The sequence below is a fragment of the Coffea arabica genome, chromosome 2c (assembly GCF_036785885.1).
Source record: "Coffea arabica cultivar ET-39 chromosome 2c, Coffea Arabica ET-39 HiFi, whole genome shotgun sequence".
NCBI classification, from domain to species: Eukaryota; Viridiplantae; Streptophyta; class Magnoliopsida; order Gentianales; family Rubiaceae; genus Coffea; species Coffea arabica.
The window spans coordinates 28146812-28218900 of NC_092312.1; the positions used below are offsets into that span (position 1 = coordinate 28146812).

The 72089-nt window shown below is 33.7% G+C and overlaps 5 protein-coding genes across 6 annotated transcripts; 1 reads left to right on the top strand and 4 right to left on the bottom strand.

The window, feature by feature from the left end:
- Positions 1-1682: 1682 nt before the first annotated feature.
- LOC113724206 (uncharacterized) lies at positions 1683-2630 on the bottom strand. Its single transcript, XM_027247132.2, has 2 exons — positions 2454-2630; positions 1683-2261 (listed from the first exon to the last, which is right to left on the bottom strand). Exons 1-2 carry the CDS (start codon positions 2628-2630, stop codon positions 1683-1685), a joined length of 756 nt encoding a protein of 251 aa, XP_027102933.2.
- Positions 2631-6938: 4308 nt separating this feature from the next.
- On the top strand, positions 6939-15260 carry LOC113727114 (notchless protein homolog). 2 transcript variants are annotated; one of them, XR_011839294.1, is made up of 13 exons: positions 6939-7248; positions 7789-7870; positions 7976-8065; positions 9139-9264; positions 9679-9806; positions 10843-11042; positions 11198-11261; positions 12304-12414; positions 12958-13095; positions 13945-14087; positions 14163-14217; positions 14519-14608; positions 14694-14799. XR_011839294.1 is itself a non-coding variant. In XM_027251118.2 (13 exons), exons 1-13 carry the CDS (start codon positions 7087-7089, stop codon positions 14775-14777), a joined length of 1440 nt encoding a protein of 479 aa, XP_027106919.1. In that variant the 5' UTR covers positions 6939-7086; the 3' UTR covers positions 14778-15260. The 2 variants fall into 2 exon arrangements, 1 of the variants encoding a protein (XP_027106919.1); XM_027251118.2 differs by having other exon boundaries at positions 14552-14608; positions 14694-15260.
- A 404-nt stretch (positions 15261-15664) lies between these two features.
- Positions 15665-20622, bottom strand: LOC113727116 (phenylacetaldehyde reductase). The gene is made up of 6 exons (XM_027251119.2): positions 20269-20622; positions 19633-19802; positions 18430-18618; positions 17244-17406; positions 16666-16852; positions 15665-15998 (listed from the first exon to the last, which is right to left on the bottom strand). Exons 1-6 carry the CDS (start codon positions 20384-20386, stop codon positions 15851-15853), a joined length of 975 nt encoding a protein of 324 aa, XP_027106920.1. The 5' UTR covers positions 20387-20622; the 3' UTR covers positions 15665-15850.
- Positions 20623-36817: 16195 nt separating this feature from the next.
- LOC113727117 (phenylacetaldehyde reductase-like) lies at positions 36818-41402 on the bottom strand. The gene is made up of 6 exons (XM_027251120.2): positions 41207-41402; positions 40577-40746; positions 39233-39421; positions 38385-38547; positions 37807-37993; positions 36818-37163 (listed from the first exon to the last, which is right to left on the bottom strand). Exons 1-6 carry the CDS (start codon positions 41322-41324, stop codon positions 37016-37018), a joined length of 975 nt encoding a protein of 324 aa, XP_027106921.2. The 5' UTR covers positions 41325-41402; the 3' UTR covers positions 36818-37015.
- A 20342-nt stretch (positions 41403-61744) lies between these two features.
- LOC113732297 (phenylacetaldehyde reductase-like) lies at positions 61745-66935 on the bottom strand. Its single transcript, XM_027257991.2, has 6 exons — positions 66806-66935; positions 66182-66351; positions 64252-64440; positions 63269-63431; positions 62689-62875; positions 61745-62029 (listed from the first exon to the last, which is right to left on the bottom strand). Exons 1-6 carry the CDS (start codon positions 66921-66923, stop codon positions 61882-61884), a joined length of 975 nt encoding a protein of 324 aa, XP_027113792.1. The 5' UTR covers positions 66924-66935; the 3' UTR covers positions 61745-61881.
- Between the last annotated feature and the right edge of the window lie 5154 nt (positions 66936-72089).

Consider the following 72089-nt stretch of genomic DNA (forward strand, 5'->3'; position numbering starts at 1 on the left):
CATTTTCAGCTGGAATATGTGATTTGGTGACTCTTCTGGAGTCACTAAATGCATCCGGCAATTGATTTGCAATATTTTGCAAATGTATGATCCTTTGAACTTCTAGTTCACATTCTTTTGTATGAGGATCCAGGAAATCTAATGAGATTTTCCAAATGATTTCCTTTTTCGGGATTTCCTTTTTCGGCAGGATATCCTTTTTCAGTTGATCTGTTCCTCCCCCTAATGTCGGGAAATGTGATTCATCAAAATGACAATCTGCAAATCTTGCAGTAAATAAATCACCTGTCAATGGCTCAATATATGTAACAATAGAAGGTGATTCATACCCGACATATATTCCCAATCGCCTTTGGGGGCCCAATTTACGACGTTGGGGCGGTGCAATAGGAACATAAACCGCACACCCAAATATTCGTAAATGAGAAATATTGGACTCATTACCAAATACTAATTGAATGGGGGAATAATTATGATAACTAGTCGGCCTAATTCTCACAAGTGTTGCTGCATGTAATATAGCATGTCCCCAAGCAGATAGGGGAAGCTTAGACCTCATCAACAATGGTCTAGCAATTAATTGTAACCTTTTAATAAATGATTTGGCTAGACCATTTTGTGTGTGAACATAGGCTACAGGATGTTCAACAGTTATCTCAATGGACATGCAATAATCATCAAAAGCATGTGACGAATATTCACCAGCATTATCTAAACGAATTCTTTTAATAGGATAATCAGGGAACTGTACTCGCAATTTAATTATCTGAGCAAGCAATCTCGCAAATGCTATGTTGCGAGTAGATAGTAAACAGACATGTGACCATCTAGTCGATGCATCAATTAGCACCATGAAATATCGAAATGGTCCACATGGTGGATCTACAGGCCCACATATATCACCATGAATTCATTCTAGAAATGTTGGAGATTCAGTCCCAACTTTAGCTGGTGATGGTCTAACAATTAATTTTCCTTGAAAACATGCAACACAGGAGAATTCATTTGATTTCAATACCTTTTGATTTTTCAATGAATGGCCATGTGAATTCTCAATGATTCGTCTCATCATAACAGACCCAGGATGTCCGAGACGATCATGCCAAATCATAAAATCATTGGGATGAGCAGACTTCTGGTCTGCTAGGTGATGAATTTCAATAGCACTTATTTGTGCATAATATAAGCCAGAAGAAAGAGAAGGCAATTTTTCTAATACACATTTTCCTCAGGAAATGGTATTTGTAATTAATAAAAATTTACCATTTGTCTCATTCATTGTCTCGATGTGATATCCATTATCGCGGATATCTTTAAAACTCAACAAGTTTCTCCGAGACTTGGGAGAGAGTAGTGCATTATTTACGACAATTCTAGTTCCTTCAGGGAGAAATAGAGTGGCTCTTCCGGAACCCTCAATTAATTTTGCACTACCACAGATGGTATTAATATTTCTCTTTCCCATTGTTAAACAAGAAAAATATTGTTTATTTTTCAATATGGTGTGCGTAGAAGCACTATCAACGAGACAAATATTATCATCACCATTATTTGATCCCAAATATTTGGTATCCATTTCTTCTTCAGGAAGAAAAATTCAAATAAAGATAAACATTAATAAAGATGCGAAAATAAACATTTAAATGAAAAGAAAATTACATGAAATAGATAAAGCAAAATATCTAAACAATCATGGGATATTTATTGACATCTTCAGGATGTTCAAAGAAATCAGCTACATCAAGGTGTGTCATATCAGCATCATCAGCATCATCATAATCATTTTTTTGATCAATGAAATTTGTCTCGACATTTTTGTCTTTCTTTTTCAATGATGCTTGATAGAGGTCAACAAGATGCTCAGCCGTTCGACAGGTACGGGACCAGTGACCTTCCATACCACACCGGTAGCATTTTTCTTCATAAACTTTCTTTTCTCCATTTTTCGGATCGTAGTTATTTTCCCTTTTTTGGGAAATATTTTGTTGCTTGCCACGGCTATAATTTTCACGAGGCACAAATCTACTACGATCACGTCCACGGCTACGGCCATGTCCACGGCCTCTTCCACGGCCACCTCTACGGCCACGTCCACGACCTCGACCAGAATTTTGGAATTGAGTCCCATTCGCTTCAGGGAATGGACTTGCACCAGTTGGTCGGGACTCATGATTTTTCAGCAATAATTCATTATTTTGTTCAGCCAACAGAAGACATGCAATAAGTTCAGAATACTTCTTAAATCCTTTCTCTCTATATTGCTACTGCAGGAGCATATTAGAGACATGAAAAGTAGAGAATATTTTCTCTAACATATTTTCATCAGTGACTTTTTCGCCACACAATGATAATTGAGAAGTAATTCTAAACATGGCTGAATTATATTCGTTGACAGATTTGAAATCTTGTAGTCGTAAGTGGAGCCAATCATATCGGGCCTTTGGAAGAACGACCAACTTCAGATGGTCGAATCTTTCTTTCAAATCTCGCCAAAGGACAAGAGGATCTTTGACAGTAAGATACTCTACTTTTAGTCCTTCATCTAAATGACGACGAAGGAAAATCATGGCCTTAGCACGGTCTTGGTTTGAGGCATCATTCTCATCAACAATAGTATTACCAAGACCCATTGCCTCAAGATGAATTTCAACATCCAATACCCACGATAAATAATTTTTTCCAGAAATATCAAGAGGTACGAACTCTTGTTTTGTGAGATTAGCCATAAGAATATGCAATAGATTCGTAGGAAAGAATTTTACCTTGATAAGTAGTCAAAAGTTGTTTGGGCAGAATCTTGACACGTCTTGTGCTTCACTTTTGCTTCGCGCCTTTCCTTGATAAGTAGAGACTCGTGCTGATAACGTGTTGTGAAACTAATACAAAAACTCCCAAAAGTAGGGATTGGAATAGTAGAGAGAGAGATAGAATTATTATATTTACTGATCAAAGTACTTCCAAGTCTCAAGGTTACAAGGTTACAAATGAAGTAGGATACACCCCTATATATAGGTGATCCAAGATCAAAAGTACATGAACCCTATTAAAAACAAATACATGAATTTAGTACATCAAGTACATCCATAAATGAGTTCATCCAATGTACCAATGAATCTAGGAAAAATACATGTGTCTATCATCTTGAGAATACAAACGGACATTTTCATCTTGTAATCCTTCTTGAGAATACCAATGGACATCCATATCTTATCATTATTCCATAACAACTATACCATTATAACACAATTATGCCCATATCCAATCAATAATTAATGTGTAAACTATAAGGTTAGATTTAGATCTCACTTCGATCATGAAATTGTAGTCAACAGGTAATCTTTGCTCACATTTTGACTCCTTATACCCACAAACATCAAATTTTGGAAATATAGTTAGAAAATGTAGGAAGGTTCCTATTAATATTCATAGGTATGCAACATGTATTTCATAATGAAATTTCCATATTCATATGATAACTATTGAGAAAATATTGCAGTAGAAAACTCACATTTTCTATTGTACCAGCTAAACCTCCAAAATTGCAGAAAGAGAGAAAACAAATGAGCATACATGTCCAAACACCCACAACAAAATAGGGAGCACAAACACTTGGAGCAACATCCTTATACTATATAAGAACGAGTTTAGAACTAAATTTCAACCGCAGGGGTGCGGTTATTTTGGAAATGTTTGAAGAGTGATTGGAATATTGAGTACAAGTCATTATAACTTTAATTTCATTATAATTACTTATATAACCTTTCAGACATTTAAGATTAGGGGCATGTTTGGTATGTTACAATTTTTGGTGCCAAGTTGAGTATCAAGAACAACTGAATAAATCTTGTATTTTGATAAAATTACATAAAAGTCCTTTTAATCATTTATTATACTAACATCCAAGCCTTCCAATTTCCTGAAACTTTTCTCATCCGTTAAGGAATTAATTGGATGTTTACATAATTGGATTTTAATTACAATTAATTAACTTAATTATTATCTGAACAATCATTATCATATTTATGTCCCCATGTTTAGCTGATATCTTTTTTTCTTTTTCGGTTTCACCTCTTTGATTTTATTATGGCTATTAAATATTTGGTGGAATGCATAGCTTTTCCTTTAAATTGAGGTGAGTTCTTTAGCTTTGTTCTCTTCGATTGTAGTTTTTTTTCCTGATGATTAGTTTATTCAACAACTCCATATAATTTACTTTTTAATATTTCTAATTCCAAAAACTAACTAATTGTATTGTTTTTCTTAGTAGATCCCAGAGATTCTGTCTTTGGTTAAAGTATAATTTGAGATAATATTGTCACTTTCTAAAATAATCAGAAAAGCAATTTTATCATCTTTTTCTCCTCAACCAAGGTATTATCTCTTTATTTAAGTCAAATAATCTTATTTCTCATGAACTTTCTCCTATTATTCTTGATTCCAGGGATCTGTTGACTACATTCCAGCAGTTATGGTTCAAGTAGTTATTTTTTCATGTAATATGATTTGGAATTCAGGTTGTGTTTATTTTAATTGGGAATTTTATGATTGTAAAATTTATTAACTTGGAATTTTGTACTTCATTGAAACTGAAAAAGAAAATTAATCATGCTACATAGTACTAAGATGTCATTTGCACTCTATTTGTTTTCCATGTTATGATTTCGTTCTTGTATTATACTGTTTATATAGTTTCAAATACAAAAAATTTGTTTTTTTATGCTATGTAAAAGAATTTGCAGTGAAACTTGATGAGTTTAAATGCTTTAACTACAGCACCATTTTGATTGCATTGTATTAATTCATTTACTCATAATTGTATGTTGTACAATGATAAATAATGTTTCTTGATTTGATTGAATCAACTATTATCCATAGTTCAAACGAGTCAATTAAGTAGAAATGTTATATTGGATACTTATATAAGTAAACATTGGAAAATATCATTAAGCGGTTTCTACCTATAGTTTGCAATTCGAATTCATATGAGGAATTTCTTCTGATTTTACTTACCATTTTGTACAATTTCAAATTTAGAAAATATTATTTGCACCAATTTTCTATAATCAAGATAGTTTCAATTCAGATCTTTAACAATTATGCAGATTTGAACTTATTTATGAGATTATAAAGAAATGCCCCTAGCCAAAAACACCAAATCTAAATAGTTTCTACAAAACTTTGAAAAAAATCACTTAAGTTTCTTATTTATCTATCATTTTTGAGCATTATTATCTATGTAAGAAACATGTGATTAAGTCGTATTATACCCACCAAATTATATAAATAGTTAGTAAAAAATAAAATTATTTTAGATTAGATTGGACGCAAAGTGATTGACGGATCAACTTGACTTGATAATTCAGGTTGAGTTTAAGTCGAGCGAGAAATCAGAAGCATTGCTTGAGAGATCTTTCACGAACATATATAGATTTGAGAGATGAAGGATCCAATTGATACTTTAAAATGTTTTATCATCTTGAATAAGTTTTAGAAGAGACTTTTGGATACTTTTCAATTGCACTTCAAACATTTTTACATTTTCAAACTACTCTTATCTTTGCAGTTGAAATTCAAACATAACCTTTGATCGCAACGGATTCTTATATAGTATAAAGATAAGGATGTCTTATTGCATATTATTTTTATTGACTCACTATATAACTTATGATTTTTCTATTAAAATCACATGATAAAATCATCAAACTTCAGTTTTTATCCTACAAAATATTAAACAATAATTATTAATTATCTTGAATCACAAGCACCAAATTCCCGCGCATCGCGCGGGCTGTCCCTCCCTAGTTTTTCAATAGAAAAAGCCTCTATTATTGTCATGAAGTTGAAGAGCACTGTAATTATACTTATAACAGATTGAAAATATGAACCAAAACTAATCATCTTCATTATTAAGAGCTTCCTAAACCAATCACCTTCAACATTAACACCCTCTCTTATTATACCTATAAAAATTGCCCAGCAATTATAGAAGAACATGTAGAGCACTATAAATACTTATAAGTGGTTTAAACAGCATTTGAAAGCTTGATAATCATGTGAAATACAAACCAATTGCATATGGGAGGACACAATAGTCAAACCATACTCAATTACACACAACAATATTGTACATTTGGCTTAATCATATATATTTGATTTTTTTCTGCCTAAATTATCCTCAAAGATGGCGGATGAAAATTTTCCAACATTACCTACAAACTCCTTTTTATATGTGTATAGGAAAATCTCTACGTTTACCTGCAAGTAATGATTGGTAGGTGGCGACCAATAGGTATTAACCACTACATTAGTTTTAATAGTTGTAAAATGGTATTTTGATTCTCAATATATCAATGTATTCCAACATAACTGTAAATTTCATTTTTAGTTCAAATTTTTTTTCTAAAAAGGTCATGTTTGTATCACTCACTCACAAATTAGTTGTTAGAATGAGAATATACAACTCATAAAAAGGTTATATGTACAATCCATTTCATTTTTGTTTGAATTTGGTAAAATTAAAATGTGATGTTTACATGATGTTTTTTCCTTCTAATTTCACAAGTATTTGCGCATAGATTGGCAAATTTTTATCAAATAACTCTTCTTGGATGCTAAGTTTTTTGAAATTAATTATTAAATTAAAGTTTAAGCCTATTTTTCAATCAACTTTTTTGTCACATCTATTTATTCAAAAAAAAAAAGTGCTATCAAATAAGCAAAAAAATGTATAAAATTTTTTTAAAAAGTTTTTAGTAACACGTCATCGAACATGTGGCCTGCATCCATTTGGGCCCAAGTAATCACAGGCTGATAGGCTCTTATGGCTTCCATCCAAGAAGGCCCGTATAGTAGCCCATCATTCGTCAATTGTCACAATCATGGACCAACCCAGTTTAACTTATGAGCCCAAACTTCATCCCATAAACCCCTCAAAACCCCTAATTGTCGAAGCCCTTCACCAGAGAAGAAGACGGCATCGTTCCACCTCCAATATATCATAGATAATCGAAACCCTAATTCCCAATCTCTCGGAATTGATTTCAATTTCGAAAATTCTGAGAAATTGGTTTAATTTTCGAGACAAGAATGGAAATCGATGGCGCAATTGAGCAACAGAGAGAACTAAACAACAGTGTTATGTGTCAATTGTCGGATCCGGAAGGCACGCCTTTAGGTCCACCTTTGTATCTTCCCCAAAGCGCTGGACCAAAAGAGCTAGTTCAAATGGTCAATAAGCTTCTCAATAATGTAAGAAAAGCCTCTAGTTTACACCAAGTTAGGTTTCAAGTATAGAAATTTGATTATAATCATTTTTTTTTTCAAAGTATGAAAAATTTTCTCTGTTTCTTTTTTTCTGTTTATTGTTTCTGATTTATTTTGGTTTAAATTTGGCTGAATTTGATTAATATCTAGGAAACGTGCTTGAGTTTTGAAGCTTAAATTTAGCTGTAAAAAAAAGGGAACTGGAATTCATTTTGTTCTTGAAATGATGTTCTGTTTCTGGAGTATGAAGTTGAATTTTTGGTTCTATGTAATGTAACTTTTTATGTGATGAGAAGTGATTGACAAAATAGCAGGAAAAAAGTGGATAAGAAAGGCTACTTTAATTTTGCATCAAAAGTAATTTTTGATACTATTATAGAAACTCTGATTCTGTAGATTGTTTTCATCATCTATAATCTCGTAGAATTCTTTAAATTCTGTAAGTTTGCAGGACTCTGAGACAATAGTCTTCTCATTTTTCAACGTTTTAAGGATGACAATGACCTTTTCTCTTTTTCTGTTCAGGAGGAGAAGTATCCTTATGCCTTTTATATATCAGACCAAGAGCTTCTGGTGGAGCTTGGATCCTATTTGACAAAAAACAAGGGTAAAGAGTTTGGATCAGCATATTGGGCTGATACATGAGATAATTTGGTAAGATATCTGATTGTTTAGTGTGAAAACTTATCGGTCTGGGTGAATGTATTTGTAGTATCGGTGGAAAAGGTCCTGACCATAGTGTATCAACCTCAAGCAGTTTTCCGCATTCGTCCTGTTACTCGTTGTTCTGCAACAATTGCTGGTACACTTCTGTATCTTTGTTATTACAGCTTTTTGAGTTTGTGGCTTGTAATTTTCGAACTGGGCTATTGTAGTATATATTTTGTTTGCAAGCATCTCTTCTCTTGTTCTCTGGTATTGCTAAGTGATGCAGTCAACTTGGAGGTAAACAAATGTAAACCTAAAGATTTTCATGATTTCTCACCAGCTTCAGTTAGGCTGGCGATATTGGTGACTTGTGACATTTAGAAAGTTGTCTTATAATCTGCGTAACTCTTTCTTAGGAACAGTCTCTTGGTGAAGTGATAGACACATATATGCCAACACTAAGTTTTTTTTTTCTTTTTTTTGGGGGGGGGGGGGGGGGAGACCTTTTCAACTTGGTAGCTTTTCCCAATAGATGCAATTTTTAACATGGCTGTACGACCAATCTTGTTTATACTATCAGGTGCTTTCTCCTTTCATCTTTGACATCTGTCCATAAATAAGCCTCAGTTCATTTCTATTCTTAAAATGGTAATGAATGGTTTGATAATTGGTTGTCCAAAAGATAATAATAGTTCTTCTGGCAATCCTGGTGAGTCCCAACTTGCAGTAAAGCAGAATTGGTCTCCACAAGGAGTAGGTGATAAAGGAAGAGATGCAATATTCCTTTCCCCTAGAGCAGTAGTAATTAATTTTCCGAATAATCTTTGGGTGTTGAATTTGAATGTTGGATAAGCTACTAGGGGTACCTGACATGTGATCAAGTCACACAAATCATTAACCCAGCTGGTTGATTCAGTTGAAAAAAGCCCTTTTATAGTGATAGAGTTACCTATCTATGTCAAGGAAGTAGCTGCTGTTCAGGAGCATGAGAGTGAATGCATTTAGGGTTTTCTCCATAGAGATTGTGATGCCGTTCTGTTGCTCAACATTTTTTAGTTGCTTTCATGGGTCACAACTTTGGTTTTGACTTTCAAAATCTTAAAGACTGTGTTTTTTGTCTGACTAGTTGTTTTACCCCTCAGATCTTCAATATGGATGAATAAGTAATTGTCCACTATAGTTTGTAATATCTTTCTATGTTTGACTTTTGTGGTCTTATCTTTTCAGGTCATACAGAAGCTGTACTTTCAGTTGCATTTAGTCCTGATGGACAGCAGCTTGCAAGTGGTTCAGGTGATACAACCGTCCGTTTATGGGATCTAAATACCCAGACACCCTTGTTCACATGTAAAGGTTAGACATTCTTGGTCTCTTAGCACCTAAATTGAAGTCTTTAATGTGTCTCTTGTATTGGTTCTATTTCCAGCATCTATAAAATGTTTAGCAAAAGAATTAATAAGTCTCTGGCTGTAAATGAAGAATATGAAGTTGCTCATTTGATGCTATTGTATGGAAATTCTGTGGCCAGTTTAAATATTTTTATCCTTCAAAATATCAATTTTGAAATGTCTTTGATCATTTAAAAGTTTAGGTAGTTTACTAAGCACTACTCAGAAGCCATGAGTATCATGCAAGAAGATGGTCCCTAGCATGTTGTTGCTGCCAAATAATTAAAGTGGCTTGTATTGATCATCTTGATGGTTTCTCTTCCCTTCCCCCCTCTGATACCCCCCTCTTAGAATAAGTTTCTTTTTGTTTGATATCCAGGGCACAAGAATTGGGTTCTCAGCATTGCATGGTCACCTGATGGTGAGCATCTTGTCAGTGGAAGTAAGGCTGGAGAACTGCAGTGCTGGGATCCCAAGAATGGGAAGCCATCAGGAAATCCACTTATTGTAAGTCTCAGTTCTAACTCTCCTCTTTGATAAATTAACAGAAGCTCCTTTTTTTTTTTTACTTGCAAATGTTATTGGTATTTTTTGTGAAAACTGAAAACTTTCTCTGTCACTTCAGACATTTTCAGTTCGTTTTAAGTGGTTTTGGTACATAACCATTCATACTCTCCTCAACCTTAAGGCTGCCTATTTGTGGCATTGGCTACTATTAATAGCTGTGGCAATGCTATAAGAGACATTTTATCGTGGAACCCATATTCCCTTGGGAACTGCAAAAGATTGGTCTTGCATAGCTATTGTCAGTATGTTTCTGTACCTAAATATAAGACGAAAGGTTCCTTGTGAAGGAGCAAAGAAAAACCTTTTGTTCTTCTACTTAGAGGCTTAGAATTCTTGATTAGCCCTAACTTGTTATCTGTCTTCCGTGGAAACTATTATGCTTATGTAGGTAAGATTACTAGTTGATGGGCTTCTGTGTTACTTCCACTATTGCTGATGTCTTTGACATAGTTGTCAAAATTGGTTCTTACATCTTAATTTTTTTTTGTGGGATGTCTTATACACAATTTATTGACTCTAGTTTATCAGAGTTTATCATCTTCTGATTTTTATATTACTTTGCTTTTCATGTTTGAAAGCACAAGGGAATCATATATTACAATCTCTCAGGGAGAACTCTCTTTAAATTGATTACGTGGTTCATTGTCTGTGGATTACAAAGATGTCTTTGATGAGCCAAGCCATTTGTTCTGGCAATACAATTAAGTTCATCAATTATGGATTCTTGTTTAGAAGTAATAGAAAATGAGGGTCAAATTTTACATCTTAAAAGTTTGTTACAGATTTTATTGCCTCTTTCTGATTCAATTGCTGCTTCAATTAATACATTCTGGAAATATTCATAATAGTCTTTATGCTCCCATGGATGTTCTGGTTTTTAACCCTTTATTTGATGCTGGGAAGAATAAAGAATATGTAGGTTTTAGCTGCATTTGAAATATCTTTTGCCTGATAAATATGAAACTTTCCTTTTCAGGGTCATAAGAAATGGATAACTGGTATATCTTGGGAGCCAGTGCACCTCAGTGCCCCATGTCGCCGCTTTGTCAGTGCTAGTAAAGATGGTGATGCACGAATATGGGACGTTACATTGAGGAAATGTGTTATTTGTCTTACTGGTCATACACTGGCAATAACCTGTGTGAAATGGGGTGGGGATGGTGTGATATACACTGGGTATGTCATCTTGCTTTTCCTATTTAGAGCATAAGTGTCTTGTTAATTTCTTTTACCAGCTTTAGTTAATTCTGCACATCATGCTGGAATAGAAAATTGGTTTACTTGAACAAAGTATTAAGTTCTAAAGTGATTAACGTTCTTCAAATTTACAGATCTCAAGATTGTACAATTAAGGTGTGGGAGACATCACAGGGAAAGCTAATCCGTGAATTGAAGGTACACGATACATACTTTGGTAAATTTATTTTATTTGCCCATATCTTTTTGCAAATTTGCTTGATACTCGCTGTGAGATACTATGTGATGTCTGAGCATTTTCAAATTTAGTGCCTTGGCCAGTTACTCAAGATTCTGATGATGTGGATGCCTAGCACCTTTCATAGGCAACAAGGACCTCTGCACAATCTATGGCCTGCTTCAAGGGTCTTTTGTTGTCATGGTTAAAAAGAAAAATTGAAACTTTAGAAGGTTATTAATTTGAGAAAATGAGACTATGGACATTAAAGCTATTGTGGCATCTTGAGGTAAACTACCTCTTTGTGGCCCTACCTTCCTTCCTAAGGGTTAAAAGCGAAGAATTTAATGCAATCTTTGCTTTTGCTTTAAGAAACCAATTGTTGTTTTCCAATCCTATCATACTAGACCTGTTGGTTTTCGTGGATGTTGCTGCATGGCATTAACAGTTAGCTGTTATCTGGGGTAAATCTTCATTACACAGTTTTACGGGTTTCTCTTCTACTCTCTCTCTCTCTCTTTAGAGGGCAGGTTCCGGCGCTCTCTATGTGACACTTCTGGAAACGGTTTTGGTTGATTTACCTTGCCTTAATGCTTACCGGACTGATGACATTCTGACCTGCCTACCTTTTTCTTACCTCTTAACATAAAAAATCTGCTTTGTTAATGATTCATTCTGATCTGCCTTCTTTTTTCTACTTCTCAACATCAAAAATCTGCTCTATTAATAATTCATTCATGTCGATGCTTACATTCTTATAATGCAGTTCACGTTATCTTAACAGCCACCCTGCCTGCATACCAAAACATACACACTGCTTTAAATTTCAAGCTACATCTTAAAGGCTAATATGCAAATCTCAAACATCAATGGAATCCACATTGGTTCTGCTATCTAACTGGTTGCTTCCACATCCATTTTTTTCTTCCTTGACTTCTTTTATTCTTCTTGTCATTGATAAAAGAAAGTCCAGTTTTGTACTTTTCATTTTTCTCATTTTATTGGCCTTGGATTTTAATGTAGGGCCATGGGCATTGGGTAAATTCTTTGGCATTGAGCACAGAATATGTTCTACGAACTGGAGCTTTTGATCACACTGGTAAAAAGTTCTCGTCTCCTGAGGAAATGAAGAAGGTACTGGTTGGCCTTTATCTTGCTGATGTTCTTCTTACCCATTCCTATCATAGCTTGTCCTGTTTTGTTTAATCAGTTTATTTTCCATGTCACAATGTGATATATTTGCTGATGCACGGGGAAAGGCTCGTGTTTATTTGAGAACTTTGCACAGGTTTCTCTAACCTCAAAATTTTGATATGATTTAAATCTAATAGATAGATACTACGGTTGATCTATGCAAAGTACCAGGAGAGTTGGATGAATGAACATTGTAAAAAATGCTCTATTATTTTAAGAGACCTTTGATAATGATGTCTAAAGTTTGTCTACATCAGAAGATTCAACTGATAAATTACTTTTTAAGAAAAAGGATTGACATTGATAGATTGGATTCGGTGACTGGTACTTTGAAGTTTTTGTTTGCCAATATATTTGCGTGACAAAACAGAGTAAGAAGACATGATAACTTTTGCACTAAACTATGTCTTCTTCCTTTGTTTAAACTTGGTTTTATCAGTAATGCATAAAGTTTTGATTTTAAGTTCTCTTCTGGTGCACCAGGTAGCTTTAGAAAGGTACAATAAAATGAAGGGCAATGCTCCAGAACGGTTAGTTTCAGGTTCGGATGATTTCACTATGTTCTTGTGGGAGCCTGCCGTGAGTAAACATCCCAAAACTCGCATGACGGGACATCAACAGGTATGCGTATATAGTGGCATGCAGCTCTCTCTCTGGTTTTCTAGTTGTGACAAAAATGCTAAGCATAACCTTGGTCTAGATTATTGGGTCGTGCTGGTTGAAGTACAAATTGCTTAATATATCTAAGTGCCATATGGCAGCACGTCGTAAATGAGTTTACTTGCACGTGACTGAACTGGCATATCAACATAATAATTGATTGGCTTGTCTAGTTGAGGATAAAGGAATTGTGACAGCTTAATGTACATATCACTTCTTAATCTGTCTTTCCCAGTGTATAGTTGGACATTTCCCTGCTGGTGTAGATTGCTAGTGAAGCTACATAGTTTGATTCAAGACATGAGTAGTAGAACTCTAGTTTTCATATCTGCATGGCTATTCTTTTTTATACTAGTAATTCTAGTGATTGTTAACCAAAAGGCAATTGTTGGTTTTTTCATTCTTTTTTTGGATTCTGATTATTTTCAAAACCATATATGAGCAATCATTAATGGAATGCACAATTTTTTGGGTGAAAAAACTATTTTGATTCAGTTATTGTGAAAAAATTGTTTTGCTAGTGTCAACTTCAAATGTTAAAGTAAGGGACGAATTATGCTGTCACAATAAAAACATAAATGACTAAAGTAAGACAAATAGTGTGGTCTTTGTGTGTGTGTGTGTGTCAATTTGGAGAGCCCTAGGTTCAAAAGAACAAAACGTTTGCAAGTTAATTTTGCTGGAACCTTAAAATGGGGAATGTGCTTTCTTTTTGGTTGATATGTGAACAGTACAGAAAGTTTAGATTACCAAGTTAACTTGATTGGTTTTTCATGTCAAGCATAAAATGTCAAATTTGTTTTCATGCAGCTTGTAAATCATGTTTACTTTTCTCCTGATGGACAATGGATTGCAAGTGCCTCATTTGACAAGTCAGTCAAGTTGTGGAATGGTACAACAGGAAACTTTGTTACAGCTTTCAGGGGTCATGTGGGGCCTGTCTATCAAATAAGGTTGGAGTTATTTGATGATGTACTCTATCTAGTTTGAGGGCTTTCAAGAATTTACTAATTGGTTTACTATTGCAGCTGGTCTGCTGACAGTCGGCTGCTTTTGAGTGGGAGTAAAGACTCAACTTTGAAGGTAGTTTATATGGTTTCTTCTGGTTATGTTCACGAAAATTCTGTAATTTATGATATTCTACAGTTCAAGACATAGATGTTTCCAATTTGGTAAGAAATTACAAATCACTAGGTAATTTAGGGTTATGAACTGTTGGTGTGTTAAGTGTTTTTTGTTTTATTGACTATTGAACTACTATGTCTGACCTCCATTGAGCCCTTTGCGCATATTTGTCCATTATGCAGAGCCATTCTCTGTTCCATACTGGGTCTCCAACAATGTTTTGTTTTTTTCTTTTTTATTTTACTTTGAACACATACAGAAGCATATGATTGACCTAGTTTTTTAAACTTAGGTCTGGGATATCCGGACAAAAAAGCTAAAACAAGACCTTCCAGGACATTCAGATGAGGTTAGTTCTGTCCAAAAGGCCACTTTATAGGTCTTTATATCAAGAGGGTCTTCATTAATCTTTTGGTCTTTGGCAAATGTAAAAGGTTTTTGCAGTTGATTGGAGTCCAGATGGTGAAAAAGTAGCATCTGGTGGTAGAGACAGAGTTCTGAAGTTGTGGATGGGCTAGAGCATACACTGCAGACAGGAACGTACAATTCTTGCTAGATGAAATGCTGCTTCCAATTCTGTGGCATGCACTAAAAGCTAGTGGAGAAAATAGGAAGGCTACTCTTGGATGGTAAAAGGATGAAGTTTCTTTCAAGCTCAAGGGCCGGTTGTTACAAAAGCAGCGATGACCCTTGCATTTGTGGCCTGCCAGAACCATGCCAGGATGAGCATAGGAGAGAGATTTCATTTCAACAGGACAATGGTTTGATGATCGTTGCATTTGAAGAAGATACAGGATTGTACCCATCAGGCTCAGAGCACAACTAGTAGATGGGTGGCCTGCAACATGACTTCTACACTTATGCTGTTATGTTTGATTAACAAAAGCTAGAACGATGGTAGATTACAAGGGCGGGAATCTCTAGCTGCATTTCTTCTGCAATGACAATGAATTTCTGTATTAATTTGCCTTTATAAAGTTGTGTGCAAAATTATGAGTTGAGATCTGTTTGGATCAGATTTATCATTTGAAGTGCAATGTTAGCTGCTTCTTCAGATGTTACAATGATTATTATCTGCATTTATCAGTCATCGATAACCACAGAATTTGGAGCTCGCCTAAATTGCCCAGCAAAAATTTGCAATAAAAGATTTAAAATGTCAAGAAGGAAACGCGTACAAACAATTGGTGGAGTCTGCCTATGGTTTTGAACAAAGGTTGTTTATTCTTTTTTGGTACTTTTATGAGAACAAGAAGAGTTGAATTCTCAAAAAGGAAACTAGGATACATTTGTTGTAAGAAGTGTTCATAAAAACGCATGTTGCAGAGCAGCTCCCTAATCTCTGTTAGGACCTTCAGTTCAATTATTATTTGGTACCAAAAATAATGAAACTCAGAGAAAATACTAGATGGGCAAAGCACTGTATTAATCAACTGATTTTACCACTTATTACAATCTAGATTGGCAATATGCTTTTGCAATCCTGGCACCAGCAAGAGGAGAAATAAGAACAAAAAAGGTCTGAGAATGTGAAAACTGTTTTCCTCGATTATTCAAACAGCAATTCAACTAGAAAAATTGATGCCATGGCCTAAATACTGACTAAATTCTTCTTCTTGAAGCCTTCAATAGTATCCTTTAGGCTCTCCTCCAATGGAATGAACTGAACTCCCAAAGCTTTTGCCTTCTCATTGGAGACTGAGTAGTCTGGATTAATGAGGATGCTGTCATGTGAAAGCCTGCAGCAGGTCAACCACTAAAAGATTAAGTAATACTAAAAAGTAATATAGAATGTGGTAATATCAAATTAAACTATTTAAAGCTTTAAGGTAAAAGACTATAAGAAAATCAAGGTTCATTGTTTTCTCCTACATAAAATTTTTCAGGTTTTTTATGCTCAATTCCTTTCATTTATAACCAATTAGCCTAGTAAAGTCTCTTCAATGAAAGTTTGGGTTCAATTATATGAATGCTTTCTAGATAAATAATTTTGCTTAGACCTTATCAGTGCATTGGTATGAGAGTTGATGAAATAGCCAATGCCAAAAAAAAAAAAAAGGTTCCTTTGAATGGTATCTTCTACATGAACCGGCTCATGCCTTTTCATATCTTAATATGTCTACTACACATTTTCTATTCTATCAATCCAGTTTTATAATGGCAAAAATCAAACAGTGAAATGATAACAGTCACCGAATTAGTGAACCTAATTTTACAAGTAATCGAATTATAGAAAGAAACTCTGAAAAAGGGGCTGTTTTAGGAGGACATGACTCCAAAGATACATAATTCTGAAATTTTGGTTGAATTAATGAAGATTAGAAGAGATGAAAAGATGTGATATATCCCTGAATTGTGCAGGTGGAAACTGAATATGACATAACTGAGATGGAAAAAGAGACTCACTTGTCTGGAAATTGATGAGTAGGATAAAGTTCTTGCAAAATCTTGATCACCTGAGAGATGTGTGCAGCTCTCTCAACAAGACAATATCTTCCACTTGCAGAAGGGTTTTCATAGGCAAGAATATGTGCATGGGCAACATCTCTAACATCAACCCATCTAAAATTTGCGTAAGGAAATGATTCATCCCCTGCATTCAGTAGTTTGGGACATAACTTTTCACCATAAACACGACAGCTTAGCTTTGAAACAAGCATAAAAATGTAGATGGAGTAAAATCTATGCTCTGAAACTACCATTTTGGTTCATCATCATGCGTGAAAATATACAGTTTACTTCATTAAACATGCATGAAGATGTAGCAGGTGATATCAAAAAAATGGGAGATATGAAAAGAGTTCAACCTAAGCCATTTTGGATCCTTAGTTTCATTGTTAAATGGAAAAGCAAGAGATCAAAAAGCTCATTGATTTCTTCTAATCAGAAAGTTTAGAGCATGATGAGGCCATAACCATAAGTAACAGAGATCAATAGTCTAGTAGAAATTGTTCATAAAGAAACAGATATATTTCCAAGAGTACCATTTAGTAGGTTCAGGATCAATTGCACACTTGTATTGATAGAAGGCTGCAAGTGAGGACCAATGATCCATGATGGATGAATTGTAATCATATCAATGCCATGCTCCTTTGAGAACTTCCATGCAGCAGTCTCTGCCAACGTTTTTGAAAGTACATACCAGAGCTACAGGATAGCAATGTGTCATCAGATGCTACCAGAGAAGCATGAAATTGATTTGATCATGATCAAAGAACCATGCAATTCATAAGTAGAAAATGTCAACACCCTCCTCAGTCTAGGCCTAGTGATCGGTAAGATTAAGAATGAAAGCATAAACAATTTGAATTTCTGCTCATGAGCCATGCTAATGACTTGTGAGCAGAAGTTCCCTGTAATTTGCCTAGCATCATAGCTACATATTGTGCATATATCACTGATTTCAAGTTTGATAATAAGTTGTTCTTTGCACTCTAAGATTCTTGAAATTAACCATTCTATCTTGTTGTCTAGAAAATCAGACCTTGTTGCAGCATATAGGTCAGGGAGACTTATGCTGCAAATATAGTCTGTTTTACTACAAAATCTGTAGTACTTACCTGATTTTTACTAACAACTCTGTGACATAGATAATGTTGCATTCAACCTATGTAACACAGACACTATTGCTGGACATTCATCCTATGCACACCATACTTCTTCATTAGTATTCTGATATTGTTGGAGCTGTGGAATAATCACGAGGGAGGACTAAAATTAAATATTTTGACTGTTTAATTTGTAAATTGATCATTTTTCTAAAACATTTTCCAGTGCTTTTGAAAGTTTAATGCAGAAACTATTGTATTTTCTGTGATTTTTCTTTTTTCCAACTAGTTCCTTTTTGATGACTGAGCATGTGGTTGCTTAATTTTGTCTTTATTTTCTCCACCAGCTACATGTAAGGTTCATCAGGCAATTCCAACTAAGAGAAGAATGTGGGATTTGACACTGGCTGTATGCAATAGATGTATGGTTGATTAGGGAAATATTGCACTTTTTTTTTTTCTCCTTCACCGAAGTTGTTATAAGTTATTAACTAAAACAAGAACAAGAAGGTGATTGACACTTGGTCTGCTTTTGAACACTAGACCAACATCATTTCTTCCTACAAGAAGACCAATCTAGCATTTCAGTTTTTACTGGGAAGGAGATGGTTCACTTACTCACCTTGCGTTCTTCACAGTATGATGGCTCTGAAAACCAACTTTCATCAACTACAACACCATCCTTCGCTTCTCGGTTGTATGCAACCGAGGCTATAGAAGATGTCACTACCACTCTTTTGACAGATGAAACTCTTGCACATGATTGTAGCACATTCAGAGTTCCCTTTACCGCAGGGTCCAACAATTCTGCCTAAGAAATGAAGATAGAAATACTAGTCATTGAAGGCAATTAACTTCAAGGCAACAGTAGGTTCTTGCTCCACAAGAATCATCATATAAGCATTCATGCTCTTTCACATTCAGTGGAGATCTAAAATTTTTTCCACTCAATTTGAGCTCTTCACGCAGTAGCAGAAATTTAAATCATATTTGAAGATGCCCATTAAAGTGATTACTTAAACAAGTTTGAAATTCGGTCATCGATATTCTGTCGTCCATACAAACATCTCCAGAAAGATAAGTACATTGAATAGAAAAAAGAGAGAAAATAAAAGACGAAACAAAGAAAAAGGAGAGATGCTTTTATGACTCCGTGAAAAGATATCAGTTTAAAATAGGAGTGCTGAAAATTGCGGCAAATCATTGAATTGGTTTGGAAAAATTATCTCAAAGCGAGTCCACTGTGCTTGGCAAGTTATTTTAAGTAGCAGAAAAAGATAGCAACTTAAATAAAATAAAAGGCATATTCACTGAAAGATGTTAGTAAACTAAGAAATGAAATGGATTAGCAGGTGCTCAATATATATTATCCATCCTCCCGTTGCTGAATATAAGCATGGTTCAAGCACCTAAAAATTATCATCTTTTCTAGTCTTGTACATAGAATGACTGCACTTAAGTAAGTTGACAAACCAGGATGACACTTCTACATGAAGAAGAAACTACTCCGTCTTTCTGACTGTAACAACTAGTCAGTGCTTGGAAGATGTTGAACTTCACATCGAATCAACAAACTATAAATTGCTAAATGTTGAACGTCCTCCTGATTCGCACTCAAGGCTGACGTTACAAGATTATTGAAGTTCAATTTACAGGAAATAGTATTATCATTTAAAGAGCAGAGTAATAATGCACTAATAAACTTGCATTGTAGGAAATAACATTAACAACAGGGATCATAGCTAAAATAATTCAGTTTGCATGTCAACAATTGTATATATAGGACTACTAGATTTTGTTGACAATAGAGAATGTTCAATTTTACCTCTGGATCACTAACTACAGGTTTGAATGGAGATGCAGTATGAAAAACACCTTCACATCCATCAACCACTTCATCAAATGATCCATCTTTCATCAAGTCAGCAACAAACAAGTGAAGCCTTTCCTTGGCTCCATCAAGTGAAATCAAATGTTCTGTGTTGTCTGGATCATCTGAGGCATCAAGTAAACAAGCAATGTTTAGCAATTGCCAATAAAAATTATTCTAGGAGATAAAAAAAAAAAAAAATCCCATGTTAACTAATCTATGAATGACCCTACATTTTCAAAATTCAAGGCTCTAACTGGATGCTTGTTATCTTTTAACATGTTCTTTATTCACTTTTTTATCTCATATCCGCTCTCTTCAATACACTAGTTACAGTAAAAATTTCCTAAGAACACCCAGAAACAACCATCCAAACAAACTTCTGAGTAAATCTTTTCCATGAGCTTATCCAAAGGTTACACCTGCAATCGTTTTGGGCTTTTCTTAGTCCAAGTATCCAAATCTTACTAACGGAGCCAACCCTGGTTAACTATAAAAAAATCTGTTACTTATAACTAACGAGAAGAACAGCAACCAAAATTTGATGTGATCAGAGACATCATAGATTAGAGATGAACAAATTTAACTTACTGAGGTCACGAACGGAAGCTTTAACAGTGTAACCCCGCTCAAGCAGCAGCTTCACCAGCCATGAAGCTACGTACCCTGAAGCTCCCGTCACACCTACCACCTTCCCTGCTCCGCTCATTCTCTCTGTGATTGATTGTAAATGTGTGAGTTTCTTGTGTTTAACTTTGTAATTTTGTAGTTGTATAATCTATTGTGCTGTATATATAGGTGTAGAGTGGCAGTTGAAGTCTTGGAATGACAGAGAAATCATCAAGCTCGTTCTTTGCTAATGGAATTGATCATCATGCATGAGGTATGATTTTGATTAACAGACAAAACTAGCACCAAGTTGAACTATGATGTGATTGAAAATTAGTTTTTTCTTTAATAAATAAAGATCAATTGAAAAAGTTGAATTGACAACTAGTTTAGTAGCAACCAAAATTTAACTTATAATAACCTTTTAGCCAGCTGTTTTGACATCTTGCCCGTGTGGAGGCCATGATTATTGGTAGCACAATTTTAACAAATGGTCGTACCAGGTACCATGTGGTCAATATTGGATTAGGAGGATTTAGCCAATAGTTTTGGCATGTTGCCCGTGTGGGGGCTATGGTTATTGGTATCACAATTTTAACAAATGGTCGTACGATGTGGTCAATATTGGATTAGGAGCTTGTTAAACAAAAAAAAAAAAAAGGATTAGAAGCACTGATTCGTGTAATTGTGCACAGTTGTTATATTTTTTTATTAAATTTGGTACATATTTATATGAATTTTTATACTTTTTTTTTAAAAAAAATTAAGAGTATATATGACTAAAATTCTTACATAATATAAAATAATAGCATGATATAAGATGAATAATAATTGAATAGTTCTCCAGTTGCTTCGTTTACCGGTGATGCTACCTCTCGCCTGCTGTTCAAGAAATGCCACCATAGCCTTTTTTTTTTTAAGCGCCACTATAACTGATACTCATAAATTAAAAAAAACAGAATACTTTGAGTCTTCATTCATAAAAAAATTACCTTATTAAATAAAGGATTTGTTCTTGTTGTATGCCCTACCAAAGGTCTTCCAATCATGCGACATAATTTCAAAAAGGAATGATTTGATGTATGTGAAGTAGAAATGTGATGTCCCTTTGGATTGTTGTTTTCTGAAATTTTTGTAAAAATATATACTGTAATGATTTAATATATGTGAGGTAAAAAGATGACTGAAAAATATGTTCATGAAAAATGTAAAAAATTTTTTGGTGAAAAACTGCAATTTAAACACCACCTTAATTCTTTGCTTTGGTGTTAAGATCTTGGGCAGCCTCTAACATTTCTAGAAATTGTCATTGTTAATGTAAATAAAATATTTTATTGCTTCAATTACTATCTAATATTAATCTAGGTTCAATTAGTGTCTAATAGCATAGTTGGAATCTTAACTTATATAATATTAGTCCAGATTCATTCTGTATAACCTATGAATATAGGCATTGTATTGTTGTACTAATCATCAATTCAATAAACATTTTCCTCTCAAATAATTCTTTCGACAGGGTATCAAGAGCCTCTTGCTCGATTCCTCACTAATTTCGTATCTCAACATTTCTTCTCTTTTTCAAAAGTTTTTTTAAGACTCTTCATTGCTGCTTCTTTCCTATTGATCATTTCGTCAGTTTACTTGTTCATTACTAGTAGTCCATACGGGTGAAAACAAGCCTTAACAAGTCGAACAGAGTTATGTTTAGAATTGGTTTGAAAATTAAAAGAAACGTTTGAACTTTACTTGTGTTTGATAATTTTTTGAAAGAAGTTTATCAAGTTTGATTTGAAATTTCGGATGTATGTTCATGGAAAATTTGGGTTGGTTTGACAAAGTATTGAATTCAAGCACATACAACCAAAGCTTGGCTTGACTTGAAATTTTGTGTTGTATTATGTAGAGATTTTCATTCTAATTTGGTGGTTTTTTCACCTAATGCTTTATGATATTTAAGAAATCTATTACTATAAATTAGGGATATAATTAAAGTCGATTATGCCTATACAAGAAATCTATTACTCCCTCCATCCCATTGTTAATGTCATATTTCATCTTTTTCATTATCCCAAAATTAGAGTCATGCTAAAATTTTTCCCTTCCCCGATTCTATTCTTGCCTGCATAGTGCATGTGTAAAAAAGTCTCAAGAAATTTAGTAGGATCCACTATTTATTTCCATTTAGAGAAACTAGAAAAGTGTGCAAGACAACTCCCACTTTATAAGGCTAATATTGGTGCACGTCTTTAATGTATGAAGAGATGCGTTTGAAGAGATGGGACCCATAGAATTATGACTCTTTGAAAAACACAAATTTCAGCTGACTAATGCTTCTAGCGGGGTAAATTTGGAAGTAAAGCATCGATTAGCAATCTACTGTACATAAAAAGTTGCAGTCCCAAGAAACGTCTCTAAATTTGGGATAGAGGGAGTACAATGAAATAGGGATGTGATTAAAATCAATTATGCCTATTTAAGAGATAAGAGTATTATATACTTACTATTGTATAAAATAAGCAATATATGGGAAGGAAAGAAATGGAGTTAAAGAAAGAAACTATAATGTATTTTTATGAAATTTACTTGCCTTATATATTCCTGAACATATCAAACCGAACAATGTGGAGACCGTGATTAGTTCGCTAATATTTTTGAGCTTGAAATCATGTTCAAGTTTGGATTGATACTTAAACAAACAAGTTTGAAGGAACCTGGTTCGAGTCAAGTTCAAGTTAAGTACCAGATTGTTTGGTTCGATTTATAACCCTAGCAGTCCATCACTCTCCATCCTTCTATGATCATTTTCCTAATTCTTGGGTTGCAAGAATCCAGCTCCCGTGCCTTCATGTGCCAGCAAGATTGTTGCCAGTTTTTCTGCCTCATTTCAACCTTTGGGTCTGAGATCCAGATTTACTTCGGCCCAAATCTATTGCATTTCAGCCCATATTTGCATTTCACTCCCAGCTCCATATCTTATTCAGTGTTAACCCATGACCTGCACACTTTGCTCCAGATCCGAGCTCTTTTTGAAACGCACACTACTCTGGATTCGATTTTGCCCCAACCCGCATTTACTTCTGATCAGACCAGCTTCGGTTTTTCTTTCGGTTCACCCAAGTTCCTTCCTTCTTTGCCAGTTCAACAACTCTTCGCTTAGTTTTCTTACCACTCAAATTGGTTCCCAAGCTTTTTGGACCTTTTGAATCCTATTTTGGCATCCATTTTGTCTAATTTGCCTCTTTAGTTTAATGCAATTTACTTGTTCTTAATTCTCATATATTTTGGCTATTACTATAGTTCAAGCTGATGTGTCTCAACCTATTCATATTATTCTTAATAGTGCTAATTACTTTCATTAGGTTCAAAGTTTTCAAAATTTTCTTCATTGTCGTAAACTTTGGAAATATGTCACTGGTGGTGTCATTTTCCTTATTGTTGCTGATGAAGAATCTTCTGAAAAATTGAAGGGAAAATCACGAAAACTCCCCATAAGGTTTATAGCAATTTTCACTTTACTCCCTAATGTTAACTTTTTGGCACTTTATCCCCTTTGACAATCTAGCTCAACAAAATACCTGTTGAAATACTTCAGTTTGATGAAAATGACCCAAGGTTAAACGTTAAAATTTTATGACAAAAATTCCCCCGTCCGTTGTATATAAAGAGAAGTCTCACTTGAAGACCAAAATTTTTTGTTCTCATTGCATCAGTTTTCAAACCTCCCAATCCTATATTTTCAGCCCAAAATAGAGGAAAAAATGTCCCAAACTTTTTCAAATTCATTTCGTTACTCTTCGTATAGATGTTGTTCATCATAAAATGTACAAGAATCAAGCCAACAAATATGTGAATGCAGTAAACTAGCACCGTTAAGAAGGTCATGGACACCAAAAAATCTTGGAAGGAGATTTCTTGAATGTTCAAATTATAAGGTATGCATTATATGATAAATAATGTTTTTGTTAACTTTTAGAGAAAATAATTTGATTGTTTTGTTCTAGAATTGGCAAGCATGTGATTATTTTAAGTGGGTCCAAGCTTTGCAATACTGGAACAGAAATTTGTGCTATATTACAATCAAGAGTTGTGGAAAAAATAGAGAAGCTAAAGTATTTACAAAAGGAGCATGAAGAATTGGAAGTGAAACATGCCAGATTGAAGCAAAAATATGAAGTTGTACACATTAAAAATGTTGTTTTGCAAGTTGAGAAACGAGATTTGCAACAAAAGCTAACCAATATGCAAGGTAGGCACTGTTCTCGAAAGTCAACATGGAGAAGAGTACTAATTCTTATGCTTGTGGTAGCTTTCACTAGCTACATTTGCTCTAGTTGGTCAAAAAAGAGGATGAAGAAGAATACAGTATATCTACCATAGAATATTGTAGGGAAATGAAAACTAATGTAATTCGAAATGTTCTTGCCTATTCTTGCATTAATGAATTATAGAACAAAGTTAACATATCATTGTTGTCATCCATACAAAAAGCTGACAAAATCCCCAAAAGCCAGTCCACAGAACAAAAGGCTGGCAAAATATATCCCAAAAATTTCATTAAGAGCAAACCATTTACCAAGTTTCACAAAATGCTAGTGGATAACACATTCTTATGTACGCGAAACTTGCGAGAGACCAGTTTTAGATCTTTGAGTAGAGAAAACAGTATCTCCAAATCTATGCTTCATCACCTGAACCTATGTTGTGTTTAAATATCATTAAATAGAAATTGTATTCAATCATATAATGCCTATTACAAAAATCTACTAGTTGACTAACCACTCGGGTATTAGACAAAGTTGGATTGCTTTTCCTAGTTGTAGAAGCAGTAGCACTTGAGGTTGTAGTGTGTCTTTTAGATCTAGGAGTAGTAGGAGTATTCTCAGCAACTCTATCACCAATAGTACTTTTCATATTTGTGCACTATATATTATTGAAAACAATAGATTAGCAACTGATGATTAATATTAATGCTAAAACAATATTTCTTACCACTTCAGCTACTGGTGATGTACTGGGAGATGTAGTATGTGTAACATGATATGCTTCATTGGGAATGAATGTCTTTGCATTTGAGCAACCCAATCCATTCCAAAGGCCTATCCCAGAAAGAAGTCCATTGTTAGCAGCGCTCTTCCTACCTCGGCCTTTTCCTCTACCCCTACCATTCATGTTGCTTCTCCCTCTGCCCCTAACATCCCTTCCAATTCCAGCAACACCCCTTTCATGCCCCCCTGCACTAGTAGTTGGTGCAGCAGTTCTTTCTTCTCTCTAATGAGGACCAGTAGTCCCCTTGCAAAATGGAAAGAGCTGTTGTTAGATCAAAATTAAAGCCAAATAATGGTCAAAAAAGAAGTTGAAGTTAAAGTTCATACCTGACCAGTAGTTGATTTCCTCTGCTTTATGAGTACATAACCATAATTTTTGCATCTTCTTACGTTGTGATTTGTATGATCACAATTACTGCAATGAATTGGTATACCCCTTTTTGACAACTTTCCTGAAGTAAGTTCCTTATCTAGCCCTCTTCTCCTAACCTTTTTAGGTGTACTAGGGGCAATTTTTATGCGAGATGGTTCTATAAGGTCAGAAGTGCTGTTCACCTAAATATTCTTGTCTGGTATAGGCATAATAACTCCCTGATATGCTCTTTTGTAACTCTTTGCTGAATAATAGTGATCAAGAAATTGGTATGGGTCCTTATTATTTTGAATGAGACCAGTACATACATGTACACAAGGTATTCCAGTCATTTCCCATTCACAGCAGGTGCATGTCCTATCATTTGCATTAACAACAAATGTTCCACTAATATTGCTCATCTCATACACTAGCCTATTAGCAATATTGCATCAAACTCAACCACCTCTCTTCAAGTTTTTGAGCAATACGTGGACAAATATGAGATTTCACCTTAGATATCCACTTTATCTTTTCTTGAAATTTGCACATTATTTGTCTCCTAATGGTTTCAAACATGGTTAGTACAGCTTCATGCCTAGCATCCTTAATGTATTGGTTATAACTCTCACATATATTGTTGTTCAATAAATTACACTTAGACCTCAAGGAAAATGTGTGTTTGGCCCATAGGTTTGTTGGAATGGCTGTCATCTATGCATGTGCCTTGGTGACACTAGCTGTAGCTCTCTCTTTTTTGCTTCAAACTGGTTGGGCACATAGGCTCTTGTAACTACCCAAATGATGTCCCTCAGCTGCTTATCTTTGAATTTTAGTTTGAAATAGGCATATAAATGCCTAACACAAAGCCTGTATTCAACTTTAGCGTACTTAATGCAATCAACTAGTCCCTGACAAAGAACATGTAAACCAATGAATGAGTACATTGCTAATTAGTAAATAAATACAGAATGCAAAAAATAAGTTAAAGTAATACTGACCTTTTGCCTGTCCAAGAGGAATACCCAACTTTTTTCAAATGGAGTGCCAATAGCATCAGTTAAAATATCCAAAAATCAACTCCAGTCATCTTTGCATTCGGACTTTGCAAGAGCCATTGCAATTGGAAACATTTGGTTGTTACTATCTCTACCAATAGCAGCCATTAGATGGCCTCCCATAGCTTCTTTCAAATGACAAGCATTCAACCTAATTATAGGCCTACAACCATGGATGAAGCCTTCTTTTTGTGCAGCAAATATGATGAACATCCTCTTAAGTATTGGGTTGAGGTACATAGCAGACCTCTCAGTCACCAAAAGAGCCATCGAACTTGGGTTTCTTTGCAAAATGGTTGCACAATAATCTCTTAAATGAGCATATTGGTCTGAGTGTGACACTTTGATTGCCTCAATAGCTAAGTTCTTAGCTCTATACACTTGAAATGTTGAGCATTAACTTTAAACTTTTTCTTAACAAATTTCTTGAAACCTACCACATCAATCTTTGGATGGTTAGCTATATCACCTAGTAAAAGTCTTTGACAACCACCTTGAATTTGCATTTCCATTTTGATAGGACCAAGGGAATTCATGTGGCTCACCTTTAACTAACTTAATCTGAAGTGTAGTACTGCTGGCACTTAGGAGATCAGTGTTGCATACACCTTCCATCCACACACCTTATTGCATATCACTATAGCCTTGTTTTTGTCATTTTTTTTTTAAAAAAATTTAACCTCAAAACCAAGTTTTATGGAGAACATCCTAATTGCAACTCTAAAGTCATATATATTGGCGAATACCTGTCCAACCTCTAACTTAGGATTCTCCATATCTTTTTCCATATTAAATTTCAGAGATTCCTTTTCCATTTGCTCACCCTCGGATGAGTCATAGGCAGCTTTCTCCATATTATTATCACTGACATTATCAGCCTCAATCATTTTTCCTTTCCCTTTTAACTGAACATACTGATCATATTCTTCACCAATCAGCTGTCTATACTTAACATAATATGATTCCTGAAAATGACGTGCCCCTATATTTACTTTTTTTTCATCTATTGGGTCACATGCATCACTCAATACATCTTCATCTAGAAATAATTCAAAATCAGAATTTTGTTTAGAATCACTAGCCTTATGCTCATAATCTTCACCCCTATATGTAGCATCTGAACTATCACTATCATCCTCCTCATTTTCACAATCGGATTATCATTTGGTTGCTCAAAATTATCACCCACAAGGATCTTATCAGCGTCATTAACTATTGGATGCAATTTACCTACATAAAGATCTATACTATGATTTCTGCTCATCTCAAACATTTTTAGTACAATCTGGTCACTATTAACTAATACTAATCCAACCTCCAAATCAATACCACCTATCCTATAGTACACAGGGGCCTCTTCGGTAATACCCAAACCTCTCAAACCATTCCTTAACTGAAATAGTGAACATAAATCAAGATCTATATCCTCAAAATTATCCACATTTTCACCCACATACTCCAACACTGGTTTCCTAACAAAATGGCCTTCATGATGCACACTTATTACGTACGTTTGGAAAGCCATTATTCTATTAAAAAAAATGCCAAAACGATATGCAAATCAAGAAAATTTACCAACCAGTTCACACCTTCGTACACACAAAAAACCTTAAATAGTGACATACACAATAAAAAATTAATTCAAATATTAAATAAAAGGACAATTTCAGTCCTGAGATTAATTATTGTAAGTCTAGAAAATTTATCAACCAGTTCATACCTTAGTACACAAAAAAACCCTAAACAGTGGCATACACAATAAAAAATTAATTCAAATCTTAAATAAGGGACAATTTTTTAGTTACCAATTATCATTTTTAGTAAAATATTTCACAGTTAGATTGCTAACAAAAAGCATGACATCTATGGACCACATCCTCAAACAACAAAGTTTGTCGGTCAAATTGACTATGCCATTGTATAAAACCATATAAAAATGAAAAAATGTATTTTTCATCCAACAAAGGTCCCAATAATGTGTGTACTAACCTCAAAAAATCTATACTTTATTTCTTCCAAAAGCTTTGAACTTTCAGTAGCAAACAAAAAAGGCAACAAAATTGGTGCCACTTAGAAGACCGTCAGATGACTACCATCCACTCACTTTTCATTCCTTCTTTGCAAACTATACTAGTAATTGCATGAGATCTCAACTACGGTTTGACTACAGTTGATCAGAAAAGAGAAAGGGAAAGGTCGTTGGGTATTCTTTCTTTCCTTTGAAATTCTCTTGCTTTTTCTTTGCAAAATGAACCAGCAACATCGGGCATCCCAATTCCACCAAGGGTATTTTGGAAAAATTATTTGTACCCAAACCGAATTCATGGGCAATTTTGTCTATCCGGCATTTTTTTAGGGATACCACTATCATTTACCTTTTAGTCCTCAACTCCATTACCAGTTCAATGCTTTGACTAGCAGTCAAGGTGACAAAGTGTCAAAAAGTTAAAGTTAAAGGTAAAGTGAAAATCACTATAAACCTTATGGGAAGTTTTAGTGATTTTTCCAAAATTTAATGCTCGTTTCAAAGAATGGGACAGTGTCAATCATAAAATTATCACCTAGATTACTTATACCTCTATGCTTGCTATTAATCACTTTTTCAAGTGATTTGACACTACAAAGGGCGTTTGGAACTTCTTATCTGATCGCTATATTACTACCGATATCTCTCGACAGTACCAACTTTTCCTTTGATTACATACTATGAAACAACAGTTTGGACAATCCGTTCAGGATTTTTACTTTGACATGGTCTATTTTTTGGATGATATTACTAAATTTGAACCCCGATGAGACTATCTTAGTGAAGCAGAAAAATTCTATGCCTATAGCTATTCTCATTGCCTTATTCAGTTCCTCATGGCCTTGCTTGACGAGTTTGACTCCACTCGAACTGGTATTCTCAATAGAAAGCCACCACCTTCCCTTGATGCTGCTCTCAAGGACCTGATGTCTAAAGAGACTCGTAGGCATATAACTGATCCATGCATTACTGAAACAGTCCTTGTTGCTCCTCGTCAAACTAGTTTGGCATCTCAACCACCTGTAACTTCTACTTCTAAATCAACTATTGAGTGCAAGTATTGTCATCATCTAGGTCATACCATTTCTAAGTGCCACAAGGAGTCAAGGACAGCATACTTGGAACTCTTCTCCTTACACTATAGCTGCCACTAATGTCACCAACCCTCTTGCTAAGTCTACTGCTGCCATACCTTCTGGACCTACATCTCCCACTACTCCTTCTGCTCTTTCTATTGCTAATTTGGAGGCAATTGTTTCTCAAGTTCTTGCTCGCACTACTTAACCTTTTGCTAGTGCATTTTTTGCCACGCTAAGTACCTCTTCATACTCATTGATTCTGGGTGTTGTAACTATATGACATATAACTCTGACATTTTCTATTCAAAATCCTTACCTTCACAACCTATCTTCCATTTCCATAACTGATGGTTCTATTATACCTATTACGCATACTTGTACTATCTCATCTAATCACAATTCTCTATCTGATGTCTATTTTGTTTCTCAATTGTCTCTCAATCTTCTTTCTGTTGACCAATTATGTGACTTTGATCTTCACTTGTTTCTTTCATGTTCGTTGTCTTTTCCTGGATCTGATGAAAACAACTATTGGGACCGAGCGTAAGATTGGACGACTGTTCAAATTGACATCTCTTTGTCTTCCACCTTCTTATGCAGTTGCTGCTTTCATTATGTTCATATGGCATTCCAGATCAGGTTATCCCTTTCCTATTAGATTAAAATCCTTAATTTATAATGCTAGATTAGGAATTGTCAAGTCTGAATCTTTTGAGTGTATGCCATGTCAATTGGCCAAACAACCTACTTTATCCTTTGATAAGAGTGATTTTCATGCTTTAGCACATTTTGATTTGTTCTATTCTATCTAGAGTCCAGCTCTAGTTCCCACTTTATTATTTTTATTGATGATTTTTCTCGATATATGTGGATCTATCTCTTAAAATCCTGTTCTGAACTACTCTCCATTTTTAATGAATTTAATGCAATGGTGTAAATTTAGTTCTCTAAAACTGTAAAGTTTTTTAGATGTGATACTGCTTATGAATACATCTCTGGTGATTTTAAGACTATACTAATCTCTCAAAACACCTTACCTCGTATTTATCTTGTCTGGACATTTCTCAACAAATGGTAGAGTTGAATGCAAACACCGTCACATTTTAGATACCATTTAGTCTCTATTCATTTTGCATATTTACTAGAACCATTTTGGGGTAAGGCTACTCTTACTAATGCCTATATTATTAATTAGTCCATCTCTTATTCTTTTTCGAAACATAAATCTTTATATGAAGCACTGTTTGGTACCATTTCTAATTACTCCCATCTCAAAGTCTTTTGATATGCATGTTTTATGCTTCTTCACCCTCATGAATGATCCAAATTATAGCCTTATGCTCGCCTTTGTTATTTTCTTGGGTATGGGATTGCTCATAAAGGCTATAGATATTATGATACAATTTCTCATAGATTGTGTATTTCTCGCAATGTCATTTTTTGGAAGCATAAATTCTTCTTTGCTATCCCTCAAACTACTTTACCTTCCTCTTTCCCATCACCATATTTTACAAATTCTTCTGTTGACCTATTTCATCAGTGTTTCTCCAATGAATGTACTTCTCTAGTTTCAAAACAGTCCTCTATGGTTCCTGATGAGTTGCCTTCTTCGGTGGATCCATTAGCTACTCTTCCTCGTCGATATCCTTCTCAAGTAAGAACTCAACCAATCTACTCCTTTTGTGAAACTTCCTCTAATCTATTGTGACAGAAAGTTATGCAAGAAGAGTTAGATGCTTTGCTCGCACCTCATACTTGGGATTTGGTTGACTTGCCTCTTGGCAAAACTGCTATTGGGTTTAAATAAGTTTACAAAATCAAAACTCATTATGATGTACCTGTTGAGTGTTACAAAGCTTGTCTTGTTGCTAAAGGCTACAATTAGGAGTATTGTATTGAATATAAGGAAACTTTTGCTCTAGTTGCTTGTCTTACAGCTGTTCGTACTCTTATTACTATTGCTGTTGTTCTACGTTGGTTGCTTTTTCACTTCAAATAGGTGTGAAGAATGCATTTCTTAATTGTGATCTTGTTGATAAAGTTTATACGAAACCATCTCCTGGTTTTCCTCATCCCCCTCACAACGTCTGTAATCTTGGTCGGGTCTTGTATGGACTTAAACAAGTTCTTCGAGTTTGGCTTGCCAAGTTTAATTCTACACTTGTTAAATTGGATTTGACAGGTTGTCGAAACCTGTACAATAATAAAAATAAACCTAATTGCCAATTAAAATAACCAAAATCCGATTCCAAATACTGGAGCAGGGACTCTAGGTGTGCAATGAGTTACTTGATTCACCCTGTTCCCGAAGAGTTTGCTTGATTCGATATACCTGAATGGGATGACTTTTTCACAAATAATTATTAATTTGTAGACAGGGCAAGTAGGGTCGTATCCTCAGGGACTGGGGGTATTTGTCTCTTTCAAAATCCAAAAGTAACACGGGGGTATTTTTGTATAAATGATGACAATCAAAGAAATTTAAATAATAATAAATAGCTAACTAGAAATTAAATAACAATTCACTAAAATTAGAGTAATAATAATTAAAAATCTAGCCAAGAAATAAATTCAGCAATGGTTCATCTAATTGATCATCGATACACAAGTAATTCCAATTACTTATTAATAAATATGTTATAACTGCCAAACAAGTGATGAGACAGTCAATCTCTCCTTACTTTGTCGCTGATTAAGGTACGCCCGTTAAGTACGCCCTATTCTAATCAAATAACGCATTACCAGGGTTATTTCAGATTAGCTTGCGTATTCCCCTAACACAAATCCAATCATGCCAGTTGTCACTGTTTTAAGGCAATTAAATAATTACGGATTTAATACTCTAATTGACAATAGATTACCAAATCAATTAATTATCCGGATCCAAGACAATCAATTAATTAAATAATCATAAGTACTGCAATCAATGAATATGCGAATACCAATAAATAAAAGGAAAATATAAAATTAAATCAATCTCATAAGCGAACCAAAGTCTCCATTATTTCTTAATTAGAGAAGGGAATTTAGTACATCCCCAATGTGAAAGACCCACACGAAATCGAAGCAAGAGTTGCGGCCATCAATTGGAAAATGGACAAATTCAATTCGTTCTATTCAATAAAAAAAGCAAGCTGCAGGAGGAGGTAATTGATTGTTTTTACTTTTCCTGACATACGGAGGAAAAAAAAACTATTAAGAGCTAAAAAGAAGAAAAGTCAAAAGCTCTCCTCTTTGCTCCTGAGTCCTGACATGCGTAGAATGAAAAGCAAAAAGAGGTCCAAGGAAAAGTCAACAAAAAACCAAACCAAGGTAATGCTCATCCTCTGCTATATCTAATTTTCTATCTAATGCCTAATCTAATCTCATCCCCCATCTCCAACTGTGCGGTGGCTTTTTTGCCCTCCAAGGAATAATGAAGACTCTCCGTCCACAGTCTTTGCAGCAATTACCAAAATGGGCATAAGTTTTTCTTTTCCAAAAATGCCCCTGAGGTAATCTGTGTTACTTGGGTTCCTTTCTTGTCAAATTGGCACTTGATATCATACTTTTGTTCTATTCCTTGAAATAAATATAAAATACCGAAAGTGAATAGAATTTAACAATTAATCCACATCGGGTCAGGTAATAGAGAAAATTAATAATAAAATAAATGATAAAATTGCAACCTATCAGGATTTTGCATCTAGTTCTCATATTCTGCCCTTTTTCTACACTACACTACAACTGGTACCATCTTGATACTTTCCTATGTTAATAATATGGTTCATCACTGGTGATGATTTGGAAGTGATTCAACAACTCAAGCAATCTTTGAGTTAACAATTTGAAATAAAGGACCCTGGATTTCTTAATTACTTCTTAGGTCATGAGGTTTCTTAGGATACCAATGGCTATTACTTATTCCAGGCAAAATATGCTTATGATCTCTTGACTTCTATTAGTTTGACAAACAACAAAATTACTTCTACTCCAATTGAAGTGAATACTCATCTTACTCCCATGGATGGTATATTATTGGATGATCCTACGCAATATCACGGATTGGTTGGTATTCTTATCTGACTAACTATTACTTGACCTGATATTGCTTATGCTACTCATATCATTGATCAATTCATGAGCGCTCCTCGTTCTGCTCATTATGTTGCAATTCTTAGAATTCTTCGCTATGTCAAATGCACCTTTTTCATGGACTTTATTTTTTGGCTCATTCATCTCTTGGACTCCATGCCTACTATGATACTGATTGGACTATCAATCTTACTGATTGTCATTCCACTATTGGGTTTTGCTTCTTTTTAGGTAATTTTTTAATTTTTCTGATGTAGTAAGAAATAACTAGTTACTGCCCGCTCTGGTTTTCAAACTGAATATTGAGTTTTAGCTGATACTTCCAGGAGTTAGGCTTTGTTTGATAATCTAATTCAGTATTTAAACTCAATAGATTCATATTTTAACATATTCATACCATTTGATAAACAAAAATTGAATATCTGAATTAATTAAATGACACTAAATTTTCTAGACAAAACTTACTCCCAAAATTAAGTGATAACTTATTCACTTATTACTGAATGTAATATGTACTCAAATGTATTAGATTTAATACTTAACAACTCAATAATTTAATGAATTCAAATTTTAGATTTTAGATTTCAGACTGCCAAATTATCAAATGCACCCTTAGTTTGCTTTCATTGGTTACTTGAAAATATGGGTGTTCCTCATTCTTCTCCTAATACCATTCATTATGATAACCACAATGCTACGCACAACAATGTTTTCCATGAGCGCACCAAACAAATAGAGATTAATTGTCATTTTGTGCAACAATATCTTGTTTGTGATATTTTAAGCCAATTTTCAATTCGTTCATCGGACCAAATTGTTGATATTTACACAAAAGTACTATGTCCTGGTCGCTTCCAAGATCTTGTGTGCAAACTCAAATTGGTTTCCTTGCAACAACCTTGAGTTTAAGAGGAATGTTAATGTAAATAGAATATTTTATTGTATCAATTAGTAACTACATGTATCAATTAGGATCATACCTTGTAAAATATTAGTCTAGGTTCAATTGGTGTCAGCTTATATAATATTAATCAAGGTTCATTCTGTACAAACTATAAAGATAGGCATTATATTATAAAAATCATCGATTCAGTAAGCATTTTCCTCTCAAATAATTCCTTCAGCAATCATAATCCGAAGCATGCTACGACTCCATAACTTTTCAGCCGATGTCCAAGGTGGAAAATAAACTATGTAAATTAATTATATAGTTTATATTGACTAATAAAGTTTTTCAATATGTGTACAAGAACATTAATCATGTTATACCAGCTAGAAAAAAAAACAGAATCAATTACAAATCAAGTACAATGTCTTTTTTTTTTTTACAAAGTTTTAACGGCCTGCACACCATTGTTCTCCCTTTTCCCCTGAGAAGTAAGGCCATTTTTCCTGCCTTTTCTGTTTCCTAATTTAAGTTTCACTTTATGGTTATTCCTGATTGAGTGTCTTCTTGAAAGCTCCAACCATTGGTAGGAAAAGGATATCACTGTTGAAAACATCATCACACATTTGGAAAGATTTACTTGTTGCTCTAGATTTTAGGTTTGATCTCTCATTTCTTAAAGCATTTTGTCAGATTTCAATGGCTCAAAGAATCATGACTGTTGTGAGAATATTGAGCTCTCAAATATTCAGTGCAGGCCTAGTTTCCTTTAGTTCTGAATTTGTTTTGAATATGTTAGTATTTCTTAAATTTTTAAAATCCCTTTTTTAATAAATGTAAGCTCATTTTAATCTTGATGTGCAAACTTATTCTTGTGCCACCAATATTTCGAAAATCGTTTACCATTTCTTATTAGTTGTTACAATGAATTTAGCATATACATATGCTTTTTGTCAAAATCCCATCATTTCAAAATCTAGAAGGGGAACTTCTAAAATAAATTACCTGCTACCATTTTTTCCCCCTTATTGGCTTTGTATTCATAATCAGAAAGCGTTCAGTTAGCTGGAATTTGGTAATTTGCCTTTGGAATTAAAGGGATTTCCATTTTCTCCTAGGCACTCCTCAAATTGCATACCAAAAGCGCAGAGGTGGAACAAAACCTACGATTAATTCGTACAACAATTCTGGAATAAGTTGCCCACTTCCGGAAAAATGAAATGTTGAATTGCCTATTTTCAAATTGACATGCAAAATAAATTTAAAAAAATGGCATGCATAAAATATTCTACCATTTAGCACAAAGATTATTGTTTCATGACTCATGAGAAATATATTACAAATAGCACACGAAAATGGCGGAGATAATTGCCCAAATATAGTTGAAGAAATAAATACAAAGCGTGATACTGACTAAAATTTTCGCCCTGAAGTATTCAACAGCATCTTTCAGGCTGACCTCCAAACCTTTTTGCCTTGTCGTTGGATGCTGTGTAGTTTGTGGGTTGATGAGGTTGCCATTGTTTGGCATTCTGCTGCACATGGGACAATGCAAAATTAAGGCAAACACAAATAAAGCACAGGTAATGAAAACGCAAACGTAAATTCAAATGCTTGAAAATGTACGAGATTACATTGCTTAATATCTATTGTAAATTGTGCCTTTTTACGAGTTTTGATAAAACTAGAAAAAGTGGAAATTTGAAAAAAAAATGTCGCCTCAGCCAAGTTGTGTGCAAAATTATGAGTTGAAGTTCGAATGTAAGCTGCGCCTTCGGATTGTTATCTACATTTCTCAGTCATCAAGAACCACAGAATTTGGAACTCGGCTGAATGGACTAGCCAAAATTTGCCCAGAAAGATTTAAAATATCAAGAAGGAAAGACGTGTACAGGCAATTGGTGGAGTCTGCCTATGGTTTTGAACAAAGGTTGTTTATTCTTTTTTGGTACTTATATGAGCAGAAGAAGAGTTGAATTCTCAAAAAGGAAATTATGGTACTTTTGTTGTAATAACTGTTTATAAAAATGCATTTTGCATAGCAGCTTCCTCATCCCATTCAGGACCTTCAGTCCACTTATTATTTGGTACCAAAAATAATGAAACTTGAAGAAAATACTAGAAAGGCAAAGCACTATATTATTCGACAATCCTAGCTTTCCTCAATTATTCAAAACAACAATTCAACTAGAAAAATTAATGCCATGGCCTAAAGGCTCACTAAATTCTTCTTCTTGAAGCCTTCAATAGTATCCTTTAGGCTCTCCTCCAAAGGAATGAACTCTACTCCCAAAGCTTTTGCCTTCTCATTGGACACTGAGTAGTCTGGATTAATGAGGATGCTATCATGTGAAAACCTGCAGCAGGTCAACCACTAAAAAAATTAAGTAATACTAAAACGTAACCTAGAAAGTTTAATTTAAAATCTTAGGGTAAAAGGCAATAAGAAAATGCTCAATTCCTTAGGGTCCATTGCGTTCTCCTACATAAAACTTTTCAAGTTTTTCATGCTCAATTCCTTTCATTTTAACCAATTAGCCTAGTAAAATCTTTTCAATGAAGTTTGGATTCAATTATATGAATGTTTTCTAGATATATAATTTTGTTTAAACCTTATCAGTGCATGGTCTGAGAGTTGATGAAATAGCCAATGCAAAAAAAAAAAAAAAAAAAAAAAAGGGTTCCTTTGAATGGTGTCTTCTACATGAACCGGCTCATTCCTTTTCATATCTTAATATGTCTACTGCACATTTTCTATTCCATCAAACAGTGAAATCATAAAAGTCACCAAATTTAGTGAACCTAATCCTACAAGTAATCGAATTATAAAAGAATTCTGAATAACGGGTTCTTTCGGGAGGACAAGACTCCAAAGATACATAATTCTGAAATTTTGGTTGAATTAATTAGGATTCGAAGAGATGAAAAGATGTGATATATCCCGGAGTTTTGTAAGTGCAATCTGAATATGACATAACTGAGATAGAAAAAGAGACTCACTTGTCTGGAAATTGATGAGTAGGATAAAGTTCTTGCAAAATCTTGATCACCTGAGAGGTGTGTGCAGCTCTCTCAACAAGACAGTATCTTCCACTTGCAGAAGGGTTTTCAAAGGCAAGAACATGTGCATAGGCAACATCTCTAACATCAACCCAATTAAAAGTTGCATAAGGAAATGATTCGTCTCCTGCATTCAGAAGTTTGGGAAATTAACTTTTCACCATAAACACGACAGCCTTAGCTTTGAAACAAGCATAAAAATGTAGATGGAGAAAAATCCATGCTCCGAACTGCCATTTTACTTTATCAACATGGGTGAAAATATACAGTTTACTTCATTAATCATGCATGAAGATGCAGCAGGTGATATAAAAAAAATGGGAGATGTGGAAAGAGTCAAACCTAAGCCATTTTGGATCCTTAGTTTCATTGTTAAATGGAAAAGCAAGAGATCAAAATGCTCATTGACTTCTTTCTGATCAGAAAGTTTAGAGCATGATGAGGCCAACCATAAGCAACAAAGGTCAACAGACTAGTCGAAATTGCTCATAAAGAAACAGATATATTTCCAAGAGTACCATTTAGTAGGTTCAGGATCAATTGCACACTTATATTGATAGAAGGCTGCAAGTGAGGACCAACTATCCATGATGGATGAATTGTAATCATTTCAATGCCATGCTCCTTCGAGAAGTTCCATGCAGCAGTCTCTGCCAACGTTCTCGAAAGTATATACCAGAGCTACAAGACAACAATGTGTCATCAGATGCTACCAGAGAAGCATGAAATTGATTTGATCTTGTTGGCACAAAAAAACGCGCACAACAATGTGGAAGCAATGTTAACACATATAGACATACGTGGGAAAAGAAGGAGAACAAACACACAAACAAATATTCAATAATTCCTTCAGATCATGATCAAGGAACTATGGGATTCATAAGTAGAAAATGTCAACACCCTCCTCAGTTTAGGCCTATTGATCAGTGAGATTAAGAATGAAAGCATAAACAATTTGAATTTCTGCTCGTAAGCCATGCTAATGACTTCTGAGAAGAAGTTCCCTGCTATTTTCCTAGCATCAATGCTACAAGCCTACATATTGTGCTTATGTCGCTGATTTCAGGTTCAATAATAAGTTGTTCTTTCTTGAAAGTAGTCATTCTATCTTCTTGTCGCTGATTAGTCCACACTTTTATTTTTCTCCATCACCGAAGGTTTTCTTTTTTTTCTCGTCAATGAAGTTGTTATAAGTTGTTCACTAAACCAAGAACAAGAAGGCGATTGACCACTTTGGTCCGCTTTTGAACACTGACTAGACCAACATCATTCTCTTCCTACCAAAAGACCATCAATAACAGAAAATTAAAAACAAAACGAATGTAGCATTTCAGTTTTTACTGGAAGGAGATGTTCTCTTACTCACCTTGCGCTCTACACTGTATGAAGCCTCTGAAAACCAACTTTCATCAACTACAACACCATTCTTCAACTCTCGGTTGTATGCAATTGAGGCCATAGAAGATGTTACTACTACTCTTTTGACAGATGAAACTCTTGCACATGATTGTAGCACATTCAGAGTTCCCTTTACCGCAGGGTCCAACAATTCTGCCTAAGAAATGAAGATAGAAATACTAGTCATTGAAGGCAATTAACTACAATATAATGTTACGTTCCCCTCAAGAATCGTCAGACAAGCATTCATGCTACTGCACATTCAATGGAGGTCTAAAACTTTTTCATTCTATTTTAGCTCTTCACACGGTAGCAGAAATTTAAATCAAATTGAAGATGCAAGCCCAGGAAAAGTATTGCTTAAACAAGTTTGAAATTCGGTCATCGATATACTGTCTTTCCATACAAACATCTCCAGAAAGATAAGTACATTGAATAGAAAGAAGAGAAAACGAAAATAAAAGACGAAACAAAGAAAAGGAGAGATGCTCGTATGACTCCGCGAAAAGACATCAGTTTGAAATACGAGTGCTGAAAATTGTGGCAAATCACTGAATTGGTTTGGAAAAATTATCTCAAAGCGATTCCTATGTGCTTATGCGCGAGGGAGTGTCTGGTTCAGCAAATAACTGCAACTGAAACTCGTGGCAGGTTATTTAATATCCCAAAAGCTACATTTTTAGGAACAGAAAAGGATAGTAACTTAAATAAAGTAGAAGGTATATTCACGGAAAGATGTTAGTAGACTGGAAATGAAATGGATTAGCAGTTGCTCAATATCTATTATCTATTTTCCTGTTGCCGAATAACTTTTAAATAAGAATGGTTCATGCACCTAAAATTATCATCTTTACTAGTCTTGTAGATAGAATGATTGCTGGAATGCTGCATTTAAGTAAGTTGACAAACCAGAATGACACCTCTACATGAAGAAGAAACAACAGGAAAACTACTCCCTCTTTCTGACTGTCCAACTAGCAAGCGAATTAAAATATATTTATCTGCAGAATTGTCAATTAGTCGGTGCTTGGAAGATGTTGAACTTGACATCAAATCAACAAGCTATAAACTGCCTAAATGTTGAAGATCCTCCTGATTCGCACTCAAGGCTAACGTTACAAGATTATTGAAGTTCAATTTACAGGAAATAGTATTATCATTTAAAGAGCAGAGTAATAATGCCCTAATAAACTTGCATCATAGGAAATAACAACTGGGATCATAATTAAAGTAATTCAGTTAGCATGTCAACATGCAATCGTATATATAGGACTATTAGATTTTGTTGACAATAGAGAATCTTTAATTATACCTCTGGGTCACTAACTACAGGTTTGAGTGGATATGCAGTAAGGAAAACACCTTCACATCCATCAACCATTTCATCAAATGATCCATCTTTCATCAAGTCAGCAGCAAACAAGTGAAGCCTTTCTTTAGCTCCATCAAGTGAAATCAAATGTTCCATCTTGTCTGGGTCATCTGAGGCATCAAGTAAACAAGCAATGTTTAGCAATTGCCAATAGAAATTATTCTAGGAGATAAGACAAAAAAAATCACATATTAACTAATCTATGAATGACCCTATATTTTCTAAATTCAAGGCTCTAACTGGATGCTTGTTATCTTAAACATGTTTTTCATCACTTTTTTATCTCGTATTCGCTCTTTTCAATACACTAGTTACAGCAAAAAATTTCGATCAACACCCCGAAAACAACTATCCAGACAAACTTCTGAGTAAATCTTTTCCATGAACTTATCAAAAGGTTACACCTGCAATCGTTTCGAGCATTTCTTAGACCAAGTATCCAAATCTTACTAACGGAGCCAACCCTTGTTAACTATAAAAATCTATCTACTTATAAATAACAAGCAGAACAGCAACCAAATCTGATGTGATATAAGAATCATAGATTAGAGATGAGCAAATTTAACTTACTGAGGTCACGAACGGAAGCTTTAACAGTGTAACCACACTCAAGCAGCATCTTCACCAGCCATGAAGCTACGTACCCTGACGCTCCCGTCACACAAACCACCTTCCCTGCTCCGCTCATTCTGTCTGTGATTGTAAACGTGTGAGTTTATTGTGTTTAACTTTGTAATTTTGTAGTTGTATAGCCTATTGAGCTGTATATATAGGTGTAGAGTGGCAGTTGAAGTCTTGGAATGACAAAGAAATCATCAACCTCGTTCTTTGCTAATGAAATTGATCATTATGCATGAGGTGTGGCTTTGTTCGTGTGGGTTTTCATTAACAGCCAAAACTATTACGTGTGGCTTTGTCCATGTGGATTTTTGTACAGGGTAATCTTTCCCCTACTTGGCTATAAATGAAGTGTAAATAAAGTGGGTATGTGATGAAATCAAATGCACTAAATCAAGAGAATTTTAGTGGGCTATTTGAGCATTTAGATCATTAAACCTTTCTTACAGTAAAAATATTTTGAACTCTTTTGTATTTTAGTATTAAGTGCTTTTGGGTTTAGAAACACTTTGTTAAAACTTTTGTACTCTCTTTCTATTATACTAAATATGCCACCCCTTCGTCCGTGGATGTAAGTCATTTTAATCGAACCGCATAAATTCCGTGTCTTTTTGTTTGTTTTATTTGCTTCTTGTTAAGAGTCCTATTCTTCTCGTTGGCCAATATCCTATTCTTGTTAGTCAATATTCTAGGATCAGACCTACTATTTTCTTAGGTTAATATCTTGGAATTAGACCTAACAAATTGGTATCAGAGATTTTTGTTTGTTTTATTTGCTTCTTGTTAAGAGCCATATTATTCTCATTGGTCAATATCCTGTTCTCACTGGTCAATATTTTCGGATTAGACCCACTATTCTTCTTGGTCAATATCTTGGGATCAAACCTAAAAAACTTGTATCAGAAATTCAGGTTCTAGGTTCTTGATGACGGAGCAGAGTTTCAAGCTCTGGGTTCTTGATGGCGATAATAAATTATCGATATCAATTTCGAGACATGGATTTAGCGCTACAAAAAGTAGAGAAAAAAATAAGAGAATGTGACAAATGCGAATTTTGCTGAAATGGATAAGAAGACTGTGTCCAATATTATTTCAAATATCTCTAACCAGGTTTTATGGGAGGTAGCTATCGAGATTTCAACTAAGGCCATGTGGGACAAGTTTAAAGGCTTTTATATGAAGAAGATAGTTGAGAATTGGATTTATTTAAAGTAAAGTTTGTATATGTTTTGGATGACTGAAGATACATTTATACTCTTACATCTTAATAAATTTGATTCCATTATTATGGATTTGGAGCAAGATTATTATGTTCGTGTTTTTAACCCATTGGGATCTGTTGAATCTTTTGTGAATTTTGATCCATTGAGACCCGTTGAACCGTTATTATTTTGATTCATTGGTGGCTTGTTGGAGTCTATTGGGACTTTTATAATTTATTGGGATGTATTGGGACTTATGTGGAGACGGCGAAACAAGTTTGCTATTTGTCCATGTTGGGGACATGGCAAGGTGAAATTTGTTACATGTGGCTTTGTCTCACATTGATTTTTATACAAAAGAGTCTTTCTCTTAGTCGATTATAAATCGAGTAGGCCTATGATAAAATTAAGTGCATCAAACCAAGAGAGTTTTAGTGAATTATTTGAACCTTTGGTTCTTTTTTGTAGTAAAAATGCTTTGAACTCTCTTGTATTTTAGTATTATGTTCTTTTGGACCTAAGAACACTTTCATAAAATTTTTGTACTCTCTTTTTATTATAATAAATTTGATACCTCTTTACCCGTAGACGTAAGTCAATTCGATCGAATCACGTAATATTCTGTATATTTCTATTATTTTATTTGCTTTGTAGTTATCTTTATTGAGTTGTTAAAAGTCTTATTATTCTTGCCGGTCAATATCTTGGATTCAAACCAAGTTGAACTATAATATGATTGAAAATTAGTTTTTTTTTTATTAAGTAAAGGTCAATTGAAAAGTTTGAATTGACAACTTAGTTTAGTAGCAGCCAAAAATAACATATCCAACTTACAATAACCTACCGTCTTTAGGTTGTTGTTAAGGGTTTAAATCGTATCTTTCACAAATTATTATAATATGTGATTTTTTTAAAAATTTATATGATATGTAGTGCATTCATTTGGTTTGATTGTAGTTCAGTCCGCATCAAAATCTCGTAAGTTCAATTAGGCCTTTCCTTAGATTAAAATAGAATAGAATAGTATAGATGAGAGTCACGATGACAACAAAAAGAAAAAAGTTACAATAACCTCTTAGCCGCCAGCTTTGACATGTAGCCTGTGTGGGGGCCATGATTTTTGGTATCACAATTCTAACAAGTGGTCACACTAGGTACATTGCGGTTAACATTGGATTCGGAGCTTGTCAAAACGTCCCTCATGTTGGATTAGGAGCTTGGACGTTTTAAAACGACATTCATTTTTTGTAGGATAACTTTTTTTATTTTTTATTTTTAAAAGTGTAATTTTATATCTTTTAAAAATTTATATTCGTCATGTTTTGTCCCTACCTAAATTTTCAACTAGTTTTTAATTGAAATGATCATGTGTTTTGTACGTGATCATTTTTAAAGGATAAAATTATCAAATCAAATTTCACATAATCTAATCCATAGTCCATCATATTTCACAATATGAATTTTGTCATTCTTCACATTTCACAATATAAATTTTTTCGTCTCTCATATTTTATAAAATAAAATTTTCATCCTTCATATTTAAAAAAATAATTTTTTTATCTTTTATTGATTATGTGTATGATTAGGTTTTTTTTTTTTAACCCATGTATATTACAACAGCATTAGCTTTATAGATACTGACTAAAATTTTCTTCCTGAAGTGTTCAACAGCATCTTTCAGGCTGACCTCCAAAGGAGTGAATTGAACTCCCATTTAGCTTGCCTTGTCGTTGGATGCTGTGTAGTTTGGGCCGATGACGTTGCCATTGTTTGACATTCTGCTGCATATAGGACAATGCAAAATTAAGGCAAACACAAATAAAGCACAGGTAATGAAAATGCAAATGTAAATTCAAATGCTTGAAAATGTACGATACAGCATTGCTTAATATCCATTGTAAATTGTGCCTTTTTACGAGTTTTGATAAAACTAGAAAAAGTGGAAAATTGAAAAAATGTCACCTCATCCAAGTTGTGTTCAAAATTATGAGTTGAGATCCGTTTGGATCAGATTCATCATTTGAAGTTGGAATGTGAGCTGCTTCTTCAGATGTTACAACATACAAGATTATTATCAACATGTCTCAGTCATCAAGGACCACAATGATTTTTATCTACATATCTGAGTCATCAAGAACCACAGAATTTGGAGCTCGGCTGAATTGACTAAGCCAAAATTTGCCTAAAAAAAAAGATTTCAAATATCAAGAAGGAAAGACGTGTGCAGGCAAAGTCTGCCAGTGGTTTTATGGATTTTGACAGGCATCGAACTTGCATAATAATAAATTTCTACTCATGAAAATATATAAAATTGAGTATAATGATAAGTACGATCGTCTCCACGGGAATTGGAGGAAATTGGTTTCTTTCCATATAAGAATTAAAAGGGGGTTTTGAATAATTAAAATTAAAGTAAATAATCAACGTAAATAAAAATAGTCAAAAAGGAGAGAATTAAAATTAAATCAACAATACGCAAGCTCTAGCCAAGAAGAAAATTTTGGAAATGGTTCATACTGATTGATATAATAATTATTTCATTTATTCATTAATAAACATGTTATAATTATCAAACAAGCAATAACAATCAACGTTTTCTTATTGTGTCGGTAATTAAGGTACATCCGTTAACTATTTTCTTAACTAAGAAATAATTCTAGGTACGCCCATAAAAGTTAATTTCTTGATTGCATAAAAACTAGAAAAGTCTTGTTCTAATCAATAAACACGTTTAGGGTTTATTCAAAATAGATCATATGTTTCCTTAACATGAAATCAATCATACTAATTATTACTAATTTAAGATAATTAAAAAATTATAAATTTAGTTGTCTTAAGTGATAATAGATTGTTAAGTTGAATTAAATATCGGGCACTTGATATTCAAATAATAAAACAATTATGAGAAATTAAATTAGAAAACACACGACTATCAACGAATAACATAACATATAAAAATAATTAAATCTCACAGTTGTAGTTGAAATAAATCCTTTATTACCTCTTGACTAGAATAAGAAATTAGTTGCTTTCCATTGGGAATAGTCCATGCAAATTTATTGATGAAAGTCACATGAGCGTTTGACAATGAGAAGAAAAAAAGACAAGTGGCTTCTTGTTTTTGTTTTAGTGCCGAGACTAAGGGTATATTTGATAAAACTGAAATTTAAAATCTGAAATATGAAATTTGAATCCATTAAATTATTAAATTGTTAAATATTAAATCTAATACATTTGAGTGTATATCAGTAGTAAATAACTTATCACTTAATTTTGAGAACAGATTATTGCCTAAAAAATTTAGTGTCATTTAATTAGTTCAGATGTTCAATTTTTAGTTATCAAACAGTTTGAATATGTTAAAATCTGAATCTATTAAATTTAAGTGTTGAACTGGGTTATCAAACATGATCTAGAAGTCTTTCTTCCCGGCTGACAAAGAGGGTACCTATCGGACTATCAAAGTCAAAAGAAGCAACTTGTTGTCTCACGTTTCTATCTTTCCAAACTATTATTACTTTGCTAATTTTCCTAAGAAAAGGATATTCCCTACAATGACAAAAGATAAGTTAAATTGTTTCCAAATACAAATTGGAAAGTGTTATGAAACAATTAAAAGTGTGGATGTCCATTTGTATTCTCAAGAGGACTAATTCATAATTCATTGATCCCAAGGGGATTAATTCATAATTCATTGCTACATTATGAAAGGAATTACAATGGATGAACGGTTTCAATCTATAAACCCATTCATGTATTGGAAGAACCGTTTCATAGACTATTCATGTTCTTGTAGTAATGAGTATTTAATAGAATTAATGTACCTTTAATTTTGTAGTACCTATATATAGAGGTACTTTGGCACCTTTTGGGATGACCTTTGATTAGTTGAAATAATAAGAAAATCATTCTCTATTTCTCTACTTCTTTCTATAATATTCCAATCCCTATTATAGTAGTTCATTTTATTAGTTTTATAACACGTTATCAACACGAGTCTCTACTTCTGAGCAAGGTGAAACACGAGATTCTGTTAGTGTCAAATCAACTGTTGGATATTTTCTCGAGTAATTCTTGACTACCTATTGAGGTAAATTCTTGACTCACAAACTTATTTTAATTTTTTATGACTAACCTTTGAATGATTGCAAATTACAAGTGTCTATTACTGAGCAACTACAAAACACGAACATATACTTTTTGACATATTTGAGGTAATATTTTATCTTTTAATTCTAGTTATGTATCTTTAGAATTATTTGTTGTTGCTACTTATATTCTGATGCAATGAATTTTGGAGATGCTATTATAGAAAATCAATTATATTTGATGATTTACTTGTCCTTTGAAAATACTTTAAAAAAAAGATTCGACCACCCGAAAATGGTCGTTTTTTAACAAAAAGATTTGGCCACCAAAAGATAGTTATTATTTTAGAACCTGGTATGATAAATTTACTTATATCTACAAGTACACAATTCTACTATGTTTAGAATTATTTCTTAGTTGAAAATAATATTCTCTATATATTTCTCGAATATGCACTTGTAGTGGCAATATTAAGAGAAAATTTGAGAAATATTCTGTACTTATTACATGCTAGTTTTAGTCCATTCCCAGAAGTGAATGTGACTAAATTTCAATTTACCAGTTATATTTGCTATCATGACCATGTTTTTGGTAAATATGTATTTTACCATGACAAGAGAAAAAGTTATCATTTAAAGTGGGATAATAATGATAAGGACAAGAAAATAAGAATCCTGAAGATAAATATCCTGAAATACATTTGACGAATCAAAATTATAATAACATCTTCACATGGCCAATTTCTTTAAACACCCTGAAGGTGCATGATGATTGATTTAATTTATGATAGTAATTGACTTTTCTTCCTAAAGAAGAAATAGATGTTAAATATTTGGGATCAAAGGATTATGGTGATGATATTTATTCCATAAAAATTATGGTGACAATGATATGTGTCTAATTAATAAGTGCTGCTAAATACACTATATTCCAATAAGAGAGACAAACACAATCAATGGTAGTACTTAAGTGATTGAAAACTCCAGAAGAGCCACTGCTATATTTCTTCCTGTAGGAGAAAAGTTTATAATAAACAAAACACTACTTTTTATCATGTCTCGAAGAATTTATTGAATTTGAATATCCATCGAATGGATATCAAATTGAGACACCAAATGAGATAATAATAAAGATTATGTTTAGAAATCAAGCGAGATAAATGTTGATTATATCATAATAATCATTTGAGAGAGAAATGATTATCGATATAGTTTTTTTCATTCTTATTTGATTTATAATCATCATATGCAGTAAATCAGAAGTTTACTGATCTCAATGAATATATGATTTGACAAAAGTGAAAATATTTGAGAGCCGGCAAGTATTTATACATATCTCCTTTATATTATATATGACTCCAAAAAAAAATTTAAAATTTATGTCGGATATGAATCACCTTTTACGATTAAATATCGTAAAATATTGACGGTGATCTATTGAATGACTTATTTGTTCTGATGAGATTTAATCATAAAATATTGATGGTGATCTATTGAATGATTTATTTGTTCTGATGAGCTACGATTCCTGACATTAGGGGGAGGAAAAGATCAATAGAACGGAAATCATTTGAAAAATTGGATTTCCTCGATTCTTATACAAAATAATATGAACTGGAAGTTTAAGAGATTATTTATTTGCAGAAAGTTATAAATCAATTGTCAGATATATTTATTGACTCCAGAAGAGTCATTAAATCAACTATTCTTGCAGGAAATAGTTTGGTTAAAATTGATGTCTCCGAAGGACATGTTCAAGTATTACAAATAAATTTAAGGCCGGTCTACCTAAATAAGGTATTGTTGAGATGTCTTGAATTAGATTTTCGACCTTCGCTGAGTTGTACGGGGGTTTCGCTGAGCTTACGGTATATATTAGTTGTCGTGTCTGTTTTATTTTGGGTCTTGTTTTGGGTCTATTTTTGGGTCCAGTCTGTTTGGTTGTATATATATACACCTTATTTTAGTCTGTAAACTATTCCGATTACAACCCTAATAAAATCTGATTTCCCCCAAGTTGTTCTTGTCTGCTCTTGTTTGTTCTTCTGTTCCGCTGCATCTGTTATAACAAACTGGTATCAGAGCTCTAAGTTTGTCCTAGGGCTCGGATCACGCAACAACATGTCTGCTTTGAACATCAAGATTGACAAGTTCACCGGGAGAAATAGTTTCAGTTTATGGCAGATCAAGATGCGGGCTCTGTTAAAACAACAGGGTCTGTGGAGTCCGCTGACGAAGAAGAAATCGGATTCTATTGATGAAGAGTCGATGAGTCTGGAGGAAAAGGCTCACTCGACAATCATGCTGTGCCTGGCAGATGACGTCATCATTGAGGTCGCCGGTGAAGAAGCTGCTGCGGGTTTGTGGGTTAAATTTGAAAGTCTTTATATGACGAAGTCTTTAACCAACAAGTTGCTCCTAAAGCAACGTCTGTTCGATCTGCATATGCAGGAAGGTACTCCTCTTCGAGAACATTTAGATCAATTAAATACAATTCTTCTTGAATTGCGTAATATTGATGTTAAAATTGAGGATGAGGATGCCGCGTTGATTCTGTTAGTATCTCTACCGTTATCGTATGAGAATTTTGTTCAGTCTTTTATTGGCGGTAAAGATACAGTGACTTTAGAAGAAGTAAAATCAACACTGCATAGTAGAGAATTGCGCCATAAGGCGGCTGGTAATGTTACAGATAATCAGGCTGCTGGGCTAGTTGTCAGCAGTGGTAAAGGAAAATTGAGGAAAAAGAAGTCCAGAAACAAGAAGCAGTTCTCTAAAGGTCCCAAGCCGGATGATGTCTGTAACTATTGCAAGGAAAAGGGTCATTGGAAATCTGACTGTCCCGAGAAGAAGAAACAGCAGGAAAAACAACACGCTTCAACTTCAGTTGCAAAAAAGAAAGCGAAAAATTCAGAAGAAGACCTAGCCCTAATTGCAAACGAACCAACACATCACTCTGATGTGTGGGCTCTTGATTCTGGGGCGTCCTATCACATATATCCAAATAGGAAATGGTTTACAACATATGAGCAGATAGATGGCGAAAATGTTGTGATGGCTAATAGCGCTGTCTACAAGGCTGTTGGAATCGGTTCGATTTAGATCAGGACACATACTGAAAAAATTGCCACACTGAACGAAGTCAAGCACGTCCCCAAAATGACGAAGAATCTGATATCACTTAGTACTCTTGACAGTAAGAGTTTCAGGTTCAGCGGAGGAAGTGGAGAGTTATGCATCAGTAAAGGTTCATTAGTGATTCTCAAAGGAATTAAGCATGGCACCCTATACATCTTACAAGGTTCAACGCTAACAGGTTCTGCTGCTGCTGCTGTTCCATCTTTTGAAGATCGCAGGTCTGATATGACCAAGCTGTGGCACATTAGGCTTGGTCATATGAGCGAAAGGGGGATGCAGATTCTGTCTAAACGTGATCTTCTAGAAGGCCACAGGGTCACCGATCTTGGATTCTGTGAACATTGTACTTTCAGTAAATTACATCGCAGAAAGTTTGGGAAGGCAATTCACAGGACAAAAGGCACACTGGATTACATCCATTCTGACTGTTGGGGTCCTTCACGAGTTGAGTCTTTGGGAGGCTGTCAGTATTTTTTATCCATGATTGATGATTATTCAAGGATGACTTGGGTAATCGTTATGAAGGAAAAATGTGAAACTTTCAAGAACTTCAAGCAGTGGAAGGCCTTAGTGAAGAATCAAACTGGAAAGAAGATCAAAAGGCTGAGAACTGATAATGGTCTGGAATTCTATTCAAAGGAGTTCGATGAGTTCTGCAAAGATGAAGGCATCACACAGTTCGACACACACCACAACAAAATGGTGTAGCAGAACGCATGAATCAGACACTTCTAGAGAGAGCACGATGTATGCTCTTCAATGCTGAGTTGCCAAGGAGGTTTTGGGCGAAAGTAGTGAGCGCGGCCTGCTTCTTGATCAATCGTGCACCTCATACAGGTATAGACTGCAAGATACCTTATGAAGTGTGGTCTGGTATGTCCCCTGCTTACTCAAATTTGAAGGTTTTTGGTTGTACTGCGTACTATCATGTCAGTGAGGGCAAACTAGAACCAAAGGCTAAAAAGGGAGTGTTTCTGGGATATGGCGATGGGGTTAAAAGGTATAGAATCTGGTCACCCTCAGAAAAGAAATTTATACTTAGTAAAAGTGTAATTTTTGATGAAAACTCTATACTTAACCCCCCTGTGAAGACTGTTGTTGAAGAAAGTGCAGGTGTTGATAAACAGGTGGAGCTACAAATCATTCAAAATGATTTTGAATCACAGCAGCAATTTAGTGATCATCAACAGCTGTCCTATGAAACTGTACCTCCTGCAGTAGTAGAGTCTCCAAAACCCACATCAGTAGAAAGGTTGGCACCTATATCCCATACTACGTCAGAAACTCAGCAGCATGGTATTGCTTATGATCGTGCGAGGAGAGTGGGAGTACAAGCACCCAGCAGGTATCGAAATTTTGTAGGTTATGCATTTCAGGTTGCTAAGGAGGTGGATTCTCCCGAGCCCTCTACTTATAGAGAAGCTATTTCAGGCAGTGAGTCAGCTCAATGGCTTGCTGCAATGGGTGATGAAATGGAGTCGTTACACAAGAACGGCACTTGGGAATTGGTCAAACGGCCAGCAGAGAGAAAGGTTGTGACTTGCAAATGGGTCTTTAAAAAGAAGGAAGGAATTTCTCCAGCTGAGGGCATCAAGTATAAAGCACGTGTTGTTGCAAGAGGGTTCACTCAAAGAGAAAGAGTAGACTACAATGAGATTTTCTCACCAGTGGTCAGACACACTTCAATCAGGGTGCTACTAGCAATGGTTGCACATCAGGACTTAGAACTTGAGCAGATAGACGTGAAGACAGCTTTCCTACATGGAGAGTTAGATGAAGAGGACTAAACACATTGATATCCGATATCATTTCTTGAGATCTGAGACAAGGTTCAAGGTGAAGAAACTTGGCACTGCTGACAATCCTGCTGATATGTTCACCAAGCCGGTTTCTCATAACAAGTTCAAACATTGTTTGGATTTGTTAAATGTCCTAAGTTTCTGATGGCCCTTATGGGCATTCTGATGGTACTTAGAGATAATTCTCTGAGTGCATCTGGCACTTCATTAGTGCGTCTGTTACATCTTTTTCGGGGAAGATTCAAGTCAAGGTGAAGATTTGTTGAGATGCCTTGAATTAGATTTTCGACCTTCGCTGAGCTGTACGGGAGTCTCGCTGAGCTTATGGTATATATTAGTTACCGTGTTTGTTTTATTTCGGGTCTTGTTTTGGGCCTATTTTTGGATCTAGTCTGTTTGGTTGTATATATATACACCTTATTTTAGTTTGCAAACTATTCCGATTACAACCCTAATAAAATCTGATTTCCCCCAAGTTGTTCTTGTCTGCTCTTGTTTGTTCTTCTGTTCCGCTGCATCTGTTATAATAGGTATAAATTAATTTTAAATATCTCTGAAGATTAAATAAATGTTATGACAAAATTCAATCTCTTAAAGAGGTCGCTCTTGAAGAGCCAACTCTTGAAGAGAATGAAATCAGAGAAAGTTTAATTGGAAGCTAATGAAATGTAGCACTTGATATTATAGAAGTTGATGAAAATTATGAATCTAGATCAGTTGATGAATGTCGGTATAAAAATGATTGGCCAAAATAGAAAGATGCAATCCAATATGAATTGGATTCACTAACTAAGGACCTGTAGTCCAAACACTTGAAGGTGTAAAACTAATAGGATATAAATGAGTGTTTGTCAGAAAAAGAAATGAGAAAAATGAAATTGTGAGGTATAAAGCAAGACTTGTAATTCAAGGATTTTCACAAAGGTCTGGATTTGATATTGATGAAACGTATTCACCTATAGTGAATGCTATAACATTTAGATATCTTATGAGTTTTACAATTTATGAAAAACTAGATATGCGTCTAATAAGCATCGTTACTGCATATATATTTGGAAATCTTGAGCATGATATTTATATGAGAATTTCCGAAGGATTCAACCTGCCTAAAGCATGTAAATCAAATTTTAAAGATATTTATTCTATTAAATTACAAAGGTCTTTGTATGAATTCAAACAATTTGGACGTATGTTGTATAACCGTCTTAATGAATGTTTAACTAAAGAAGGTTATACTAATGATTCAATATGTTCATGTGTTTTTATCAAGAAAAATGGGTCAAATTTTGTGATAATTGCTGTATATGTTAATGATCTAAATCTGATTGGAACTCCTGAAGAGATCCAAAATATTGTTAAATATTTGAAAAAAGAATTTGAGATCAAAAATTTCGGAAAAACAAAATTTTGCCTTAGTTTACAAATTGAACATTTAAAAGGTGGAATTTTTGTTCACCAAATTGCTTATATCCAGAAGGTATTAAATTGGTTTTATATGAATAAGGCACATACATTAAGTACCCCAATAGTTGTCGATAATTAGATCCTAATAAGTATCCTTTTAGACCGCGAGAAGAAGATGAAAAGATACTTGATCCTGAAGTACCATATCTCAGTGCAAGTAGTGCACCAATATATCTTGCTAATTGTACAAGATCTATTATATCATTTGCAGTGAATTTATTAGCAAGATTTAATTCATCGCCCACAAGACAACATTGGAATCGTATAAACATATTTTTCGTTATCTCTAAGGAACAATTGATCTTGGTTTATTTTATTCATATAAATATAAGTCTGAATTGCTTGGTTATGTTGATGTTGGATATTTATCTAACCCGCATAAAGTAAGATCTCTATTTACATATGGAGTACAATAATTTCTTGGTGATCTACAAAGTAATCATTAACCACCACTTCATTGAATCATGCTGAAATAATAGCAATTCATGAGGTCAGTCGAGAATGTGTTTCGATAAGATCAATGATCCACTACATCCGGAAGAGTTGTGGGTTATTTTTCGAAAAAGAAAATTCTCCAACTACATTATATGAAGATAATGCAACTTATATAGCTCAATTGAAAGGAGAATATATTAAAGGAGATAGGATGAAACATATTTCGCCAAAATTCTTCTTTACTCATGATTTACAAAAGAATGGTGAAATTGATGTGTAGTAAATCCAATTAGATAATAATTTGGCAGATTTATTTACTAAGGCATTGCCAATTGTAACATTTGAGAAATTGGTGAAGAATATTGGAATGTGGCGACTAAAAGATCTCAAATGATAATTGTATCAGGGGGAGAAATTAATACACAATAATAGTGTATTCTTTTTCCTTCATTAGGGTTTTTGTCCCGATGAATTTTTCCCTAATAAAGTTTTAACGAGACATATTCTTTGTGTAATAGACATCTAAGGAAGAGTGTTATGAAATAATTAAAAATGTGGATGTCCATTTGTATTCTCAAGAGAACTAATTCATAATTCATTGATCCCAAGGGGATTAATTTATAATTCATTATTACATTATGTAAAGGAATTATAATGGATGAACGGTTTCAATCCATAAACCCATTCATGTATTGGAAGAAACGTTTTATAGACTATTCATGTTCTTGCAGTAATGAATGTTTAATAGAATTGATGTAGCTTTAATTTTGTAGTACCTATATATAGAGGTATTTTGGCACCTTTTGGGATGACCTTCGATTAGTTGAAATAATAAGAAAATCATTCTCCATTTCTCTACTTCTTTCTCTAATATTTCAATCCCTATTATAGTAGTTCTTTTTATTAGTTTTATAAAACGGAAGACTAATAATCTCTAAAAAGGAAACATGCTAGTAAGGACTTCGATTTGAATTGGAAAACTGGCACACGTGCAAATCCCGATCTCTTTGGACTTGAGACTAGACTGAGGTGTGACCACGTAGTATAGGTTAAGAATCTTCTACAGAAAATTTCCTCAATCAACCCCTTTTTGCTCTTTTTCTGGTGGCCCTTGCGGCAGTGCCTTCGGAGTCGCACCAATTGCCAAATAGAAGTAGAATCCTTCCAATAACGCAATATTTAGTCAAAATCATGGGAAAATATTCATAGATTTAAGAGTAATTATGCATCCTATCAATTTTGAACAAAGGTTGCTTATTCTTTTTTGGTACTTTTATGAGCACGAGAAGAGTTAAATTCTCAAAAGGAATTTAGGATACATTTGTTGTAATAACTATTTATAAAAATGCATTTTGCAGAGTAGCTTCCTAATCCCAGTCAGGACCTTCAGTTCAATTATTACTTGGTAGGTAAAGGTGTTTGGATAACCAAAATTTTTTAAATAATATTTCGCTTGCATCATAAATACATTTCCTAACCCATCTTTTTATATTTCTAATTATTTTTTTATTTCACATATATCATATCATAAAAAGTGCTATAATAATTATTCCAAATAATATTTCAAATAATACTGTTTCCAAACACACATGAAAATTGAAGAAAATATTAGAAAGGCAGACCACTATGTATTTTGCATAGCAGCTTCCTAATCCCAGTCAAGACCTTCTGGTCAATTGTTCTTTAGATGTTACAGCTTACAAGATTATTATCTACATGTCTCAGTCATCAAGGACCACAATCATTTTTATCTACATTTCTGAGTCATCAAGAACCACAAAATTTGAAGCTTGGCTGAATTGACTACGCCAAAATTTGCAAAAAATGAAAAAAGATTTAAAATATCAAGAAGGAAAGACGTGTACAGGCAATTGGTGGAGTCTGCCAGTGGTTTTATGATTTTTGACAGGTGTCTAGTTTATATAATAACAAATTTGTACTCATGAAAATGCATAAAATCGAATATAATGGTAAGTACGATCGTCTCCACAGAGATTGGAGGAAATTGGTTTCCTTCCAAATAAGAATTAAATGGGGGGTTTTGAATAATTAAAATTAAAGTAAATAATCAACGTAAATAAAAATAGTCAAACAGGAGAGAATTAAAATTAAATCAATAATACGCAAGCTCTAGCTAAGGAAAAAATTTCTAAAGTGGTTCATACTCATTGATATAATAATTATTTTATGTATTTGTTAATAAACAAGTTATATTTGTCCAACAAGCGATGATAATCAACGTTTTCTTACTATGTCGATAGTTAAGGTACACCGTTAACTATTTTCTTAACCAAAAAATAACTCTAGATACGCCCATAAAAGTCAATTTCTTGATTGCATAAAAAACTAGAAAAGTCTTGTTCTAATCAATAAACATTTTATCAGGGTTTATTTAAAATAGATCATTTGTTTTCTTAACATAAAACCAATCATACTAGTTACCACTAATTTAAGATAATTAAACAATTACATATTAAACTATCATAAGTGGTAATAGATTGTTAAGTTGAATTAAATATCGGGCATTTGATATTCAAATAATAAAACAATCATGAGAAATTAAATCAAAAAACATATGACTATCAACGAATGACATAAATAGATAAAAATAATTGGATCTTACGGTTGTAGTTGAACTAATCCTTTGTTACCTCTTGACTAGAATAAGAAATTAGTTGCTTTCCATTGGGAATAGTCCATGCAAATTTATTGATGAAAGTCGCATGAGTGTTTGACAATGAAAAGGAAAAAAGACAAGTGGCTTCTTGTTTTTGTTTTAGTGCCAAGAGTAAGGATGCGTTTGATAAAATTGAAATTTGAAATATGAAATTTGAATCAATTGAATTATTAAATTGTTAAATATTAAATCTAATACATTTAAATGCACATCACATTCAGTGATAAGTAAATAACTTATCACTTAATTTTGGGAGTAGGTTTTATCTAAAAAATTTAGTGTCACTTAATTAATTCAGATGTTCAATTTTTAGTTATCAAATGGTTTGAATTAGGGGTGGCAATCGGGTCGGGTTTGGGTTGGCGGGTCGGGTTGAGACTTAAGTATAACAAAGAACCTGCTGACCCGAACCCGACCCACCAATCCGAAATGGGTCAGAGTACCTGACACGAACTCGAAAATTTCGGGTTGGCGGGTTGACGGGTCGACCCGAAATGACCTGAAACTTAATTTTAATTTATTAATTTATCATAGTAATTTCTAATAAAATCAATTTTTCACAAAATTAATTACATCATCAAGTAATAAAAATTTAAATAAATAATTTCAAACCAAATCTAAAATAAATTAAACACCATAAAAGTGTTTTATCCCAAACCAAATATAAAATAAATTAAAACAGCATAAAAGTAAAAAATAACATAATATATTATTTGTCCAAATATAATAATTTTAACTTCACACAAGTTAAATAAATTCATTTAGGATTAAGTAATTAATGCCTTTGGAAAAAAAGAATGATTTAGTTTAGTTAGATAAATAATTTTTATGTTTATTAAATTAATTTTAATTCGTAAACGGGTCACATCGGATCATATCAGGTCACCACAGGTTAACTCGAAATTGACCTGTTTTCTTTTTGGGTTCATCGGGTTCAACCCGATTCTGACTCGAACTCCCGAAACCTCAACCCAAACCCATTAATTTCGTGTTAGATTCGTGTCGTGTTTTCGGATCATGTCAGGAATTGTCACTCTTAGTTTGAATATGTTAAAATTTAAATCTATCAAATTTAAGTGTTGAACTGGGTTATCAAACATGATCTAATAGTCTTTCTTCCCAGCCAAGAAAGAGGAAACCTACCGGACTATCAAAGTCAAAAGAAGCTACTTCTTGTCTCACGTTTCTATCTTTCCAAACAATTATTACTTTGCTAATTTTCCTCAGAGAAGCATATACCCTACAAATACAATGACAAAAGATAAGTTAAATTGTTTCCAAATACAAATCGGAAAGTTGCCACATCAGTATTGGGGGGGTTTGGGAATGGGTAGATAAGTCCCCTGGGCGCCTTCAAAAGATGCCGGCTTTTGAAGGTTGCTCGGGGATCTAGGTTTATTTGCTGAATTCTTGAGTGTTCTCAAGAAAATGAGAGAAAAAAACAATTACGGGGGTGCCATACCGGAGTTGGTGGGGGTTAGTTAACTCTTAGTAAAAGCCGCCCTGCTGGGCTTGCCCCTGTGGGGGTTTCGTTCCCACATCGGTATTGGGGGGGTTTGGGAATGGGTAGATAAGTCCCCTGGACACCTTCAAAAGTTGTCGGCTTTTGAAGGTTGCTCGGGGATTTAGGTTTATTTGCCGAATTCTTGAGTGTTCTCAAGAAAATGAGAGAAAAATACAAATCGGAAAGACGGAAGACTAATGATCTCGAAAAGGAAAACATGCTAGTAAGGCCTTCGATCTGAATTGGAAAACTGGTACACGCGCAAATCCCGATACCTCCGGACTTGAGACTAGACTTAGGTGTGGCCACGTTGAGGTTAAGAATCTTCTGCGGAAAATTTCCTCAATCAACCCCTTTTTGCTTTTTTTCTTGCTATATTCCTGCAATCAATAGCAATTGCCAAATAGAAGTAGAACCATCCAATAATACAATATTTAGTCAAAATCAAGGAAAAATATTCATAGATTTAAGAGTAATTATGCACCCTATCAATTTGAACAAAGGTTGTTTATTCTTTTTTGGTACTTTTATGAGCACGAGAAGAGTTGAATTCTAAAAAGGAATTTAGGATACATTTGTTGTAATAACTGTTTATAAAAATGCATTTCGCAGAGTAGCTTTCTAATCCCAGCCAGGACCTTCAGTTCAATTATTATTTGGTAGGTAAACGTGTTTGGATAACCAATTTTTTTTAAATAATATTTCGCTTGCATCATAAACACATTTTTTAATCCATCCTTTTATAGTTTCAATTACTTTTTTATCTCATATATATATTATATCATAAAAAGTGTTACAGTAATTATTTCAAATAATACTGTTTCCAAACACACATGAAACGTGAAGAAAATCCTAGAAAGGCAGACCACTATGCATTTTGCATAGCAGCTTCCTAATCCCAGTCAAGACCCTCTGCTCAATTGTTCTTTAGATGTTACAGCTTACAAGATTATTATCTACATGTCTCGGTCATCAAGGACCACAATGATTTTTATCTACATTTCTGAGTCATCAAGAACCACAGAATTAGGAGCTCGGCTGAATTGACTAAGCCAAAGTTTGCCTAAAAAAAGATTTAAAATATCAAGAAGGAAAGACGTGTACAGGCAATTGGTGGAGTCTGCCAGTGGTTTTATGATTTTTGACGGGTGTCGAGCCTATATAATAATAAATTTCTACTCATAAAAATGTATAAAATCGAGTATAATGGTAAGTACGACCTTCTCCATAGAGATTGGAGGAAATTGGTTTCCTTCCAAATAAGAATTAAATGGGGGGTTTTGAATAATTAAAATTAAAGTAAATAATTAACGTAAATAAAAATAGTCAAACAGGAGAGAATTAAAATTAAATCAATAATACGCAAACTCTAGCTAAGGAGAAAATTTCTAAAGTGGTTCATACTCATTGATATAATAATTATTTTATGTATTTGTTAATAAGCAGGTTATAATTGCCAAACAAGCGATGATTTACGTTTTCTTACTGTGTCGATAGTTAAGGTATACCATTAACTATTTCCTTAACCAAGAAATAACTCTAGATACGCCCATAAAAGTTAATTTCTTTATTGCATAAAAAACTAGAAAAATCTTGTTCTAATCATTAAACACGTTATCAGGGTTTATTTAAAATAGATCATATGTTTTCTTATCATAAAACCAATCATATTAGTTATCACTAACTTAAGATAATTAAACAATTACAGATTTAACTGTCATAAGTGGTAATAGCTTATTAAGTTGAATTAAATATCGGACATTTGATATTCAAACAATAAAACAATTATGAGAAATTAAATCAGAAAACATATGACTATCAACTAATAACAAAAACAGATAATAACAATTAAATCTCACAGTTATAGTTAAACTAAATCCTTTGTTACCCCTTGACTAGAATAAGCAATTAGTTGCTTTCCATTGGGAATACTTCACGCAAAAATTTATTGATGAAAGTCGCATGTGCGTTGGACAATGAGAGTAACCGAATAAAAAAAGACAAAGAGGCTTCTTGTTTTTGTTTTAGTGCCGAGACCAATGGTCTTTCTTCCCACCCGACAAAGACTGAACCCATCGGACCCTATCAATGTTAAAAGAAGCAACCTGTTGTCTCACGATTCTATCTTTCCAAAGTATTACTCCCTCCGTCCCACTTTAATAGTTCTGTTTCTTTTTTTACACAATTTAAATAAAAGTAATTAATTTTATTGAAAAAATAAATTTAGATTACTATTTTTCTAAAATACCTTCACATTAAATATGGTACAACTTTATAAAAACTTGAATTGATGATAAAAAAACGAATCAACTCTCATTAAGGGTCCGTTTGTTTTGGATGAAAATGTTTTCCAGGAAAATGTTTTCCTAATTTCCCGTGTTTGGTTGCACAAAAGTTACTGAAAATATTTTCCTATGTAAAATATTTTCACTCATTTTATGGAAAACAACTTCCCTTCCAAACTTACTGAAGTTGTTTTCCGAAATGCATGCATCCTGCCTCTAGTATGTTCCAAACTTACTAAAAACATCTTGTAGTATGTTCTTTTTTTTTTTCAGTATAAACAGGAGGATTCGAACCCAAGACTTCTTCCTTACACTCCCTCCCCGTACCACCCAACCCAACCCAACCCTCCCCCTAGTATATTCAAAAAAAAAAAAAAAACCTCATCCTGCTCATTCTATACTAGTAATTAATTATGTATAATAGGGACATTCTTTTCTAGAGAAACTTTCAAACATGAGAGTGCAAGATATGTGTCACAATAAGCATTGCATGTGATTGATATTTGACACTAAATGGCCAGCAATTTGTTTATTGCTTAAGGAGATATTTTTTATTCATATATACATTTCTTTAAGATTTTTTAAAGTTAAACAATGAGATAAATTTTCTTATTTTGCATGGGAAGAAGTATGTAGTTATAATATGTAAAAAGTAAAGATAGAGATAAAAGTGAAAATATTTCAAAAGTTAAACAAACACCAGAAAAATGAAGTAAGAAAATATTTTCAATAAGCTAACCAAACACCTGAAAATGATGAAAGGGAAATGATTTTCATGGAAAATTACTTCCACGGAAAATATTTTCTCAAGAAAAACATTTTACTTCCAACCAAACAGACCCCAAATGAAGTAGGTTTATAGGAACAACTACTTACATTGAATAAGGGTATTTTAGAAAAATTAAAATATAACTACATTCTTCAATTAAAAAGTGGACTATAATTTAGAACAGATGAAAAAGAAATACAGAACTATCAAAGTGGGACGGAAAGAGTATTACTTTGCTAATTTTCCTAAGAAAAGGATATTCCCTACAATGACAAAAGATAAGTTAAATTGTTTCCAAATACAAATCGGAAAGACGGAAGACTAATAATCTCGAAAAGGAAACATGCTTATAAGGACTTCGATTTGAATTGAAAAATTGGTACACACGCGGAGAATCTTAGGTGTGGCCACGTAGAACAGGCTAAGAATCTTCTGTGGAAAATTTCCTCAATCAACCCCTTTTTACTCTTTTTCTTACGTATTTCTACAATCAGCACTATTTGCCAAATATTAGTAGAATCCATCAAATACTGTAATATTTAGACAAAATCAAGGACAAATATTTATAAATTTAATAATAATTACGCACCATATCAATTTTGAACAAAGATTGTTTATTCTTTTTTAACACTTTTATGAGCACAAGAAGAGTTGAATTGTCAAAAGGAATTTAGGACACATTTGTTGTAATAATTGTTTATAAAAATGCATTTTGCAGAGTAGCCTCCTAATCCTAGTAAGGACCTTCCGTTTAATTATTATTTGGCAGATGTGTTTGGATAATCAAAATTTTTTAAATAATATTTCGCTTACATCATAAACACATTTCCCAATTTATGAAACTTGAAGAAAATACATAGCACTATGCATTTTGTAGAGCAGCTTCCTAGTCCCAGTCAAGACCTTCAGTTCAATTATTATCATTTGGTAGTGTAAATGTGTTTGGATAACCAAAATTTTTCAAATAATATTTCGCTTACATTTTAAACATATTTCCCAACCCATTTTTTTATATTTCTAATCACCTTTTTATCTCACATACATCATATCACAAAAAATACTAATTAATTATTTTAAATAATATTTCAAATAATATTCTATCCAAACACGCATGAAACTTGAAGAAAATACTAAAAAGGCAGAGCACTATATTAATCCTTGCACCAGCAAGAGAAGAATTAATAACAAAAAAAAGTCTGAAAATGTGAAAACTGCTTTCCTCAATTATTCAAACAACAATTCAACTAGGAAAGTTAATGCCATGGCCTAAAGACTGACTAAATTCTTCTTCTTGAAGCCTTGAACAGTATCCTTTAGGCTTTCCTCCACAGGCATGAACTCTACTCCCAAAGCTTTTGCCTTCTCATTGGATACTGAGTAGTCTGCATTAATGTGGATGCTATCATGTGAAAACCTGCAGCAGGTCAACCACTAAAAAATTAAGTAATACTAAAAAGTAACCTAGAAAGTTTAATTTAAAACCTTAGGGTAAAAGATTATAAGAAAATCAAGGTCTATTGTTTTCTCCTACATAAAACTTTTCAAGATTTTTCATGCTCAATTCTTTTCATTTTTAACCAATTAGCCTAGTAAAGTCTTTTCAAAGAGGATTGTATTCAATTATATGAATGTTTTCTAGATATATAATTTTGTTTAAACCTTATCAGTGCATTGGTCTGAGAGCTGATGAAATAGCCAATGCCAAAAAAAAAAAAAAAAAAAAAAAAAGTTCCTTTGACTGGTATCTTCAACATGAACCAGCCCATGCCTTTCATATCTTAATATCTCTACTAAACATTTTCTATTCCAGCAATCCAAGTTTATGATGGCAAAAATCATATAGAGAAATCAGAAAGTCACCGAATTTAGTGAACCTAATTCTACAAGTAATCGAATTATAGAAAGAATTCTGAAAAACGGGTTCCTTCAGGAGGACAGGACTCCAAAGATACATAATTCTGAAAGTTTGGTTGAATTAATTAAGATTAGAAGAGATGAAAAGATGTGATATATCCCCGAGTTTTGTAAGTGCAATCTGAATATGACATAACTGAGATGGAAAAAGAGACTCACTTGTCTGGAAATTGATGAGTAGGATAAAGTTCTTGCAAAATCTTGACCACCTGGGAGGTGTGTGCAGCACTCTCAACAAGACAGTATCTTCCACTTGCAGAAGGGTTTTCAAAGGCAAGAATATGTGCGTAGGCAACATCTCTAACATCAACCCAATTAAAAGTTGCATAAGGAAATGATTCGTCTCCTGCATTCAGATAAGTTTGGGAAATAACTATTCATCATAAACACGACAGCTTAGCTTTGAAACAAGCATAAAAATGTAGATGGAGAAAAATCCATGCTCCGAACTGCCATTTTACTTTATCAACATGGGTGAAAATATACAGTTTACTTCATTAATCATGCATGAAGATGCAGCAGGTGATATCAAAAAAATGGGAGATGTGGAAAGAGTCAAACCTAAGCCATTTTGGATCCTTAGTTTCATTGTTAAATGGAAAAGCAAGAGATCAAAATGCTCATTGACTTCTTTCGGATCAGAAAGTTTAGAGCATGATGAGGCCATAACCATAAGCAACAAAGGTCAACAGTCTAGTAGAAATTGTTCATAAAGAAACAGATATATTTCCAAGAGTACCATTTAGTAGGTTCAGGATCAATTGCACACTTATATTGATAGAAGGCTGCAAGTGAGGACCAACTATCCATGATGGATGAATTGTAATCATATCAATGCCATGCTCCTTTGAGAACTTCCATGCAGCAGTCTCCGCCAACGTTTTCGAAAGCATATACCAGAGCTACAGGACAACAATGTATCATCAGCTGCTACCAGAGAAGCATGAAATTGATTTGATCATGATCAAGGAACTACGTGATTCATAAGTAGAAAAATGTCAGCACAATCCTCAGTTTATGCCTATGATCAGTGTGATTAAGAATGAAAGCACAAAAAATTAAATTTCTGCTCGTAAGCCATACTAATGACTTGTGAGCAGAAGTTCCCTGTAATTTGCCTAGCATCATAGCTGCATATTGTGCATATGCCACTGATTTCAAGTTCGATAATAAGTTGTTCTTTGTACTCTATGATTCTAGAAAGGAGTCATTCTATCTTGTTGTTTAGAAAGTCTGACCTTGTTGCAGCATATAGGTCAGGGAGGCTTGTGCTGCAAGTATAGTCTTTTTTACTACAAAATCTGTAGAACTTACCTGATTTTTACTTACTACTGTGATATAGATAATGTTGCATTCATCCTATGTAACACAGACACTATTGCTGCATGCTATGCACACCATCTTCTTCATTAGTATTCTGATATTGTTGGAGCTGTGGAATAATCACCAGGGAGGACCAAAATTAAATGCTTTGACTGTTTGATTTGTAAATTTATCATTTTTCTAGTAAAACATTTTGCAGTGTTTTGGAAAGTTTAATGCACATACTATTGTATTAGTCCACACTTTTATTTTTCTCCTCCACTGAAGTTATAAGTTGTTAACTAAAACAAGAAGAAGAAGGTGATTGACCATTTTGGTCTGCTTTTGAACACTGACTAGACCAACATCATTCTCTTCCTACAGAAAGACCATTTGCTGGGAAGGAGATGGTTCACTTACCTTGCGCTCTACACAGTATGATGGCTCTGAAAACCAACTTTCATCAACTACAACACCATCCTTCACTGCTCGGTTGTATGCAATTGAGGCCATAGAAGATGTTACTACCACTCTTTTGACAGATGAAACTCTTGCACATGATTGTAGCACATTCAGAGTTCCCTTTACCGCAGGGTCCAACACTTCTGCCTAAGAAATGAAGATAGAAATACTAGTCATTGAAGGCAATTAACTTCAAGGCAACAGTACGTTCTTGCTCCACAAGAATCATCATATAAGAATTCATGCTCTTTCACAGTCAGTGGAGATCTAAAATTTTTTCCACTCAATTTGATCCCTTCAGACAGTAGCTGATATTCAAACCAAATTGAAGAGACCCATGAAAGTAATTACTTAAACAACTTTGAAATTTGGTCTTCGATAGACTATAATTCCATACAAACATCTCTAGAAAAATAAGTACTTTGAACAGAAAAAAGAGAGAGAAAATAAATGATGAAAACAAAGAAAAGGAGAGACACTCGTATGACTCTGCAAAAAGATTTCAGTTTAAAACAGGAGTGTTGAAAATTGCAGCAAATCACTGAATTGGTTTGGAAAAATTATGTCAAAGCGAGTCCAATGTGCTTATGCGCGAGGACGTGTCTGGTTCAGCAGCTAACTGCAACTGAAACTCATGGCAAGTTATTTAATATCCCAAAAGTTCAATCATTACTGTTACTGTATAAAAAGTACCAGGAATCTTGGTACTTTGGAGTGCAAGTATAAGCATTATTTTGATCTTACTTTCTATTATTTTACTTATGCCCTTTTTAATTTGTTGTTAAAACTTCATATAATCTTAACTGCGGGTTAAAGTTTTATTATTGCATCATCTAGCTGCCTCACTCCATTTAGGCAAAAGAACCATATAACTAATAGCACATGCCGTATTGCATCCAAGGGAAGACAAAAGGTCACAAGTTTCATTATAATTAGAAAATCTCACTAAAACTAATAAACAGTCCATAGAATGACTCAAAGGGGAGCAACAAATTATTCAAAAAATTAAAAACTTAAACTCAAATGGCATAAAAAAGAACATTTAGGTCATCTAAATTTAACCAAATGACAAAAATATTGATACTGTTACAAAATAAAAGTGCTCTTGGAACAAAGAATGATTTATAACTTGTGCATTTGTATTGGTTAGGGCAAACTAAATTCAAAAAGTATAAAATAATATAAATATTAAATATCATATTTGTTTGTCTCAATTATATTTATTCCTTCAAAATAATTGATTTTTTAAAAAAAAATTTAAAGGAAAAAAATCTAAATACATCAAGTTCACATGCAAAACACGTGCTCCATTACTAGTTTTTTTAAAAAAGAAAAAGATAGCAACTTAAATAAAGTAAAAGATATATTCACTGAAAGATGTTAGTAAACTAAGAAATGAAATGGATTAGCAGATGCTCAATATCTATTATCTATTTTCGTGTTGCTGAAATATCCTTTAAATAAGCATGGCTCAAGCACCTAAAAATTATCATCCTTACTAGTCTTGTACATAGAATGATCACTAGAATGCTGCGCTTAAGTTGGTTGACTAATGAAGAAGAAACAACAGGAAAACAATTCCCTCTTTCTGGCTGTCCAACTAGCAAGTGAATTCAAATGCATCCATCTGCAGAATCGTCAATTAGTCAGTGCCTAAATGTGGAACATCCTCCTGATTCGCAGTCAAGGCTAACGTTACAAGATTATTGAAGTTGAATTTACAGGAAATAGTATTATCATCTGAACAACAGAGCAATAATGCACTAATAAACTTGCTTCTTAGGAAATAACAACAGGGATCATAATTAAAGTAATTCAGTTTGCATGTCAACAATTGTATATATGGGACTGCTAGATTTCGTCGACAATAGAGAATCTTCATTTTTACCTGGGGATCACTAACTACAGTTTTGACTGGTGATGCAGTATGAAAAACACCTTCACATCCATCAACCATTTCATCAAATGATCCATCTTTCACCAAGTCAGCAGCAAACAAGTGAAGCCTTTCCTTGGCTCCATCAAGTGAAATCAAATGTTCTATCTTGTCTGGATCATCTGAAGCATCAAGTAAACAAGCAATGTTTAGCAATTGCCAATAGAAATTATTATTCGAGATGAAAAAAAAAATCGCATGTTAACTAATCTATGAATGACCCTATATTCCTAAATTCAAGACTCTGACTGAATGCTTGTTTTCTTTTAACGTATTTTTCAATCACTTTTTTTATCTCACATTTGCTCTTTTCAATAATCTAGTTACAGTAACAAATTTCCTAAGAATGCCCCAAAAACAACCATCCAAACAAACTTCTGAATAAATCTTTTCCATGAACTTATCCGAAGGTTACACCTGCAATCATTCAGGCTTTTCTTAGACCAAGTATCCAAACTAACGGGGCCAACACTTGTTAACTATTAAACTCTATCTACTTTTAACTAACAAGAAGAACAGCAACCAAAATCCGATGTGATCAGAGACATAGATTAGAGATGAGCAAATTTAACTTACTGAGGTCACGAACGGAAGCTTTAACAGTGTAACCGCGATCAAGCAGCAGCTTCACCAGCCATGAAGCTACGTACCCTGAAGCTCCCGTCACACAAACCACCTTCCCCTCTCCGCTCATTCTCTCTGTGATTGTGAACGTGCAAGCTTATTGTGTTTAACTTTGTAATCTTGTTGTTGTATAGACTATTGTGCTGTATATATAGGTCTAGAGTGGAAGATGAAGTCTTCGAATGACAAAGAAACCATCAGCCTAGTTGTTTAACTGTTGGAATTGATCATCATGCATGAGGTAAGATTTTCATTAACAGTCAAATTAACTGTTGGATTGATCATCATGCATGAGGTAAGATTTTCATTAACAGTCAAAACTAGAACCAAGAAAAAGTTGAATTGACAAGTAAATTCACTCATGAAATCTTCTAATGACAAAGAAACCATCAGCCTAGTTCTTTAACTGTTGGAATTGATCATCATGCATGAGGTATGATTTTCATTAACAGTCAAAACTAAACCCTGAAAAAGTTGAATTGACAACTAAATGACTCAACAATTGAAACAAATATTATTTTGCTCATCCATTAATTTGCTTTACTAACCAACGGCTCTTTAGGCTATTAGCCACCACCAATTACTCAAGTTTTGGTGGGGTGGGAGGTTAAGGGTTCAAATCTTGTCTCTCGTTACTTTGTCATTACTATGCCTTCCAAAAAATTTATGAGTGCTTAGCGCACCCGGCTAGTGCGAGTCCAATGGTGGTTCAATTTTCGATTCTTCAATTGGTCCATTAAAATATACTAGAATAAGAGTAGGAGTAAAGTAGATAATGTTGTTTCGCAAAAAAAAAAAATAATAATAATTTGCTTTACTGAAGGTCACATGCACACCACCATTTTAGAGGCATTTTTGTCCATGTTACCAGAAAAAAAAAATTCCAAATGCACATTTAGAGGATCAATGAAAGAAACGATAACAAATCATAAACAAGAAAATGTACTTGGGTGAAATGAAACTTGAAAATGGGTTTATGAGAAGGATTTTGTGAAAATTGGCAAAATTCCTCCTAGGTTGTTGGTCTGCACATGACGAGCAACAATTTCAATTTTTTTTTTTTTTTTACCTTCTATTAGGGATAACAGAGGCACAGAGACAGAATGATCAAAACAACATGTATTTAGAAGTTCAATGGATAAATTCACATAAAAAAGAAAAGTGTTCTTCAATGAACAAATTGCGTTTTTTGAATAGTTTAGTGACCACAGGTACACTTTACGCGTGTAATTATGTTATCTATTCGGCCATTCCTCTTCGCCTCCTCTTGCTATCAAATAGTTAATACCATCTTGCACCTTGAAGTTCTAATATTTAAGATGATTTATACCTAAACTTCTTTGTTATACCATTGATCTCGAATTGGTGATCGTATGTTAATTATTGGACTAACATAACTAAATGACTTTTCTAAACATTTATACAGTTAGAAGGTGCCAAAATAGATGATTCCAACGGATTTAGACAGGTCATGATTGAGTAATGTATATAATTGAGTTAACTCATTTATACTCATTTAATAAATTGGTCAAAATGAGTTAATTGATTTATACTTATTTAAGAATTGAGTATTGTCATACTCAATTACCCATTTTGTGACTCACTTGAAATTCTACTTATTATTTTTATTTTTTGCATGTTATTTCACAAGAAATAATTACATTTTATTATTATTAGATTGGTAGAAAATTTAAATTTATCCGCTTAATACCCACTAAAAATTGAGTTTAAATGTATAATTATTATTAAATAGGTATAAATTAGTGAATTGAGTCAATTCACTACCTACCAATTAAATGAATTTAATTTTTTTTCTCCCCAGGCTAGGGAAAGCTTCGCCCAATTAAATGAGTTTAATTGAACATCCATTTAGACCTATTCAAAATTCATTGCATACTCAAATCTACTTATTAGTGAGCAGATTTGGATGGAACAACATCATTGGGCTTGATTAACACCTCTACAGTTACATGGAGCAGGATTGTTGTCTTTTCTCTATTGATGATTAAAGCACTAATCTAGTGTTCAGTTTTATACATAAAATTTAATTAGAAGGTATACATCAATTGCATCGCAATGGGAAGAAAGAGAAGCTCAAATATTAGTGGAGTGTGGACTTTCAAACTCTAAATACTTCAAGGATGACAAACGGCATTAACACAAGGACACAGCGTGCATCCATACCAAAAATGTTAGTACATGGCATTTACTCTTAAGAAACTTGTTGAACAAACTCTTAAAAAACTTGTTTAAGTTTGTTCAAACGTGATTCTACAGGTATAAAAGGTAAATTAACTTAGCAAAGGAGTTAGAATAAAATCAATTAGAAGGTGATGGAAGATAAGATTTAAATGTAAATCATTTGAATCTTGAACCCACTAGATTGTATCCGAAGTTGTTTACATCGATATATGTAACTACTTTAATTACTTTATGAGATGAATAATAATTAAACCTAACCTATTATGTAACTACTTTAATTACTTTATGAGATGAATAATAATTAAACCTAACCTATTATGTATATTGTCGCGCCTCATTTTTTGAAAAAATAAATAAATAAAAGAGAAGTTTTGGAATTAGAAAAAATGAGTTTTTGAAAAGGAAAAAAGGCCTACAATGGGACATATAAAGTGCGTCGGTTTGGCCCTAAAATTTAGTCTAAAATAGGTGTTTTTAAAGAAAAAATAGGAGTTGCCACTTGGTATTGAGTTTAGGTGTACTAAATCACTCAAAATATATTTTAAATAAAAAACAAATAAAACTCTTTTAGACGACTCCAGATCTTTGAAAACGACAGAAAACGAGTTCGAGAGTCACGGTTGAAAAAAGGGAAGGTAAAGATTAAATCTAAAACACCCTTCCAACCTAGTCAAGGTTAATTGCGAGATTTAGTCAATAATTTTCCTAATCTAACCTATAAAACTTATCACATTTGGATGTTTTTATATAAATGCATTCCTAAACCTACGGGGGTATCGAGAGGGGCAAAATGTCTCTTCAAAACTTAATTGGTATCAATCACATTAATTATGAAGTCCAAAACGATTCTTTGAAGCAGTCACAAAAAATACAAAAGATGAGACTCAAAAAAGGAAAATCATAATATATACATAAAAAATACATAACCTAGGGGATGCAATATGACGGGTACGGGAGACTAAAATTCGTAATTCAATTTTCCTTCTTATAGAAGGGATAAGAGCGTGCTAAGACTAAAAAGCCATACTCGTTTATTTCCCATATTTGAAGGGTAACTCTCTAACCTAATCAAGCAAATGAACTAACATACTTCTAATTTCCTAAATGAGATGCAAGTCTAAATACCATGTTTTGCGCACATAGGGATAATGGAGATGATATAAAGAGGAAATATCATGCAAGATGAGATAAAAGATCCTAAAATGCATGAGATGAAATAAATGTCATGCAAACATGTGATTCTGGCGTATAGGCTGTCCTAAGGGTTTAGTATTGGACTAACTCATATCTATAAGTTCTCATTAGCGTTGGACTAGTGGGAAAACAGGAAGAAAGGCCACAACTAGTGTTGGACTAGCGTGGTGACTTCATGCATTTATTATAAATAAATAAATCATATAAGGCATAATTAAAGCAAGTAAACACATAAAAGCATATAGAGCGCATAACACATAAGTATACTATCTAGATGCAAAGACCCTAAAGAAAGCGAATTAATACATAAGCACACAAGCATGCAAACACACAAGTAAATGAACGTACATAAAGATCTAATTATTACATTTGGAACTCTAACTAGAATTTAAAGGGGGAAATTTGAAATATAATAACCTAACTATTACACTTATCTAACTAATTACATTTTTTGGTAAAAAAAAAATCTCTCTATTACAATTTGGCATTTAAATGCCTCCTAAATAATCATCGAAAATTAAATTAAACAAAATAAAATAAACGAGCACTTAAGGATGAATAAAAATGAGTAAATAAGAGAAAAAATCACACATAGAAAAACACATAGGAGCACATAAAGGAACTTAAAATAACAATAGAAAATACCCCCTTTGAAGTGGTGGTTAAGTGAGGTAGAATTGCCTTATTAATACTTCAAAACCAACAAAATAGTCAAGGCACCAATTTAATTAACAATTAAATGTAAATATATAGTAAATTCATGTTATTATTATAAAGAAATGAAAATAGACATAAAATCTACTAATTAAAAGCATTTAAATGAAGCATGATTAACAATTAAAGAAGATAAATGAATTATACTTAAAAATGAAGCTATTAGGGATCTAATTGCAAAAATTGAACAACTTTTGGGTTCATATTACATTTTTGGAAAATTTAGGGGTCCAAATTGAATAAAAGATAAAGTTTAGGGATCAAATTATAATTAAATTAAGGACCTAATTGAAATAAATTCAAAGTTCTAGAGTTACAATAAAATTTATCAAAAGACTAGGGACTAGATTGCCTTTTTTCATCAAATTTCTTAAGAGGAAAGCCAACGGGCCATTTTATTTATTTTCTGGGCCTAAAATCCTTTGACCCAAAGAAACATCCAGAGGAAAAGAATGGGCTAGGCCATTTATTTGTCTAAGCAAATCCAACCAAAAAGATTGGACTTTAACTATAAATCCCATGTTATAACCCAAAGAAAATAAAAACAAAACCCACCCCCAGAGCCCAGCAAAATAACCTTAACCCAATTGTTAAACTATTTTCCTAAATCCAACGAAAGAAAAGAACGTCCCCTTAGAAAAATAAATTCAACAAAATTACTTAGCATCCCAAAACCTAGAAATAATTTACTCAAAACATACATAAAATATGCCAAAAAAAAGGGTCAAGGCTTGAAAAGGGAAGATTTGGTTCATTTTTCACAATATTTTGGGCCTTAGTGTAATTATGCAAAATTTTGTGGTGCAAAAATGCAATTTCCAATTCTCCCATGCAAGCTTCTTTGAAGCTTGTTGCAGTTCTGGGTTTTCATCAAACGCAGGGAGCATGCCTGTTGCTTGCCAAGACTTCACACTCAAATACACAAATTATAGCCCAAATATCCACACAAAATCTAAACATCCAGTGCAGAAATTCAACACAAAATCATGTAAAGGGGGCATCCAAGCTAGTGGCTTGCGAAATGGGAGGAGGAATAGCAGAAAGAAGAAGGCAAAGGAGACGCGTGCTGCAGATTTTTGACACTTTGGGGGCAGATCTAAGCATATACGACAAGAGAAGGTGAATT

Excerpts from the sequence above, each read along its gene's own strand:
- LOC113724206 (XM_027247132.2), bottom strand. The coding sequence starts at position 2,630 with ATGGGTCTTGGTAATACTATTGTTGATGAGAATGATGCCTCAAACCAA. Across the intron at positions 2,262-2,453 it reads GATTCGACCATCTGAAGTTG|CAATATAGAGAGAAAGGATT; the intron begins GTCGTTCTTCCA and ends CTCCTGCAGTAG.
- LOC113727114 (XM_027251118.2), top strand. The coding sequence starts at position 7,087 with ATGGAAATCGATGGCGCAATTGAGCAACAGAGAGAACTAAACAACAGT. Across the intron at positions 11,043-11,197 it reads GATGGTGTGATATACACTGG|ATCTCAAGATTGTACAATTA; the intron begins GTATGTCATCTT and ends TCAAATTTACAG. Across the intron at positions 14,218-14,551 it reads GTAAAGACTCAACTTTGAAG|GTCTGGGATATCCGGACAAA; the intron begins GTAGTTTATATG and ends TTTTAAACTTAG.
- LOC113727116 (XM_027251119.2), bottom strand. The coding sequence starts at position 20,386 with ATGAGCGGAGCAGGGAAGGTGGTAGGTGTGACGGGAGCTTCAGGGTAC. Across the intron at positions 18,619-19,632 it reads CTGTAGTTAGTGATCCAGAG|GCAGAATTGTTGGACCCTGC; the intron begins GTAAAATTGAAC and ends TTCATTTCTTAG. Across the intron at positions 16,853-17,243 it reads GATCCTGAACCTACTAAATG|GGGATGAATCATTTCCTTAC; the intron begins GTACTCTTGGAA and ends TACTGAATGCAG.
- LOC113732297 (XM_027257991.2), bottom strand. The coding sequence starts at position 66,923 with ATGAGCGGAGAGGGGAAGGTGGTTTGTGTGACGGGAGCTTCAGGGTAC. Across the intron at positions 66,352-66,805 it reads AGCTTCCGTTCGTGACCTCA|ATGATCCAGACAAGATAGAA; the intron begins GTAAGTTAAATT and ends TTGATGCTTCAG. Across the intron at positions 62,030-62,688 it reads ACTCATCAATTTCCAGACAA|GTTTTCACATGATAGCATCC; the intron begins GTGAGTCTCTTT and ends GACCTGCTGCAG.
- LOC113727117 (XM_027251120.2), bottom strand. The coding sequence starts at position 41,324 with ATGAGCGGAGCAGGGAAGGTGGTTTGTGTGACGGGAGCGTCAGGGTAC. Across the intron at positions 39,422-40,576 it reads CTGTAGTTAGTGACCCAGAG|GCAGAATTGTTGGACCCTGC; the intron begins GTATAATTAAAG and ends TTCATTTCTTAG. Across the intron at positions 37,994-38,384 it reads GATCCTGAACCTACTAAATG|GAGACGAATCATTTCCTTAT; the intron begins GTACTCTTGGAA and ends TTCTGAATGCAG.